This window comes from Myxocyprinus asiaticus, chromosome 44 (assembly GCF_019703515.2).
Source record: "Myxocyprinus asiaticus isolate MX2 ecotype Aquarium Trade chromosome 44, UBuf_Myxa_2, whole genome shotgun sequence".
Classification (NCBI taxonomy): domain Eukaryota; kingdom Metazoa; phylum Chordata; class Actinopteri; order Cypriniformes; family Catostomidae; genus Myxocyprinus; species Myxocyprinus asiaticus.
The window spans coordinates 7,709,223-7,781,311 of record NC_059387.1 but is presented as its reverse complement, the minus strand read 5'-3'; the positions used below and the strand labels follow the sequence as shown (position 1 = coordinate 7,781,311).

At 39.1% G+C, this 72,089-nt stretch overlaps 1 protein-coding gene across 1 annotated transcript; it reads right to left on the bottom strand.

Moving 5' to 3' along the window:
• Window positions 1-53,391: 53,391 nt before the first annotated feature.
• On the bottom strand, window positions 53,392-57,934 carry LOC127434686 (uncharacterized). Its single transcript, XM_051687601.1, has 3 exons — window positions 54,703-57,934; window positions 54,323-54,590; window positions 53,392-54,182 (listed from the first exon to the last, which is right to left on the bottom strand). Exons 1-3 carry the CDS (start codon window positions 54,879-54,881, stop codon window positions 53,748-53,750), a joined length of 882 nt encoding a protein of 293 aa, XP_051543561.1. The 5' UTR covers window positions 54,882-57,934; the 3' UTR covers window positions 53,392-53,747.
• Between the last annotated feature and the right edge of the window lie 14,155 nt (window positions 57,935-72,089).

The following is a 72,089-nucleotide window of genomic DNA, read 5'->3' as shown; positions in this document are numbered from 1 at the left end:
ACAGATTAACTAATTTCATTTCATGTTTTTATTAAAATTGAGTACAAAACTGTTCAAATTAGAGGTCGGTCGATTAGTGGCTTTTGCAGGCTGGTGGAAAAAGCAGATAACCAATTAAACTGCTGATAGCTTTTAAAATCAATTCATCAATAATAAACAGTTACAATCATCTACAAGGTTTTTCAATATATAAATTATCAAGTAAACAATGTCATATAATAAATACTGTATGAACAGTAATTTATCAACAGTAGATAATCAGTGATCCCTTGCCATAATTGTGCGGTATTCCGGTTTAAAAAAAAAAAAAAAAACACTTGTGCTGTCAGTAGATTACAATTTTTAATCGCGATTAATCGCAGACTTTGAGATTTATTTCCATTTTAGGAAAGAGAGCAAAACAATAAGTAGCAATATGATGATTTTCCAAACAATGCCTTCCACAGTATAAAGATAGAAGTGCTGCAAAATAGCACGAATTCAAGAAACATTAAATATTTCCCAAAGTCTAAGTGGGAGTTTGACTTACTGAAAGAACTAGTGCCCACATAGGTTGCATATTCATTGCAATGGGCATTATATCTCTTAAACTCTCATCCTCCACAATATTAATTAGCTGGTAGACTGTTGCTATCCACTTTCCTAGCAACCGTGAAGCTGTGTTCATGATTCGTGTCAGAGCGTCAACGCCATCGTTAAACGCCGCTTTAAACTCCACGCTTGAAGACAAAAACATCTTATTCTGCGTTTAGGTGATAGTTAAGAATTAACATGCTTATGTGGTAATTAAAATGTGCCTTACATAGGTCCCATCTAGGCTTTTTTGTAAATCAAATAGCATTAAGAGTTCTTTACTCCATCTCCATCATTTCAAAAAAGCACTGTTGTGTGTGTTTGTGGTGTGTCTGTCAGGGTAATGACTCTGGGCGAACACATTACAAAGGTTCCACCCTCCCAAGAAGTGTTGGTTAATGCTGTATTAATGATAAATGTGTTAATCGCGATTAAGAAAAATGAATGCGTTAAACTTAAACTTAAATTAATTGCATGCGTTAACACGTTAACACTGACAGCACACATTTTTTTTTTTTTTCCTTTTATCTAGGGACACTGTCAGTCAAAATTAACATTGAACATTAACATGAACTTATGATTAATGTAAATCTATACCTAAAAAAATTAAAAAATAAACTCTTCGGAGAGTCTAACATTATTGATTTACTGTAGAACCCTCCAGCATCGGAAATGAAGAAATACAGTTGTGCTCAAAGTTTGCATATCCTGGCAGAAATTGTGAAATTTTGGCATTGATTTTGAAAATATGACTGATCATGCAAAAAAAACTGTCTTTTATTTAAGGATAATGATCATATGAAGCCATTTATCATCACATAGTTGTTTGGCTCCTTTTTAAATCATAATGATAACAGAAATCACCCAAATGGCCCTGATCAAAAGCTTACATACCCTTGAATGTTTGGCCTTGTTACAGACACACAAGGTGACACACACAGGTTTAAATGGCAATTAAAGGTTAATTTCCCACACCTGTGGCTTTTTAAATTGCAAATAGTGTCTGTGTATAAATAGTCAATGAGTTTGTTAGCTCTCATGTGGATGCACTGAGCAGGCTAGATACTGAGCCATGGGGAGCAGAAAAGAACTGTCAAAAGACCTGTGTAATAAGGTAATGGAACTTTATAAAGATGGAAAAGGATATAAAATAAATAGTGTATAAATAGTCAATGAGTTTGTTAGCTCTCGTGTGGATGCACTGAGCAGGCTAGATAATGGCTTTTATAACTTTATAAAGATGGAAAAGGATATAAAAAGTTATCCAAAGCCTTGAAAATGCCAGTCAGTACTGTTCAATCACTTATTAAGAAGTGAAAAATCAACTGTATGTTAAGGCCTACCTTCAAACTCAGTGCCTATTTGCTTGACATCATGGGAAAATCAAAAGAAATCAGCCAAGAGCTCAGAAAAAAAATTGTGGACCTCCACAAGTCTGGTTCATCCTTGGGAGCTATTTCCAAATGCCTGAAAGTACCGCGTTCATCTGTACAAACAATAGTATGCAAGTATAAACACCATGGGACCACACAGCTATCATACCACTCAGGAAGGAGACTAATTCTGTCTCCTTGAGATGAACGTAGTTTGGTGCGAAAAGTGCAAATCAATCCCAGAACAACAGCAAAGGACCTTGTGACGATGCTGGAGGAAACAGGTAGACAAGTATCTATATCCACAGTAAAACGAGTCCTATATCGACAAAACCTGAAAGGCTGCTCAGCAAGGAAGAAGCCACTGCTCCAAAACTGCCATAAAAAAGCCAGACTACAGTTTGCATGTGCACATGGGGACAAAGATCTTACTTTTTGGAGAAATGTCCTCTGGTCTGATGAAACAAAAATGTAACTGTTTGGCCATAATGACCATCGTTATGTTTGGAGGAAAAAGGGTGAGGCTTGCAAGCCGAAGAACACCATCCCAACCGTGAAGCATGGGGGTGGCATCATCATGTTGTGGGAGTGCTTTGCTGCAGGAAGGACTGGTGCACTTCACAAAATAGATGGCATCACGAGGAAGGAAAATTATGTGGATATATTGAAGCAACATCTCAAGACATCAGCCAGGAAGTTAAAGCTCAGTCACAAATGGGTCTTCCAAATGGACAATAACCCCAAGCATGCCTCCAAAGTTGTGGCAAAATGGCTTAAGGACAACAAATTCAAGGTATTGGAGTGGCTATGACAAAGCCCTGACCTCAATCTGATAGAAAATTTGTGGGCAGAACTGAAAAAGCATGTGTGAGCAAGGAGGCCTACAAACCTGACTCAGTGACACCAGTTTTGTCTGGAGGAATGGGTCAAAATTCCAGCAACTTATTGTGAGAAGCTTGTGGAAGGCTATCCAAAACGTTTTGACCCAAGTTAAACAATTTAAAGGCAATGCTACCAAATATTAACAAAGTGTACATATGTAAACTTCTAACCCACTGGGAATGTGATCAAAGAAATGAAAGCTGAAATAAATAATTCTCTGCTATTATTATGACATTTCACATTCTTAAAATAAAGTATTGATCCTAACTGACCTAAGACAGGGAATGTTTTTTTTTTACAATTAAATGTCAGGAATTGTGAAAAACTGAGTTTAAATGTATTTGACTAAGGTTTATGTTAACTTCTGACTTAAACTGTGTGTGTATAATATATATATATATATATATATATATATATATATGTGTGTGTGTGTGTGTGTGTGTGTAAACAATATATTGGTCAACCTCTAGATCAAATATTTCAAAGAAGCAAAAAAATAAATATGTAAATAAATAAATAAATAAATAAATATGCAAGATTCAAATAGCCCTTTAAAAATCAATATCTGTCACTGACCCATAACCCCCCCCCCCCAAAAAAAAAAAAAAAAAAAAAAAAACAGAGGCAATATAAGTCACTGTTTGAATGTTCCAAGTAGCCAAAATGTGGTTTAAATGTTCACCAGCCAACAGAGTAACATTTTCAAGGTGCTTGTTTTCATTTTGGAGCTTGACAGCCTCAGTCCTCATTCACTTTCAGAATATGGAAAATAGTGGCACGTATATTCTTCAAAAATTTACCTTTTGTGTTCTACGGAAGAAAGTTAGAAGCAGCATGAGGGTTAGTAAACAATTACAGTAGTTTTATTTTTAGATGAACTATTTCTTTATATGTGTTTTCTCATCCTGGCCCTAGGTCTCTTGAAACACACTGAAATATCAGCTAACATTATACCTCATCTCCTTATCATTAGCTGAAGTCATTTATCCTAAATGCTGATATAGGAGGTGGGGGAGGGGCTAACCGCCCACCCTTATGACTTATTCAGCATGATGTAGTGCTGTGTCACCATAATGGCTCCTGATGCTGCCTGTAACAGATAGCAGGCTCAAAGTGGCCAGCCGTTAGATTAATAAGCAGGGCTTGTGTCAATCGATTGGGCACTGGGTATTCAGGGTGTAAAATTGACCAGCAAGAGGGCTGATGAAGAGGTAGTCAACCATGTGACCTGCAAAGGTTCAGACTGTCAAACCATGCACATCGAGATTATTGAAGCAAGGCAGAATGTGTAATGTAGTTTTCTTTACTGTATTAGCAGGTGATTCTGACCTGAACGCTTTCATCAGACAACAACCAATGCTGATCTGTGATTGCACTACGTTTTCAAATGTTAAATTAATGCCCTCAACTATCTGTAAAGAGGGATTTTTTCCTTTCTCTTTTCTCTTAAGAGGGCATTATTTATTCACCAACACTGTTTGACTGTCTAGCAGGCTGCCAGAAAATGAAAGTAGACAAAAGAAAACAATTCCCCAATAAAAAAGGGAAAACATGAGGAGTCACTGAGAACAACCCTTTTAAGGGGTCTGATCTTCTTCCCTTATACTCTCTGACTCTCTATCTAGGTAAACTCCCAAATGATGACAAGCCAATTAACCTGCATCATTAGTTTGAGGGCCCTTTTAAACAGAGCCACAAGGAGGGAGCTTAAGAAGGCTTTTGCATTATTGATCTAATGTCAGTGCCGGAAGGACCTTGTCATTGGGGAGAGGAAGGCTAGGATGGGCTGTATTACAGTAATGGCCATCTGCGGCAACTGAGAAGCTGCTCTCATTGTTAACCGCTAATGGGCTGTAACATACTGTTTGCATGTTTGCTAATGCATTGCAGATTATCTGAGCCATTGTCTCCCCCATCCCCCCATCTCCTTAGAGGTACAGAAGCGGGCAAGCATGTTGTTAACTGAACACAAGCATAAATAAGAGTTTAATGTAGCAGTTCTAAAGATTTGTTTGCAAAATCAAGACTACTGTGGAATGAGTGCAGGCAGCCAATTTCACAAATTATTTTTTTTTTTTATATGTTTTTTGGTTAACTTGCTATTTTAGCTCTTGCTATTATCGGGCCTTCATGGAATTTGTGCTTTTTTAGCATTTTCTGCACTGCAGGGGGAAAACCTGTGGAATGGATTTAAATGAGAGCTGCGAATCAATTACATTTTCAAATTAAGTACATGATACGGTGGTTAATTAATCAAACTAATCACAATGATTGCATACATCACCTTTTGCATATGTCGGTGAGCCTGTTTACATGCACACCAATATGCTGATAACTCCCAAAAATCCTCTTATTTAAAAAATGAGAAAAAGCAAGAAATCTGCATTTACATGACATTTAAAAAAAATCACATTATTCTCTGTTTTTGACGTCAAACCGTGTAGTGGCATGCACACAACACGTGTGCAAATAGACCTTATTCACGCTAGCACCATTTTTGATTTTTAATAGGAATGACAATAAGGCTGTGAGGGATAGACTTACAGTCTCTTCAATGGGCTGCACTGCAGTTTAAAGTGTTTTTGGATCGTTCCGTGGACAAAACATTGATAGAATATCTGTCCAAGAACATTCAGTATACAAAGAACTCCAGACAACATGAGTTGTGGAAAATCAGATGTGATCTAGGAGCTTTATACAGCTTTATACCGGTCATGCCATTGAAGAGACTGTAAGTCTATCCCTCACAGCCTTGTTGTCATTCCAATTAAAAATAAAAAATGGAGCTAGCGTGAATAAGGTCTATTGGATAAGCCGGTAAGAAAGGCAGTTAAAGTGTTTACATGCAATGTGAAATCGGTGTAATGGGCAAATCTACCCATGTCGGTTTATTCGTACTCTGTTTATGACCTTACACACCAATAAAGGTATGCTGTTTAATGTGTTTACATTAACACGCGTTGTCGGCCTATTAAGCATAATTTGTAAAAGAATGTATTAAGACTGAATTTTAATAAAATTGATTACATGACATGCCAATTAATTCATAGAATTAATCATAATAAATCACACATGTCATTTGCTGAGAGTGGTCCTCATTAAGATAATTTAATATAAATAATACATTATCATTAAATTAATACATAAATAATCAATTAATATAATATGTAGGGCTGGTAATACATTTTGTAATTCAGATATTCAGATTGAAATATTCATCATTATTATGGCAGACAAGTAAAGCACTGATTAGATTATACAAAAAGTGGCTATAGAGGTCAACAGGTTGTTTGTTTTATTACTGGACGTGTTCTGGCAGTTCATCTGGGCTATTTTTAATTGTCAGTCTATGTACATGTGCGTGCCTCAAACGGACACCTTTGGAGCATCTCACCGTTTTTTAACGCTGTGTCAAGTTAAAAGTTGTTTGAAGTACTTTGAAAATCGCATCTCGAGATCCCTGCATTCCGTTGTGCTGCATCCAGCTGTCAAGAACCGTCCTGTGTGAGCAGCTCTCATTTTGTGTAGTGATGTTTCATTTCATGAACTAATCTGTCTTTTTGAACAAATCTTTTAAGTGAACGAATCATTCTCGTCTCTCCCTTTCAAAGCCGGTGAGCTGTGCTGCTTTTCATGCCTGTAAAGATTGACTTCAGCTCGAGACAATAGCATATGAGTGAACGCAGTGAAGGAGAATCATTGGTTCAACCCACTCAACGAATACGCCCCTTTACTGAACTAGTTGGTCATTTGAGTCTGAAAGACATGAGACGTCGTTCCTGAATAAACTGAATGGTAAACTCGTTTGCGAATGACTCATGAACGAAGATCTGCTGCACAACTGAAGGCGTGTTGTTCATTCTTTTCAGCATGTGAGTCAATCACATTCAATGATGAGAGACAGGGATGAAATGCACTTGAGACAAGTTTATAGGTGTATACAAAACATGATCCCCAATTTATGAATTTGTAAAAATGACTGAAGACCACACAGTTAAAATGACATGAATTACAAATAGAAATGTTGTGCTTTGGTGTACGATGTTAAAGCTTTTCTTGAACTTTTTCTTTGTTTTGGTAACAATTAAGCCCAGCATTAGGCAAAATGTTCGGAAACTAAGATCTACCATTCGTGATGAAAACAGTTATGGTGTTTAAACTCTATTTTTAAAGTGTCTTCGTACTTTTGTTGACATGCAAATTCCATTTGTCTTCCTTTGTCGTGTTTTTGAACACTGACTTTAGCGTGAGTCAATGCATTCAAGAGCGGGCTATGAAGGAGCATATCATTAGTTGGACCCACTGAAGGAATACACCCCTCACTGAACCAGTCAGTCATTTAATTCGTGTCGTGAACGAACTGAATGTACTGGTAAATTTGTACTGGTAAAGATGGTCATTAGGCGCCATCTGCAGTTGCAAAGGCGGAACTTGAATATCGAGTCCGTTAACGAATCAATGAACGAATCTGAACTAATCTTTTTGGTGAACGTTAAGTTGGTGAAGTTAAAAGAATTGAGTCACTAAAATGAATCAAAATCATCACCACTAATGCTGTGGCTGCGCTGCTTGTGAGATTTGTTGAGGCGCGCTGACTGCCCCTTGCTGACACGGTACCAATATACTCCAAGCTTAAATAGCTTTTTTTTATTTTTTTATAATTTTTTTTTTTTTTCCCCACTTTATTTTTTTTTTTAAATGCTAAATGTGTTAAACACAGAACATATACAACTGAAAACATTATCAAATTAAACATACATGCAAGTGTAACAGTAGCCAGCTGGTACGTGATAGCTGTGCAGTATTTAAACCTCACTCTCCTGGCCTTAAGAGATGCACTAGCAACCGAGGTTAGAGGCCATGGCTTTTGTAGCCTCCTTGCTAGTGTGTCAGGCTCCATGCTGAGGATCGTTGGTTCGAATCCCGCTCTTGCCAGGTCGAGTAGGACCGGTGACATTGGTGCAGTGACCCAGATGGGAGTGAGGTTTAGGGGGGTGAGTGTAATGGTAGCAAGCTGGTACATGATAGCTGTGGGTGTGTGAACCTCACTCTCCTGGCCTTAAGAGATGCACTAGCAACCAAGGCTAGAGGCCATGAATTTGATAGCCTCCTTCCTAGCGCGTCCAGCTCCCATGCTGGGGATGCTGGTTCGAATCCCGCTCGGGGTGTGTCGAGTAGGACATGTGACACAAGGGGTGGAAAATGTATGATCAACAACTTTAAATCAATAGTTTTATATTTTTCCATCATTTTTGTTTGATTATGTAATTCGCAATGCTTCATGGGATTGTAGTTCATGCACTTGGGAAAAACATTAAGTACACAGTCTTGTATACTCTGAAATGAAACGCAACATTACAAACTTGGGTTTTGAGCATAACAAATATTTGAAAATTGGACAAAAAGACAAAGGTAAAAGACTGTGTACTTAACGTCTTTCTCAAGGGCACGAACTACAATCCCATGAAGCATTGTGAATTACATAATTGGATTAAAAATATGGAAAAATATAAAACTATTGATTTGAAATTGTTAACTATTAGTATAGAAATAATATACTGTATTTTACGTTTGATGCAAAATTTCTGATATATACAAATATAGAAGTAGTTGGAGAGTGTAGGGAGACCAGCTCGATTGTGTCATTCACAGTGCATCATGGAATTGGACAAGCAGCAGAGCTTGTTTGGCTGCGATTTTCTGATCAGTGGGTCGTTTCCCTTCAGAAATTGTGCTATTAAACACGATAAATAATTTAAAATGAAATGATGCAGACTAATAGCTTCAAGAAACATACACCATCAATTAACAACTTCGACTATTTAACTATTGTTAAAAATCAATTCCCCTGGGGGCCTGGGTAGCTCAGTGGTAAAAGACGCTGGCTTCACTAGTTCGAATCCCAGGGCATGCTGAGTGACTCCAGCCAGGTCTCCTAAACAACCAAATTGACCCAGTTGCTAGGGAGGGTAGAGACACATGGGGTAACCTCCTCGTGGTCGCTATAATATGGTTCGTTCTCAGTGGGGCGCATGGTGAGTTAGGCGGGGATGCCGCAGACAAGCTATGTCTCCGTGGCAATGCGCTCAACAAGCCACATGATAAGTTGGCAGTCTCAGACACAGAGGCAGCTGGGATTCATCCTCCGCCACCCGGACTGAGGCGAATCACTACGCAACCACAAGGACTTAAAAGTGCATAGGGAATTGGGCATTCCAAATTGGGGGAAAAAGAAAAAAATAAATAAATTATCAATTCCCCTATGGAGAAAATTAATGGGATTTTTACTTCCAGTCCTAACTGTTACACTCAATTATTGATCTATACATTATAAAGTGATGTATTTTCAATGGTGTCTTACTGTAGAAACTTTTTACAGTATGTTACTATCAATTTGCATTGTATTTCTTGAAAACATTATAGTATGCAAAGAACAATTGCATTTTTGTGTTTTTTTTTATTATGAAATATTTTTTTGTTGTACTACATTTAGCTTTGACACCTGATAAGACATAAAAACTCTAAAAGGCTTTTAACACACATGCTAAAAATTATTTATTTTTTTTTATTATTTTTTTTTTTATATTTCTCACTTGTGTGAGAATTGGCTACTTCCTATTTGCTTTTGCCAAATTTTGACAGTCAACTCAATCTCAAACCTTTACATACACACAGAAAAAACAAACACACAAACTTTAGTATTATTCAGATTTAAAACTACACTATGTAACTTTTGGCCCTCTAGCGGTTAAAAAATAAAACTGCACGCATCTTGCGGAAGAACATTGTTTTGGTAATGACATAAGTTGTGCTTCGGCTCTGCTCCTCTGCGTGGATGAATGTGGTTCGAGGCACCAGTGAACACAAGGGCACAGGACATCTTATCAGAGCCATGGACAAATAAATAACGAAAGAAAGGAAAAGACGGATATCCGAAAACATGTCATCTGAGCACGTAAGTGCCATATCTAATGCTGTTGTTTGACTTATTTGGATACATTGATGTTTTGAAATAAATGACGTTACAAAAGTTAGGCAACGTTTGTTAACATTAGACATAATAATTGCTAGTCTGATAAGGTCAAACGTTGTAAAGTTTTTATAACTGCAGGATATTCTGGCTAAATAGACCACTATAGTAACTAATTTATAGATTGTCATTGTTACCATTCAGTGGTCAACATAATTTCAAGACTCACATGCCTTTGGTAAGCCTAGGACTAAAGGATTTATTTATATAAATGATTGCCGTTATAAAGAAAACTACACACGTGTGCTAGCAAGTGTAAAGTTCTGCACAGATTACAGTATAATTATTGTATTTCACTACACACACACACACACACACAGAGATTACACAATTATACATAAATCATATCAATAAAATATCTTACCTGTTGAGTAAGAAAAAAGCCATCTCTGGGTCGCTTTTAAATCCTTTCAGTTGTCGCCATCTCTGAAAAGCCAAGCTGATTTTGATTCGGGTTTTATTACGGACTCTGTCACTTTCCCTTTTTGCTTGTAGACTCTGTTCAGGGTTTCTTTGTTTTTACAATCGGTGATTCCCTGGAGGTTTGCCATTTTTGAATGTTCCATGGTCAATTTTTCTCATTCGTTGTGACAACAGGTTCACGCTACTCCCACACACGTGCTACAGTAGCCGGGCATATTTTCTCTATGTACAGATATGATGTCAGCACGTGCACTCACATGGGTGAATGACGTATGTATGCAATTTCCTGTATGCAATTTCCAAAAATGCCCCTAAGATGGCAACAAAGCCTTTAAATGATAACAGAACTAGTTTCTTCAGTAATAACTTTACTGTAACAGGTGACTGCAGAGCCTCATATTCAATTCTGCAGGTACAGATTCAATGCATGTATATTGTTTCAGCTAGCAGTGGTGGGCACTTATCCATGCAGACTACTTGACCAAATGATACTTGATTTTAAGGACCCTTGTGAGGTGCTTACTACAATGAGTGGGTGCTGCATTAGACATGAGCTCAAGAGACCCTTCAGTCACTTCACTTCAAATGCTGTTACTAAGTCAAATTAATACTGTACTCAGAAGAAATATAATATATTAGGGTTGATGAGATGTTAGTGCATCCATGTACTGTTATCACACATCAAATTTCAGTTGAAATGTTCAGTTGTAATTTTTGCTTTGCTTAAGACAAAAATCACACAGCATGTAAAGACAAGCTCATGCAAGCGGTTCCAGATACGCCTGGCCGAGAGCCAAAGTAAACAAATGTATCATATAACAGAAAAGTCAGAATGTCTTTGTTTTAAACCCTTGAAAGCCATTGAATTTTTCCCATTAACCCCCATTCTGCCTGGCAGGATGGTAATGCTTCCACTGTACATCTGTTACATGAAAATCAAATTCACCCTCAGGCTGAAAAATGATTAACTAGAAAGACCAATAGAGAAACCTGATTTATTTGAACTTTACAACACCAGTCTCTCTCTCACATGTGAAAAGCACCTCTTGCTTATCAGGGCCTCAGTAATTGAAAAAAAAAAAAAAAAAAAACTAGAATCTAGAGTCTAGAATATTCTTTTCATCTCCATTTCAAATAGAAGTGTTGCAGAAAGAGTGTTTTGGGGCCACACGTAAGGGGAAGTGTGCAGACGATTACACCAAACTTCACATCTTAAAAACATTCAGAGCCAAAGCGTTCGGTAAGCAGAAAATCAAACCAGTTGGGCAATTTTTATTTATTTATTTATTTATTATTTTTTTTTTTTTTTGCTCTATCATCAGCACTCAGCAGCATCAAAGAGCATTTTCTATGTGCCTTCCTACGCTTGGTTTGTACTTTAGTTTTATGGAATGTTTGCCAAATTGGTTCTTTTTTTATCTCTTTCTCTCTTGCTCACCCGTTTCGATGCATTTATAAATTAGTTGCTGTAAAATACTCCACTGATGGTTAGGTTTAGGTTTGGGGTAGAGTTTATAAAACAAGCATTCCTCTTCACTGTATTACAGCCTGTACAGCTAATAATAATAATAATAAGAAGAAGAAGAAGAAATAAATTCACAGCTTACGTTTGATGCCCCTCCATGGACATTTCATTTGGAAAATGGAGCTTATACATGCCCATATGCCCAAAAGTACTTACTGGTTTGGCCACTGGGGGCAATATTTCGAATTTCAATAAGCATAGACTGATTTTAGCTGAAGAGAAATCAACCAACTCTTTCCGATTTAACTGGGAGAATAGTCTGCTATGACTTACTACAAGAGCCCTTCTACCAAGGGAGACTACAATGTTAGCAACAAAAAACATAACGCAGTGGTCCCATAGACATTCTATGGTGGTACACTAGCGAGGAGACAAGAGACCTTTTCTCCTCGATACTCTTTCCTATGGTAAAAACGCTGAGTTCGTTATCTCAGAAGAAAAGATCTCTGTTACTACTGATATAATTACTGAACTTTTTGATAATTGTTTTACTGGTCAAAGACAAGCATGTATGGTGATGAAAGCCAAAATATTAGATGTCATAGATCAATATTTACTTAGTGATCTATTATTTTGTAGAGGGGTTAAAATGACAGTTTTCACTTACCCTAAAAATCGAGATTTTGAATTTTTTTTTATGTGAATAAATAAAGGTACATTTCTAGATTCAACATTATTTGTACTTCTGACCTTTGTTTTGTTTGACAAGAACAACTAGCTTCATGTGACCTACATTTGGATTTCAACCATTACAAATTTGTACAGTTTAAGCATTTGTGCATGGAGCCACACTGGGAGCCCAATATCTCAAGGATTTACCCATACAGAGCTTTAAAAATTAAGATACAAAATATTTCGTTTGTTTTGAACTAGAATGTAAAAGGATATCAAGATATTAATACTTTGGACTTTGGAAAAAAATAATAGGCATTTAATACAAGTTGTGCTGAAGTTAACTGATTTTAATAATAAACCCACTTATCTATGAGTAAAAATAAAATAATGATGCTGCCACATTTTTATGTATATATGTATATATTGAAGTGTATCAGTTTCTTTAATTGGAATTCAAATGTATTGCTTTCCATATCTATGTAGGTTTTTTTTTAGTTTTTTTGTTTTATGTTTTGTACATTTCCTGAGAAAATGCTGAACGTGTCTTGTCCCTCACTTTCTGTTCAACCCTGTTACGCTGTGACATTCCCTGGCATTAAAATAATGGTCATGTTTAAAGGATTAACATTTTTTTTTTTTCCTGGACCACAAGTTTCTCTTACTGTCTATCAGTATTTCATTATATGTACTGTAAACTGGCCTCAGGCTCAACTCTCTGAAGTGAAAAATCATTATCAGATTTTCGCAGAAACAGAATATTATACTCGGCAGTTAGGCTTGGGGTTTATAACAATAAATACAATAAATATATGAACATAATAAATGGGCACAATTTCTAAAGGTATAAGGATATGAATAATTGTGCTAGACATTTATTGCCTAGCAGCCGCTAGCTCAGGAGGACAAACATATCAAGTGACAATCCCTCACTTATCTTTTGCTTTTCTTTGCATCTTTCCCAGCGACCCCCCTCTCTCAGGTAAAACACTTATGAGGAGTATAGGAAATGCATTCTTGACACTACAAAATAGCACCAGCTCAGGGGGGTTAAAACTAACACTCTTTTCAAAAACAAGCACACAGCCTCACTATCTCTCTCTCTCTCTCTTTTTCTCAGGAACCGAATTCAGATATGAGCTTTAAATACAAGCGTGCTCAACCACACAGAACCCCATTTGCTTAATTTCTCTGACTTGGTTGCAATATTACTTGAAAAGCCCTGAGGTTATTTTGCCCTCCATTTTCCAGGTGGAGATGCAATTATAGATGCTTTTTATATGTCAAGATTGCAGTGTGCATGCGTGTCTGTCTGTTTTGCATGTGCATATATGCAGAATATGCTCTCTGCACGGCTGTGGTACAGAGACAGATTATGTTCAGGTAGGGCATTTTGCTCTCTCTCTCTCTCGATCGAATTACTTTTTTGATGTTCCCCTCAAGGGGAGTTTTCCCTGCTGCACCTGTAACCTTTCTCACCTGTGTTTCTACAACTCTAGGCCAGATGGGGGAAGTGCATGCTGAGAGAGAGAGCAGCCTAACCTGACAGATATGACATAGTTAACACTGGATTAGATTCAACTTTATTGTCATTGTGCAGAGTACAAGTACAGAGCCAATAAAATACAGAAAATTACTCAAGTGAAAAATATTATTTAATAGGAAAAAATATGTAAACGATAAATTACACCAGCAAACAAATTTAAAGGGTTAGATCAGGTAGAAATAGCTCCTGAGGGGAACAATTGCAGGTTACAACATTTTACAGTGTACCTTGGATGAAAGAATCAAAATTATTTTCTGCTCAAATTAATGGAATATTCCAAGTTCAATGCAAGTTAAGCTTAATTAACAGCATTTGTGGCATAATGTGGATCACCACAAATAATTATTTTGACTCATCCCTACTTTTGTTAAAAAAGCAAAAACGTCCTGGTTACTTTCATAACCTCCGTTCCCTGATGGAGGGAACGAGACGTTGTGTCGATGTAGTGACACTAGAGGTCACTCTTGGGAGCCCCAAACATCTCTGCTCTTTGAAAAAAGGCCAATGGGAATTTGCATGCCACTCCCTTGGACATACGGGTATAAAAGGAGCTGGTATGCAACCATTCATTCAGGTTTTGTGCTGAGGAGCCGAGAGAAGGTCCCAGCCATTTCAGCAGGTAGTTCAGTGTTGTGGCAAGAGGGACACAACGTCTCATTCCCTCCATCAGGGAACAGAGGTTACGAAACTTACTAGGACGTTCCCTGTCTGTCACTCACTCGACGTTGTATCGATGTAGTGACACTAGGGGTCCCTATACAAAACGCAACAACTAGCTGAACTGTGTTACGTGGACTGGCGATGTGAGATGGGCAGACCGCTGTGTGCCTCGTAGCCAGTGCACCAGGCCGTCACGTAACCTCCCCCAATGCTCTTATGAGCATTGAACAAGTCGACTGCCCAACAAATAGGGATAGGCTAGCCCAGCCGTGGCCTCTTTTCCTCTTTGTTTCTGCCCAAAAAGAGTGGAATTTGTTAACTGACTGGGGGCCATACATGTCTACATCGGGGGGGTGTCACTCCCAATTGGAAGACACCGTGGAGACCACACCCTGCCCAGAGAAGGGGGGGTATTTTGAGTGGAAATACGTCACATGGTCTTACCGAGTCTTGTCGGAAGTATGTCATGTGGAGAAGTCACATGGTAGGTCCTACCCGAGGGGGGAGGAGTTTCTACAAACATGGTGACCAGGGGCAGAGGGGCCTCTGCCCAAGGAAGATGCAGTTTTCTGACAGGGAAATGATTTAGCCGAATATATCACATGGGGTCACCTTCGGGGAACCAGCACATGTGGAGCACCTACCCCAGTACATGGCCTAATTAGCACATATACTGGGCTGGCAGCGAGTTTCTCCGCAAACTCATCTGCCACAGAGCTAAGGAGGAAAGTCATCCAGGGATCACAGCTTGTGAACACGACTGGGAGTCAAAAGCGCACGTCTTCACCTCAAGGGAGGGGAAAGGTGCTATGCGCAAGCAGTACACCTGGCCAGCTGTCCCGGAACTTACCTGCTCATACCTGACAATACACGGGACGAAACCGGCTCAACCTGGAGATTGTAGAACCTCGCAGAAGTGTTGGGTTTTGCCCAGCCTGCTGCTCTACAGATGTCTGCCAAAGAGGTGCCGCTAGTCAGGGCCCAGGAGGCTGCTTCTCTCCTAGTAGATTGGGCTCGTAACCCCACAGGGGGCGGCACGTCCTGAGCATGATATGCCATCACGATGGCGTCAATGACCCAGTGGGCGATCCTCTGTTTGGAGACAGTGCTTCCTTTCTGCTGTCCACCAAAGCAGACAAAGAGCTGCTCGGAGCTTCTAAAGCTCTGCGTGCGATCCAAATAGATGCGTAAATCACGCACCAGACACAGCATCACCAAGGCTGGGTCTGCCTCCTCCTGGGGCAGCGCTTGCAGGTTCACCACCTGATCTCTAAAAGGGGTTGTGAGAACCTTGGGCACATAGCCCGGTCGGGGCCTCAGGATCATGTGAGAATAACCTGGACCAAACTCCAGGCATGATTCACTGACAGAGAACGCCTGCAGGTCCCCTACCCTCTTGATGGAAGTGAGCGCAGTCAGGAGGGCAGTCTTCAAAGAGAGTGCCTTAAGCTCAACTGACTCCAGGGGCTCAAAGGGAGCTCTCCATAGACCCCAAAGGACTACAGAGAGGTCCCACAAGGGGATGAGGCGCAGTCTGGAGGGATTCAACCTCCTAGCACCTCTCAGGAACCTGATGATCAAGTCGTGCTTCCCCAAATACTTACCATCCACTGCATCGTGATGTGCCAAAATGGTGGCTACATACACCTTCAAGGTGGAGGGGGACAGCTGCCCCTCCAGCCTCTCCTGCAGTAAGGAAAGCACCGATCTGACTTCGCATCAGGAAGAACACCACTTAGTGAACAGACACACTTCAATGCATACAGGCACCTCATAGAGGGAGCCCTAGCCTGAGTGATCGTGTCTACCACTGCGGGTAGTAGGCCACTTAGGTCTTCTGCGTCCCATCCAAGGGCCAGACGTGGAGATTCCAGAGGTCTGGTCGCAGGTGCCAGATGGTGCCCCGTCCCTGAGAATGAAGGTCCTTCCTCAGGGGAATTTTCCGGGGGGGCTGTCGCGAGGAGCGTGAGGTCTGAGAACCATGTCTGAGTGGGCCAGTAGAGTGCTACTAGGACAACCTGCTCCTCGTCCTCCCTGACCTTGCACAGGGTCTGTGCAAGTAGTCTCACTGGGGGAAACGCATATTTGCGTAATCCCAGGGGCCAGCTGTGTGCCAGTGAGTCTATACTGAGGGGTGCCTCGGTCAGGGCATACCAAAGCGGGCAGTGTGAGGATTCCCGGGAAGCAAACAGGTCTACCTGTGCTCGACCGAATCGACTCCAAATCAGCTGGACCACATGGGGGTGGAGACTCTACTCTCCCCTAAGCGTAGCCTGTCGTGACAGCGCATCCGCCGTGGTGTTGAGGTCGCCCGGGATGTGAGTGTCTCGCAGCGACATGAGGTGCAATGGGAGCATAGACCGCCTTTACGGTTTTTGTACGCTACCATTGCCGTGTTGTCCGTCCGGACCAACACGTGCTTGCCCTGGATCAACGGCCGGAACCTCCGCAGGGCGGGCAGTACTACCAACAACTCGAGGCAGTTGATGTGCCAACGCAGATGCGGGCCGTTCCAGGAGCCGGCGGTTGTGTGCCCGTTGCATACGGCGCCCCAGCCCATCTTGGAGGCCTCCGTCATAACCATGACACACCTGGAGACCTGCTCTAGGGGAACCCCTGCCCGTAGAAATGCAAAGTCGGTCCAAGGGCTGAAGAGGTGGTGATAGATCGGCGTGACGACCACGCGATGTGTCCCATGGCGCCATGCCCATCTCGGGACTCGAGTCTGAAACCAGTGCTGAAGCGGTCTCCTATGCATCAACCCGAGCGGTGTGGCCACCGCTGAGGATGCCATATGTCCAAGGAGCCTCCGAAAAAGTTTCAGTGGAACCGCTGTCCTCTGTCTGAACGCCTTCAGACAGTTCAGCACCGACTGTGCACGCTCGTTCGTGAGGCGCACTGACATCGAGACTGAGTCCAACTCCAAGCTGAGAAAAGAGATGCTCTGAACCAGGAAGAGCTTGCTCTTTTCCCAGTTGACTGAAGCCCCAGCCGGCTGAGGTGCATGAGCACCAGGTCCCTGTGTGCACACAACACATCCTGAGAGTGAGCTAGGATTAGCCAGTCATCAAGATAGTTGAGGATGCGGATGCCCACTTCCCTTAGCGGGGCAAGGGCTGCCTCTGCGAGCTTCGTGAAGACGCTAGGGGACAAGGACAGGCTGAAGGGGAGGACCTTGTACTGATACGCCCCTGGCCTTCGAAAGCAAACCGCAGGAAGGGTCTGTGTCGAGGTAAAACCGAGACGTGGGAGTATGCATCCTTCAGGTCTACCGCTGCGAACCAATCTTGATGCCGGACGCTCGCTAGAATGCGTTTTTGCGTCAGCTCAAGCCCTGTGGCCGTGCTGAGTCCAGGGACATCGAAGCACTTACCTGGCTCCTGATACCCACCATAGGATCAGCCGGGAGGGGGGAGGAGGAATATCGTCCCCGCAGTCCGTCAGAACCAACCTGGTGTGGGCGCCTTTGTGCCACAGCTGGGCATGCAGGGGTGGCCCTGGAGTGCCATACCTGCCATAAAGGAACGGTGGCTGGTGGTCGTAATAACGACGGCCATGAGCACCGGATATGTGACCCAGGGAATGAGGAAACTGCTCCTTTTCTGAACGTGTAGGTGCTGCAGCCCTTCGGGCATGCAGTGAATCAACGAAAAGGCAAGTGATTCTCCTCCCGGCCCTCCACTGGTGTATGGAGTGGCCTGCTTACCATCTCTAGGCCTGCAGCAGGTCTCCACGTTCCTGGGTCGCCCATCTCAGGAATGCTTCAAAGCCTTCCTCGGGTTCTTGGCGGCCGGCCGTGAGACGGGTGGCATCTGCTTCCTGCAGGTGGCTCTACACCGGGGCTGGGCCGCGGGGGTGGGCTGTGGCAGAGCCGGTGTTGTTGCGGCAGGAGGACGCCCTTGGCAACGAGCAGTCGGGGTGTGAGGTCTTGAACCGCGCCGATGCAGGATGTGCTGAATAGCCTCCGTCTGCTGTTTCACCGCCGAGAACTGCTGGGCGAAGTCCTCGATGATGTCGCCGAACAGGCTGACCTGGGAGACGGGGGCATCAAGGAACTTTGTCAGCTTCCCACATCTCGACCAAGTTGAGCCATAGGTGGCGCTCCTGGACCACCAGCGCCTCGCCTTGAAGAGCCATGCACTGCAGGCCTTAGTTGCCAGAGACAACGTAAGCCTACAGGCACTGGACAGGGGTCTTTTGCGGGCACAGGTGCACCGCAACCGCCTTATCCACCTGGGGAATCGCTGAGTACCCCCTGGAAGCCCTGCTATCGAGGGTAGTGAGAGTGCAGGAGCTCTGAGACCGGGTCCGGGCAGTGAAAGGTGTCCGCCTTGACCTTGTGGGCTCCTCATGCACCTCCGGGAAGAAAGGGACCGGTGCGAGGGTTCAGGGGGGGTGGAGGGTTCCACTCCAGCCTGACACACGCAGCCGCCCGGGCAAGCATGGCTGTCAGCTGTGCATCAGGCTGCGACTGGGTGACCGCACCCGAAGGTGGAGTCCTCAGCGTCAGACTGACAGCCCGCTCTTCGACGCTGCAATCAAGAGCTCATCTACTTCGCGAGCGCTGAAACGAGACCGCGAACTCGCCCTGAGACGAGCATGTGGTCTCATCCCAGCAGGGTAAACGGGCGTACTGGGGAATGGGAGGTCCGTGTGGGGTTACCCGGCGGAGTGGCTCCCATTGGGGTCCCCAAATCACCCCCAGTGCTAACCGACACGGCCTCAAACCCGTAGGTAGAAGGACCGATGTGGGGAACCACTGAGGTGGTCTTTCCCTCTAACGAAGGAAAAACCACAACCGCAATGTTGCCATGGTCACGATCTCGCAGTGAGAACATGACCCGTTCACAAACGCTGTCTCCGCGTGGGCAGCGCCCAAGCACGTAAGACCTCAATCATGGCCATCGGACGCGGGAGGTCCAGGAACCAGGAAATACACACAAACGGAGAGGCATCTTTAAAAAGACACTCTCCGTTAATGCCACTTTTTAGAAGGGAAAATATACTCTTTCAGTAGGAAGAATATACTCTTTTAGCTGCTGAAGCACCCATGGGCGTTCTCTGCACTTCACCAGTGCAAGAGGGGGAGAAGCCTCTGTAATGCGCCGTAAATCCAACAGCTTTTCGAGGTGAATGGATCGGCAGAGTAATTCAGCTCGCTGAACACAACCACTCGGCTCCGAAGAGAAAATCTGAATGAGTGGTTGCATACCATCTCCTTTTATACCCGTATGTCTGGGGGAGTGGCATGCAAATTCCACTCGCCAATTCCCATTGGCCTTTTTTCAAAAAGCAGAGGTGTTTGGGGCTCCCAAGAGTGACCCCTTGTGTCACTACATCGACACAATGTCGAGTGAATGACAGATAGGGAATCAAGGTTACAGTGAGGCACTTACAAATGGAAGTGAATTGGGTCAATTGTTTGAGGGTTTAAAAGCCAGAAATGTTAAGCTTATAATTTTATGAAAGCACTTACATGAATTTTTATGTTAAAACTTATTTGAGCTGTAAATTTGTTTAAATCATCGCTTTTACAGTCATTTTAGGGTGATCTATCTGCGATTGATTGAATCTATAAGTGTGTGTTACATCACAGTGATTTCGGAGTTGTGAATTTCCACAGAAAGTTGTCAAGTTGGAATTCTGACTTCAACTGCGCTAAGTTGGAAATTTCAACATTCCAAGTGTTTTCCAAGAATGGAACACATCATAACATTTCAGTTAACTAGCGTCTTTTTCATAAAATATGCTGTAATGGAGCAGTTTGAAACATTCCTGTGTGAATGAGAGGTGTAAAAATAGCGAAATCAATGCAATTGCAAATTAAAATTAATCAGTGTGGACACGGTCTAAGACTAGGAACGTATTTTCATTCAACATGTTGACTTTCACAGCGAGCATTAATGAAGTCTCTATAAGTGTATTGTGTGTGTGACTGTGGTGATGTGGGCGTGGCTGAGCGACGTCTGTAGAGAGCGAGGCCAGGAGAGGAAGAACGGTAAGGATTGACACCTGTGGGAAATCACCTCTAACAGCTGTTTTGTGTTGCAGTGAGAGCTGGAGAGGGATAAATGGGCAGTCCAAACCGCCAGAGGGGAGAGAGATGCATGCAGCCGTATTCATGTATGCATTCATTTATGCTATGCTGAAAAGCAAACCATGTTGGTATACTGAAAAGTATTAAAAATAAAGATTTACGTTGAATTGTTTGCCCGGCTCCCGCTTCCTCCATAAGAAAGCCAGAGAATTGTCACAGTGGTTCTGAAACCAGGGAATTTGGAGGAAGTTACACCATCATGGAGTCCTTGCCCTTCGCATTCTGATCAAGGCCCTCGCCAGCATCCACCAAATGCAACATCAAGCTCTGCTTGAGCTGCGGCAGGAACAGAAGCAGCAAATCCAGGTCATCCTTCAAGCTCAAGCAGAGGACCGGCAGGTGCTATGGAGCTTGATACCCCAGGGGGCTTCCAAGGCTGCACTTTGCCGCGGGCCTTTATTGCACTCTCCTGACTTATCTCTCCCTTTTATCTTGCAGATGGAGGCATCGGACAGAGGGGTGGGAGCGGTACTGTCCCAGATGGTGGAGGAGCGCCCCGTGCTGTACATTAGTCGAAAGCTCTCGATGAAAGTCTAAGTACAGCACAGTCGAGAAGGAGTGTTTGGCCATCAAGCGGGCAGTCCTCACCCTCTGGTACTATCTGTTGGGGCATGCTTTCAGCCTCTGTTTGGACCATGGCCCGCTCCAGTGGCTCCATCGCATGAAGGATATCAACGCACGGATCACCCGTTGGTATCTAGCTCTCCAGCCTTTTAAGTTCGAGGTGGTCCACAGGCCACAGATTACTGTGGCAGATTTCCTCTGGATGGCTCCCCTGTCTGAGTCAGCTGATGGGGGTATGTGGTGATATGGGCATGGCCGAACAAAGTCTGTGTGAGGCCGGGAGAGGAAGAACGGTAAGGATTCACACCTGTGGGAAATCACCTCTAACAGCTGTTTTGTGTTGCAGTGAGAGCTGGAGAAGGATAAATGGCAGCCCAAACCACCAGAGGGGAGAGAGACGTATGCAGCCATATTCATGTGTGCATTAATTTATGCTATGCTGAAAAGTGTTGGTATACTGAAAAGTATTAAAAATAAAGATTTACGTTGGATTGTTTGCCTGGCTCCTGCTTTCTCCTTAAAAAGAAAGCCAGAGAATTGTCACAGTGACCTTTAACAGAGTAACTGCTGTTCCTATTCAATCGTTTATGAGGTTCCATTTCAGTTATGATGCTGCCCTCAATGGTAACTGGCTATGTAGACAGACAGGGAGGCAGCACATTTGGGTTTGGAACAGAGCTACAGAACATCTTCCAGGCCCTAGAGCACGTCTTGCATACTGAATCTGTCATGAATACCGGAACAGTGTGAAAAGAGCAGAAGAAGAACTGTTCCATGACATTTACATGAACACCTGTGTGTGACATCTTTTTCCATTCACACTGTACAGTATATGGTTTGAAAGAGCTGAGCTTCCCCAATGAGGACATATGCTTTTCCATAGCAGTGATTCATGTCACTAGAGACAGAGTTTAAATTGAGATCTGCAGAGAAAGTCACCAGCTGTGTGGCACTTAAAGCCACACACAATCTCAAATCAGAAGGCATATGGAAGATGTTTAAAATCAAACATTTCCACCAGCTTCAATTTGCAACATAGCAATTTCAGTAACACTTTATAATGGTGCATATCAATACTGCCATACAAAAAGGCAAAATGTAGCAACTATCACATTTAAGTTATAACTGAAATGAGGTCTCATAGATTATGATCTGTCCTGTGAATGAATCTGATTACAAGAATTTAAAATGTAATGTCAATCACTGTAACAAATTACTTTGTAATCAGAAGACATCCAACACTGCCCGCCAGTCTATAAAGGGCTTGGTTGAGTTTTGACACAAACATGGCACCAGTCTTCACTTCTAACTGATCTTCAGTGCAGGTCTGAGATGAGTATCAGTGTGCATATGTGTACATATCTCCTGCAGAAATAGATGTGCAGGGTTCTGGCTCTCTGAGGTCAGTAGGCCAAGCTCATGCCAAGCTGGGGGGCTTCAGCAGACCGCGTTTCAAAGGGTTTTATCACCTCCTCTGACAGATCCAGCAGAGCTATGTGCTTTGATTGGCTTCTTGTCTTGTTACAACTCTGCACATTCTCTTGCACTCACACTTTCTCAGATGAGACTCAATCTCTCTCAGTAGATAAAAGAGACAGAAGAACTTGATGGACAGTCTCAAGTGCAGAGGCAGAGGACATGAGGATAAGAATGTATCTGTACAAGATAGAAGCGTAAAGCATCTATGCATTAAACGTGACACAAATCAAGTGCTTGGGATACATTTTAGCTGCAATAATTGAAAGACTCAAAAGAAGCTCAACCGAGGTTTCAAAACATGATCACATTCACTTGAAAACATTTTTTTTTTTTTTTTTTGGCTAATACAAGTGCACAAACCACTAAAAAACTTTTCATTACTAGGCAGCTACTTTCATCTAATTATTAAAGGTACAGTTCACTCAAAAATGAAAATTCTGTCATCATTTACTCACCTGACTTCTTTCTTTCGTGGAACAGAAAATATGTTTTGAAGAATGTCCGTTCCATATAACGACAATAGACAGTCTGTCAATTTCCAAAATAACTGTTCTGTGTTCCAAGTTTTTCATTAAAGCCACACAATAGATTTTTGTAAAAATAGACTGAAATTAATTTGTTATACACCAAAAATCTTCCCCTCAGCTGAAGCTCTAAAATATCTCTCTTGCACTTGACATGATCAAATCAAATCAAATCACTTTTATTGTCACACAACCATATACACAAGTGCAATAGTGTGTGAAATTCTTGGGTGCAGTTCCGAGTAACATGGTAGTCGTGACAGTGATGAGACATATACCAATTTACAATAAACATCAGATTTACAACACAATTTAAAATCTAATATACACACAATTACACATAACACAATATACAAATAATAACATACAATGTACAGTATACAATACACACAATATAGAATACTCATTATACAATAAAAAAGTATATATAGTATATATAAAATGTACAGCAGGTTGTATTGTACTGTATTGACATTCAGGCTGTCGGTTGATAGTAAGTTGCCAGTGTGTTGTTAAGAGAGAATATAATTTATGACAGTCCGGTGTGAGATATAAGAGTAAGAGTAATAAAGTGCAGTGCTGATGTATTTTGATCGTGGGAGATCATGAGTTCAAAAGTCTGATTGCTTGGGGGAAGAAGCTATCATGAAGTCGGCTGATGCGGGTCCTGATGCTGCGATACCGCCTGCCTGATGGTAGCAGTGAGAACAGCCCATGGTCTGGGTGGCTGGAGTCTCTGATGATCCTCCGAGCTTTTTCACACACCGCCTGGTATATATGTCCTGGAGGGAGGGAAGCTCACCTCCGATGATGTGTCTGGCAGAAGGCGCTGATGAGCCTTCTTCACAACGGCTTCAGTGTGGATGGACCATGTGAGTTCCTCAGTGATGTGGACACCCAGGAACTTGAAGCTGCTGACTCTCTCCACTGGTGCTCCATTGATGGTGATGGGATTGTATTCTCTATCTCTTCTCCTGAAGTCCACCACAAGCTCCTTTGTCTTACTGACGTTGAGGGAGAGGTTGTGCTCCTGACACCAGTGTGTCAGAGTTTGCACCTCCTCTCTGTAGGCTGTTTCATCATTGTCAGTGATCAGACCTACCACCGTCGTATCATCAGCAAACTTAATGATGGCATTGGAGCTATATGTGTGTACAGGGAATACAGGAGTGGGCTGAGAACACAGCCCTGCAGGGCTCCAGTGTTGAGGGTCAGTGATGAGGAGATGTTGCTGCCCATTCTAATCACCTGGCGCCTGCTTGACAGGAAGTCCAGGATCCAGCTGCACAGCGAGCTGTTTAAGCCCAGAGCCCGGAGTTTCTCATCAAGCTTGGAGGGCACTATGGTGTTGAATGCTGAGCTGTAGTGAGCATAAAAAGTATTTAGCTCATCTGGGAGATAGGCAGCGGTGTTCATGGCAGAGTTTTTATTCCCTTTAAAGTCCGTGATGATATTAATTCCCTGCCACATGCTTCTACAGTTGGTGGTGTTGAACTGTCCTTCAATCTTGTTCCTGTACTGACGTTTTGCTGTTCTGATTGTCGGAGGGCATAACTGGCTTGTTTATGCTCCTCTGCATTCCCGGAATTAAAAGCGGAGGTCCGCGCATCAAGTGCCGCACAAACATCGCTATTTATCCAAGGTTTCTGGTTCAGGTAGATCCGTTTTGTTCTGGTCGGAACAATGTCCTCTACGCACTTTCTGATGAAACATGTTACGCTATCAGCGTAAAGCTCGATGTCATTATCAGAGGCGGACCGGAACATCTCCCAGTCCGCGTGATCAAAACAGTCTTGTAGCGTAGAGTCTGATTGGTCCGACCAGCACTGGATCGTTCTGAGGGTGGATGCTTCCTTTTTCAGTTTCTGCCTGTATGTGGGAAGAAGCAGAATGGAAGAGTGGTCCAATTTGCCAAATGGTGGGTGGGGGAGGGATTTGTAGCCGTCCCGGAAGGAAGAGTAGCAATGGTCCAAAACCCGGTCCCCTCGTGTGTTAAAACGAATGTGTTGGTGGTATTTTGGTGCGACTGATTTGAAACTGGCTTTATTAAAATCCCCGGTCACAATGAACGTGGCCTCAGGGTGCGCGGTTTCCTGCTTGCTTATAATCCCATACAGTTCCTTGAGTGCCTGGTCTGTGTCGGCTTGTGGCGGGATGTACACAGCAGTGATAATGACCACTGTGAATTCCCTCGGTAGCCAGAATGGTCAACACAGAAGCATGAGAAATTCCAGATCAGGAGAGCAGAAAAACTTGATAGAATGTATGTTCCTCTGATCACACCAGGATTTGTTGATCATAAAACATACACCACCACCTCTGCTTTTACCTGAGAGGTCTTTCGATCTGTCCACTCAGTGCACAGAGAACCCCGCGGGTTCGATGGCTGAATCTGGAATCTCAGCAGACATCCAAGTTTCCGTAAGGCAGATAATGCCGCAGTCCCTCGTCTCTCGTTGGAAAGAGATCCGCGCTCTCAGCTCGCAGAGCTTGTTGTCCAGAGACTGAACATTTGCCAGTAGAATACTGGGTAGCGGGGGTCGATTTGCACGACGTCTTACTCTGATGAGAACACCGGCTCTGTTTCCCCTTTTTCCTTTTGCGTTTTCGCGGCTGGGCTGTCCAGACAAAGGGCTCCGCTGGTGTGTTTGTAAACAGCGGGTCGGCATTAAGGAATTTGAAGTCCGGTTTACGGTGTGTAATTGCAGAACCAATGTCCAAAAGTGTTTGTCTGTCGTAGACAATAAGTTAGACAACATCCAAGACAGAAAACATAAGAATTGTAAACAAAACAAACAAAACACTACAATGTTGTGTCGGAGCTCGCAATGCAGCAGCCATACTCGGCGCCATCTTGAGTCCACAAGATCAAAATAGAGGCATGTTGTTGGTGCTGTATTTGTATGTAAAGTGTACAGATGCGGTTTCTACACTTGGATAAACACCAATAAGTACAATATCATCGTAAGGATAGTTTGTAAAACATAAACTCTTTTCCGTATGCACTTTAGAGACGTAAATGTAAAAAAATAAAAATAGAAAAAAAAAAAAAATATATATATATATATATAATTGAAATACACTTAACCATTGTTGAGTAAGTTACTCAAAAAGTATTTCATTAATATTACTTTACTGATAATATTACTTAAATTGAATTAATATTACTTTACTGATAACTTTACTGATAACATTATTGGAAAAGTTATTACATTACTAATTATGTTAATTTTAAGTTATTTCCTCTAACACTTTTTAAAAAACATTTTTTTTTTTTTTTTGCTCAACAAATTCAAAATGATGCCTATATTTCCTCCTTGTTCATTGTTACACGCAAGTCGTGCACTCAGAAATGCACATTTCTTCCCTACAATGTCTCATTAGGGGGCACACTATATAAATATATATAAATTCTACATAAATTCTACTATTTTAGAAATGTGTAACCCAAGTAATGCATTTAAAAGTAATCAACGTAACTGAAAGTCAGTTACTGTAACCTGATTCCTAGAATTTAAAATGTAATGTTTTGCACTACTTTTTGGACTAAAAAGGAACTAACTACTGTTACTAATTACTCTGTAATCTGATTACACCCAGCAGTTAATGTACAAATACCTACATATATCAATGAGATCACAATTAATCTTTTCCCACAAGTCATTAACCTGTTCATACTTGTACATATATTAAATTGTATAAAATTATATTATTGAGGAGCTGTGACTTTTTATGTAGCTTTGTATATGTAAACTCCAGCTTGATCTCATGAAAATTACTTTACTGTAAAATGTTTTGCTAAATGAAATTACGTGCTTCATTATACATTTCTTTTAAATGTCCTGCAGGGGGAGACAAAACTGTGTGAAATGGTGTCGTAATCAGATGAGGTTTTAAAGGTAAATGTTACATGGAGGTTTTAATGAGTAAAACATACCTCCCTTACCTGAAACTAGAAACTAAGCCTAAAAATGAGTGTACTAAAGTCAAATGAGAGGTGACCAAAACAGACATTCTTACCCCAAGCCAACACCAGAACCTAACCGATAGTGTCCTAAAAGCAAATGAGAGGTAAAAAAACAGACACCCTTACCCTTAACCAACTCCTAAACCTAACCGATAGTGTCCTAAAAGCAAATGAGATGTGAAAAAACAGACATCCTTACCCTTAACCAACTCCTAAACCTAACCGATAGTGTCCTAAAAGCAAATGAGAGGTGACCAAAACAGACATCCTTACCCTTAACCAACTCCTAAACCTAACCGATAGTGTCCTAAAAGCAAATGAGATGTGAAAAAACAGACATCCTTACCCTTAACCAACTCCTAAACCTAACCGATAGTGTCCTAAAAGCAAATGAGAGGTAAAAAAACAGACATCCTTACCCTTAACCAACTCCTAAACCTAACCGATAGTGTCCTAAAAGCAAATGAGAGGTAAAAAAACAGACATCCTTACCCTTAGCCAACTCCTAAACCTAACCGATAGTGTCCTAAAAGCAAATGAGATGTGAAAAAACAGACATCCTTACCCTTAACCAACTCCTAAACCTAACCGATAGTGTCCTAAAAGCAAATGAGAGGTAAAAAAACAGACATCCTTACCCTTAACCAACTCCTAAACCTAACCGATAGTGTCCTAAAAGCAAATGAGATGTGAAAAAACAGACATCCTTACCCTTAACCAACTCCTAAACCTAACCGATAGTGTCCTAAAAGCAAATGAGAGGTAAAAAAACAGACACCCTTACCCTTAACCAACTCCTAAACCTAACCGATAGTGTCCTAAAAGCAAATGAGATGTGAACAAAACAGACATCCTTACCCTTAATCAACTTCTAAACCTAACTGATAGTGTCCTAAAAGCAAATGAGATATGATAAGCATATTTTCTGAAGCAACTACGTTATGTTGTGTCGCTTATGTATATAAAGTCATAATCAGCCATTGTATTCGTGATTTGTGTGAAAGTGAATAAAACGCACATTTCTTGTAGCGCCACTAGTGTTCATTTCAACAGAAAACAGAATGCAGCACGTAAAAACTCAGTTTGCAAAAATGTTGTTATAGTAACGTTCATTCTATGAGAGAAGGTTGGTAAACCCTGTAACCCTTTATGAACTGTGACAAACAGCTGTAAAGGACATTTCTTGAGAAAAATATTGTTGTATAATCTGAATTAGAGCCTTGTTTGAAGTTTAAACCTATTCAGAAGTATTTAAAAAAATAAATAAAATTATCATTATATAGCCCTATATAGCCCTTTGTAAAATTCTGGGGATATGATGCAACATCCTTTAGAATGGAAATAACAGTGAGCTCGTTTACATAGACACCAGAAAGCCTTTTATTGCGAGAAAGCTGCTAAAGGATTGAAATCTGTGTATGTGTTTACATGAGCTGTGTTCGGGGCTTTCTCTATACTCCCATATACATGCGGCTCGGTCAGTAAGCAGCTTACTCAACAGCAACGTAATTTCCCCGGGACGATTGTGTAAATAACAAACATGGCATCCAAGGAAGACTTTGTTATTTTATTCTCTGCAGCTTCTCTGTATTTCCAGATATTCCAGAGTTTGCTGTGTTTAGGCATCAGAGCCTGCATAAAAAAAAAAATAAATAAAAAAAAATTCCTTGTTGCACTTTAATCTGTTTAGTGAAACTTTGTAATATGGCACTTTTTGTACCACTGTCTTCTTAAGATGATTCGCTTATGTGTTCCTCTTTTGTAAGTCGCTTTGGATAAAAGCGTCTGCCAAATGAATGAATGTAAAATGTAAATGTGTTTATTTCCTTACCTTTCTATCGTGACCTGCAGCGGAATTGTGCTGCAATATTGGGGTTTCCCTCTTACGTCAAATTCCTGGATTCCCCCAATATACTTGAGGGCATGTGAAGGACATTATTCGATATTTTAAATTAGTGTACTGTATATAAATGGGTACAGTTTATAGGGTATGTGCTTCTCCCGCTGAACTTCCAGAAATGTTGAATTATTTCCGCTGTGTTGACTTGTTGGGCTCTATCCTGTGATGTTTCTGTTATCCGTTCCACGCATATGCACACTCTTCAAGAACCTGTAAGAATGCCACGTTATGCATTTACATGACCACATAAGCCACGTTCTCCTGGAGAAACCCAGTTGTGTTAAACCACTTTCTCTTAATCCCTTAACCGGCGTAAGGAAAACGCCGTTTTCGTTTACATGACGTGTCAGAATGCTGCTTTCTGCAAAAACCATGGAATAAACTGTTTTCCTAAATACAAGTAAACGTAGTCAATGCATACTCTGGAGTTTAACTGAGAGCTAAAAGTAAATCAAGTGAATAGTTGTGAGATGGCATGGTGTGTGATGCCTGTGACAGGCTGGCCAGCAGTGCTGCATGTGAAATGTATTCTAAGTATGCAGGGAGGACAGAGCCGGATCATTCACTTTCCTCTGATGTCCTTCTGGCTTTGAAGATGTCCTCCATGTCTGTTCATCTTAGAATCTTTATTGATAATAGATCAGTGGTGAAATATACCTTCCAAATAGTATGAATACATGAATTTAACACTGAAATATTTCTCTGCTATTTAAAGATATAAATTCACCATTCACTTTTGTCATGAAAAAAATAGCACTAAAACACAGAAATGTTTACTTGCAGGTGAAATTACAAATATTATTTTAAATTATTAGAGTGCTTGCCAGGCATCACTGTATTAATATTCTTAATATTCTTATTGTCAATTTCTTATCACATTTAAAGTCACATTTAAGAATGGCGCATTATGTTTGGCAATCAACATTAAACCAACAGTAACATTATTTAAATGAAATGTGATTTGTCTTGTCTTTGTCACGTCTATTTAACCATTTATAGTACAACAGTGACATCCCACTTTTTAGATGCCTTGGTTCTGCCAAAAAAAAAAAAAAAAAAATTAATTTTCTCCATAGTCATTTAAAAGATTTTTTAGTAAAGAATTCTTGAACCAAATTTGCTCTGAGATTACAAAAATTTTTGTGGTTTGGTCATTTTGGCAATTCTGATGGTTGATGTGAACATTAACTGAAGCTCCTGACCCATATCGGCATGATTTTATGCACTGCACTGCTGCCACACGCTTGGCTGATTAGATAATCGCATGGATGATTGTTGGTGCCAGACGGGCTGGTTTGAGTATTTCTGTGACTGCTGATCTCCAGGGATTTTCACACAGGGGTTCACGCGGGTTGGCGCTGTTTTGCCGGCATGAGGGGGACATACACAATATTAGGCAGGTGGTTTTAATGTTGTGGCTGATCGGTGTACGTTATCACTAAATATAAATTTCTCCATGGAGCAAATTAATGGAATCTTTACTTCTGAAACCCTGTAGTGATCTGTTATGTGACCAAAGGTTGTGAGCATATTTTTTTTTTATTTATTTTTTATTTTTTTTGAGAAATCCAAAAAATAAACATATTGTAACTCTTATTTATTTATTTATTTATTTATTTATTTATTTATTTATTTTTTAACAAGCCTCACTTGCAATGTCTGAGACTAATCATACACTAGTAATGACTGTGTGGAGTCTATTTGTTTTTTAGCAGTCACACTGTTCAGTGTTAACTCATATGCCTTCAATCAATCTCTAACTAACACACACTCTGAGAACTTTGAGAATCGGCCTGACAGATCCAAATAAACTTGAATGATTCATGTGTCTGTTGGTTTCACTCCCACCATCATAAAATGAAAGCAGCACTGGGCCTTACACAAACTGAGATGACTGTTCCTGGCCAAAACAAGGGACGGAAGCAGCTGAAAGACAAAGGGAGAGATGATATAAACAAAAACGAAAACTATGGGAAAACATTTTCATTAACTGAAATTAAAATAAAAACTTACAAAACTGGAAAAACTGAAACTAAACAAAAATATATTCTTGTGACTACGTTTTACTTTCCAAAAAATGTTAACCTAAAAAATTTATTTCATGTAGTAACATTTACTTTAAAACTGCACTATGTAAGATTTTTTGGTTAAAACTGAACAAATTGCCATTATTGATTAAGTACATAAACAATCAGTGTTTAAAACAATGTCCTTACCTTACCCCGATTCACTAAGGTAAGCCTATTAAAAAAATTTGAATTTTGATCTGTCGGGTCGTATTTGGCGTGAAATCGCTGGTTCGGTCCTTCCTCCTTGTGTCACTACATTATGTCCGTTTTCTCCCCTTTTCTCCTCAATTTGGAATGCCCAATTCCCAATGTGCTCTAAGTCCTCGTGGTGGTGTAGTGACTCACCTCAATCTGGGTGGCGGAGGACGAATCTCAGTTGCCTCCATGTCTGAGACCGTCAATCCACACATCTTATTATGTGGCTTGTTGAGCGCATTACCGTGGAGACATAGCGGGTGTGGAGGCCCACGCTATTCTCCACAGCATCCACACACAACTCACCATGCGCCCAACCGAGAGCGAGAACCACACATTATAGCAACCACGAGGAGGTTACCCCATGTGACTCTACCCTCCCTAGCAACCGGGCCAATTTGGTTGCTTTAGAGACCTGGCTGGAATCACTCAGCACACCTTGGATTCGAACTCGCGACTCCAGGGGTGGAAGTCAGCATCAATACTCGCTGAGCTAGCCAGGCCCCCACTCCTTTCATATTTTTAGTTTACAGTGTTATTACAGTTTCCCTTGCATTATCAACTCAGGCTGTAGTACATAATGTAAAAATAATAAAGTCTTACACTGAACTCGTATCAGCCATATCACGAGTTTCACCTCTTAAATTGACAAGTTTAGTTGGCTACAATACAAACATTAAAGTAGATGAAACACTTGAATAATCATATTATAATGCGCTGTTAACTGGTGGTGGCTGATGTAAAAGCGCTTTGAGTGAAGTGTCAGAAAAGTGCTAAAAGTGTACAATTCATTCATTCAAAATATGTAAATAAGAGTGTTGTTTATCTTCAACAAAGCAAGTAATATTTCATTTTTAAATGTTTAATCATGTAACATAATAATATCAACATGAAAATAGCATGTTATGATTCTGGCTGTGAATATCTCCCAGTCATGATCATACAAGCGATGTCCAGGTGAGCTCAAACCATGAGATTCATCCGCTAGAAGTGCAGTGTCGAAACTCGACTGACGTAAAGTGTTCTTCTGCAAATTGCTTGCAATTTTAAACTTCAACCACAAATGTCACTAGAGAGCAAAAAGTTACATAGAGCAGCTTTAATTGGTTTGATTCAAGTAATAATATTAACATCACTGAATCAACCTGAAAACAATAGGTTACATCAACAAAACTAAATTTAAGGGTTAGATTAGGAATTAGGAATAGCTTCTTAAGGTTACAATTGCAAGTTACCACTATTACAGTGTACAACACTAACTATAACTAAACTAGATAGTGACAACACTACACAGAAAAAAGGTCTGGTCACATAACCTAAGAAAATGTGTTTCATGTGGTAACATCTAATTTAACTGATTTTATTCAAGTCAAAAATGTTATTTAATCTGACTAAATCAACCTGACAAATTATATTACAACAACTAAAGTAATTGATTGTTACCTACCCGAAGACAACCTTCAGAAATGTGACATTTATTTAAAAATTAAATGGCATAAGTTAAATTAACTTGGGCAGCCCTAATAAAAATAAATAAATAAATAAACTGAAACTAGAAAACATAACATTTAAAAAAAAAAAAAAAAAAGAAAAAAAAAAGAGTTAAACTAGTTAAAACTAAAGAAAATGAAAACTAAACTGGAAGGAAAAACTAAAAATAAATATAAGACTAGAGAGATAGAGAGCAAGAGGTAGTAAAAGTAAGAGAGAGAGAGTTGGCGGCACATGTTCCACAGCAAGATCAGGTCAACATATTTCTTATCTTCACACATCTGTTTCCTCAAGCTTCCATCAGAGTGACGATCCTTATAGGATTACACAGATTGGAGGTAACCAGAGCGAGTGTTTGGCTTATCATTTGGAAAAGACGGAGTGGAAGTGCCCAGCTTGAAGGTACTGATAGGAAGTGATATCCTCCACCAGCATTGCATCATCAGAGTACTGTTATGAAGTAGAAAGGACTCGAAAGGACTGCTTTCAACATTACTATTCACAATTATTCTTAGTGGTGTTTTTTAAGACAGGTATCACTACCACTAGTGTTAACACTTTGGTTAGGGATTTGAACAAACCCCTAAACCTAAAGCCACTCTCTCACTACACGACTGTCTGCCTACCTGAATTGCTGTACTGATCACATTTCACAACAAGGTTTCTTGTCAACTTCTTGTCGTAACAGTGCACATACTACACAACAGAATGCAAAGGAGGTGCACAAACTACAAGATCTTTGGCCAAGAGGCATCCCCAAACAATAGCAGAATAAATAATCACGTGAGAAATTAGAGTGATCATGAGGTTTTTCCAGAAATAAATGGTTTCGGTCAGCTCCCTGTCCAAATGTTGATTGCTAACTGATTTTATCTAAAAAAACAAAAAGAAGAGACGCAAAAAGAAAATATGGCAGATACAATTGGAAAGACAAGTCTGTGTCTGTTTTGAGAAAAAAAAAAAAAATTGTTGGAGGTAAATAAAACATAGCACAATGTCAAGTAGAGTGCACAGACCATATATTTATCTGTTAAAATTATTTCTTTTTAGTTTATTACAATAAAACCAAATTGTGTTCAAAATTCCATACCTGTACATAAAGATGCATGATAAGATGTGATTGGTTGGAGCAGTTTGCCGTTGTTGCTGCATCACTCACACTTCTAGATTATGTGGTGATAATATCAAACAAGCTTGAAAATATCACAGCGTCTGTGACAGCTCAAGACTGGCTCAGATCACATCACTGAACTACTTATACTTAATGAGCAACGGCAACCAAGCAAGCACTGATTTGGCTGCGATCCAGGGGTTTTGTCGCAGACCTCGGAAATCTGTCTGTGACAGCAAAATCCAACCAAAACTCGTGAAGTTAGAGTGTGGCTTAACCTATTAAACTTTGGCATGTAACTCAGGAAAGTATTCAGGAAAGCTGGTCAAGCTGAAAGCTGTTTACACCCAAAACTGGATGGGAAAGAACATTCTCAATTAGTCCTGTATTGTGTGGTCAGTATCACATGGCACATATCTGAGGCAGTAGAAAGGTTCCCCACTCCACTGGAGTCTCTCCATCCATCTGTATGGCATAAAATGAGCCTGTGATTGCATTAGTTTCTCTTTCTCCTCTCTGCAGATGTTAGAAGGAAAGGCAGGGAGCAACACTTAACAGACATGCTGGAATTCGGCCCACAAGGGTTTGGAGGAGTGGGTTTGGCAACCAGCTGTAGTAGAAAAACTGTGACATTCTCTCTCATCTGTTTGTGCAGTGAAGAATCCACATTTCCTCTCCTGAATGAATTGGTTTTACTTTATTTAACAGAGCTCATGTTAGGGTACGTGGCATGTCATACAGGCATGTCGTAATAATCGTATTCACAAGTTGAGCACACATGAATGATGCCACAAAGTCGTAATTACAAATGGGAAACCTGGGAAGTGCGAGGCGATAATCTGACGTGGTGCAAGCTGCGGTGCGTCCATTTGTATTCTGCGACTTCTATCGGGTCCTTGAATATCGTATAATGTGCAAGGAAGGGCAGCTGATAGAGTTTCTGTTGCCCCTAGGGTAAGATGGTGCCCCCCTAGGGAGTTGGTGCCCTACGCAGACTGCGTAATATGCGTATAGGGAGTGGCAGTTCTGCCACTAATGTTTAGGTTTAGGGTTGGGTTCGAGTTAGGTGGTATAGTTAATCAAATATGCATTCCTGTTGACTGTATTACATCATTTACAACTAAAAATAAAACTCACTTTAGCGACACTTACATTTTACCCATTAACTTTCTTTTACTAGCAATTGGACATACAATTTTCACTGCAAGTGTTGGACAATAAAACAAACACTGACTTTCAATATAAAATGTGGTTGATTTGGTTCAAGGTTTTGAACACTTTACTGAAGGCATTGTCTTTCTGTTTTAAACCTGGGGCCTCTCAGTCATATGATTCATTCATTCCACCTCCAAGTGCAAACTTAACCAGGGTGAACAATTGTACTCCTTCAGCAGGGAGGCGGGCCAGTTCTTGCTTGCTCTGCACAAAACACAGGATGCCCCCAACCCGTTTCTATTGAAAGCGAAGGGCGAGTAGCTATGAATGAAACCAGAAGGTGAAAAATTCTTCCCCCAACCCAGCTTTAACAGGGCCAATGCACAACAACACCAAACACAATGAAGTCAATGTTATCTCCTCTAAATTCCCTCTGCTGTGCTGCATTTTCTCTTCTTTGACAGGAAATAACTGTAAAAGTGAAATCTTAGAATGGTCTTTAGGAACATTACAGCCTCTTGCCTATTCATGTGTAGACACATAGCAAGAATCACTCATGTTGAATCTGCATTAGAGGGTTGAGATACAGCAAATCACTTGCCTTCACTTGATCCCGTCATCATGCAAATTCCTATTGGTCCTTTTTGAGGCTTACCCGACTACTCCTTTTTCAGCTTGGTTTCATAGAATCGCATTACTATACCCCAATTTTTGCAAAAGGATTTTTACGTGTCTCGTTATTCATATCGCATATGTTTTCTGGTGAAATAAACACTAGAGGTGCTATAATGACTTTTATTCTCTTTCACACAAATCACGAGTAAAACGGCAGATTATCAGTTCATAACTTACTTTTTGTCCTGTTCCTCACACAATGCTATCTTATGACATCTAAACCCTTTTACTATAGTGCATGACTTATGTAAGGCGATGCATTTTAAATTTGCATTACATAAACAACTACATTTGCAAGCTTGTTCAATTGTGACCAAAATGCACGATAGCTGAACTGATAAAGCATTACAATTGTGATGCAAAGGACCTTGTTACGAGTACCGAAGAGCACGCAAATAAACAGGTGAGCCAAAAGTGTCATAGAAGCACCTAAAAAATATAGAAGTTTGTTTGTTTTTTTCATATTACATTTGCTTAACACTGTCGGTTAGGTTTAGGTTTAAGGTTTAGGGTAGAGAGGTAGGTGTTGTTGGTTTAAAACTCAATAAAACACTTATCAAGTGTGGTTTCACAAATAGTCCGTTTTAATTTAACCAAACCCAATTCAGTTAAAGTGGACCAAAAAAGGAAACCAGCTACAAATGTCCTCAGTGCGTTTTGTGTTCATAGTGTAAGTGGACTTAAAAGAGGACCCAGTTTCTTTTTTGGTTCTCTTTGCGTTGATGTGATCTCAGACCCTTTGATGTTCACACCACAACTCCTTGATAACTCAGACCCCATGGCAGTCACGATTATGACATTTGGCTAACAATAAATTGTCATATATATTGTGATCATGATGATAAATTGTCATACTTCTTAAAGTGTATGTGTGCTTAATTCACATACACCTTAAGTAGTCATTTATTAATATTTAACTTGGAATCATAATTAAATAGGGCAATATGATTTCCTATAAGGCTTTAAAAAAATTACAATATTGCACAGGGATAGAATGATATGAAAAATAATATTTTCAATGTTAAAATATTGCCAAATACTTAAAACATGTCTCTCCTTTTTGGTCAAGTTTTTATTTACACGGTTTTTAATATAACCCAGACAGCCAATTCTATTCTATTCTAAATTATTCTATTCAATTCTATTCTATTCTATTCTATTATGCAATAGTAATATATATCTGTCCTAAACTCTTCACTTTCACATTATGTTAAGGCTCTCAGATGCACGAACCCTTATTTCGCATGAAGGAAAACATTTGAGATTTTATGAATATTTGAAAATGTGTTTCTCCACAGGAATAAAGTAAGTGGGCATCTCCTTCTGTGTGTCAAGAACCCAAAACATGTGCCATTACATAAACGTTAAAATAAAGTCTAAACGGAGCGTTTGTTCACTATCAAAATACTCACTTGTATTTTCACGGGAGTTTGGTACAAACCTCCACAGACAGCACGCACATCACCACGTGGTCTTCAGATGCTGTTCGAGTCCGGCTGATCCACGGTTCATTTGGATTGAAGTGCTCAGATAATACAAGAAATGAGACACAACACGGTCATGGTATTTCTACATTCGCTTAAAATTCCTTTATTTGTTCAGTAATATTTGACTAGAATTTAAAGTTCACAATAATCATGGTTAGATCAAATAATCACAATCAGGCAATTATGTAATACAGTTATGTATGGCAAGCTCAGAGGTACTTAGCTATGTCATAACAAAATGCAAAGTGGACTGGTACCTCTTTGCCTTCACATCACACGAATCAATCAAACCACAAAAGGACCCACAAACGAACTGTACTCAGACCACCACAGGAGGTGGTCTGAGTACAGTTCGTTTTTGGCACTTTTAATGCGGACTGAGATAATTTGGGTTGTTCACATATACACGTTATATCGCTCTGAGACCGTTTGGAGTGCTCAGGTGAACTAGGTGTGAAAACGCCCTAAAAACCTCTTCTGTTTGGGAGAAAATTTTACTCACTTTTAGCACCACACAGTGAACATTCGCTTCAACTGCCACATGATTTTACTAAAATGTTGCCACAGTCACATCATTTTCACGAGATCAGGCTGTCCTTTATACTAATCAACTAGTCGGCGGGTCAATGTTTACGTTACATTAGTTTACGCAAAATTGAAATTTGTCCTTCGCTCATCCTAATGTTGTTTCAAACCTGTATGACCTTCTTCTGTGGAATGCAAATGAGAAATTTTGAAAAAACTTTCAGATTCAAAAAGTGAACTGTGAGCTGATTGACTCTTTTCAAGTGTAAGTGTGATAGGAACCAAGAAAGTTTTTCCTTGTGGTTAATCAGGAACAGTACTTATTTATGAACAAACAAGTCAATTGTTGACTTGTTGAAGGTCTAAGAACACAGGGGTCAAGGAACAATGCCAACATGTTGAATGTAGTATGTCCAGAAATGTATTTATACTACACAACTCCGTACCTATAGAAGGTACTTAATCAACAGTCGAGAAGTAATCTCTAAATTCAAGTACATACTATCAAAGTACAGGAATTCGGAGGCAGACTGCGCCTGCACCGTTGAGATGATGCAGGTGAGAATACAGGCAGTTTGTGCAGAGCAATTTTACTCCTGCTGTCGCAATGTGTAAAACAAGCACAACTGAAGTCAAGGATCACTTGACTTCAGTTGTGCTTGTTTTATACATTGCGACAGCAGGAGTAAAATTGCTCTCCACAAACTGCCTGTATTCTCACCTGCATCATCTCAAGTGATCATTGACTAGTCAACAAGTCGCAGAATGAATCAACTAGTCTGTGCAATACCTTTAAAGCTCTCTTTTGTGCAGAAGTATATCTGGAGATCTGTATTTGACTGATGCAAGCTCTATCAGGTACTTCATCTTCCAGCAATTAGAAAATCAGGAAGGTCCTCTGAGGTGCCATCAGGAAGCTCACAAGTATCTGCAACTCCAAGCATGTTCCACTAAAGGAGAACTTTTCCTTATTACCCCCAACCCCCTGAATGTTTTTCTCCATCTGTCAGACTCTGCCTCCCAAGGGCGAGGCAGGGCAGAAATCAATCCCCTCCTTTATGTTTCCTCACACAGGGGAATAGTAAGAGGAAAACTCAAAGCCATTTTTCAAAAGTCGCTCCTGAAGCAATGCAATATCCATAAATGCTCTGGCTTTATTTGCTATTTTCGTTTGCTATTTGTTATTGCCTTTCCTGCTTGTGTTTCTTCTTGTTCCTTCTGTTCTAGTGTCCTCAAATAAAGTTGTCTTTCAATGCACAAACCATTTGTTGTGTGCTACCAGAGGAGATGCAGTGCAGTGGAGCAGTACTGAGGCAGCAGAAGAATGTGGAACTCTGTATTCTATTGTCTAGCGTCGTGTTGGAGCTTCTGAACATATGTTGGGCCAGTCTCATCTTCAAACAGCAATCAGTATTTCCAAATCAGTGTCACAAATGTTGATGTCTTCATACCCATCACTCGCACCTGAGACAGAACAGCAAGATTAAAGCAGATGTAACAGATTCTTCCTGGTTAACAAGACATGCAACAACAAAAACAGACAGATTGGTGTCACTGACATCTGTGTCTGCCCGAAGCCGCCTCCAACAACTTGATTGAAACTCTATTTGATCTCTAAAAGGCATTGAATCTAATATGACAATTATACACTTGAACCACATGCTAGCTGAGAGCTCTCCACGATAATGAAACTCAATAAGAGTTAATTACATCCTTCTGTGGCCAAAAGCTCTGTTATGGAGTGTTCCAGCATTTTGTGCCACTTCAGAATGTGATTACTGCAAGGGCCATTGAGGAGATAATAACAGAAGGTTATTACAAAGGGATGTCCATGGGACCACTAAGAACATGTCTTTTCCAATCTGATCCATACCTCACTTAGAGCCTTAGAAAATTGTACATTTTAAGGTACAACAGCCAACACTAAGGTTGTACCCATGTTTTGGGTACATATTTGTACCCTTAAGGAGACAAAAAGGTACTGTGCAGGTACATTTTTGTTCCAAGAGCAACAAAACATATGCATTTACCTTTAAATGTACACAATAGGTCCTTAGGGTACAATTATGAACCCAAACAAGGTATACATTTTAACTAAAAGTCCAAAAAATCTCCTTGAGTGTACTACCCCAGCGCAAGCCCTTTTACCTTAAAAAGGACAATTATTCTGAAAGTGAAGGTCTCATTTGAACTATAGGGATGATGAGGGATAAAACCCGTTATGGTTAGTTACACTTAGTCACCTCATGGTTCTTGATATGCATTGGACTTCTATCCGATTAAGTATGCATATTCCAGTTAGACTTAGCCATGTAAATGTTTGTCCATGAAACAGATTTGAATCTAACTTATTCCTGTGCTATATACAAATATAACAGAGTTCACTTCCGTGATGACTATAATGCTGGGCAGTGAAATTTAGTTGCACTTGATGTGGCTTGTACAAACAAAAAATGGAGGCGGCTATGATTGTTTCGCCGATTGTAGTACAAAAGGCAACAGGAACTATGTGACAGGTTTTTTTATTTTTATTTATTTATTTATTTATTTATTTTTAACTTCTGTATGCTGAAGTAGTTATGTTTGGGAAAAGTGAAGTTTATTTATGTGGCCTGAACAACCAGATGCATTTACACTTAGCAGAGTCATGTCTTGTATCGAATGCATCGGAAGGCATTTACAGTTGGCCTTTCCTTGATTGGAGAGTTATATGATGAGTAAAGATGCATGAACTGACCCAGAACATTTTAACACACTCGATTTGGTGTTTATTAATGTTAATGTATTCATGTAAAGTTTCTATTGCCTTTTGCTATTTGCTTGTAATGTAAGCATGTTGGGGTATACTAAGTGTTAATATGCAGCACAAAGTGGATGGCTTCGGTAAGAAACATGTATACAAATCTACATCTATGTCTCACTGCCATCATTACATTGTTCTGAAAATGCTGTATTCCCATTACAAACATTAAATCAATGTATAGAGTGTAGAAATTAATAGCTGGCTCTTCTTACCCTCCAGGGCTGCACCATATGGAACATGAAGGAAGGGCATATCTTACTCACTGCTGCCTGTGGTCCTAACGTCTCCTTGCGATCAGCTGTCGAAGAGATGACCAACATCTGCTAAACTGCCTTTGTCTTGAGCTTTAATGAAGAATAGCTGAGTAGGAAATCAAGGTCACTATGTTTAGGATTTGGGTCAATGACGTGACTCATTTAATTTGCCTGGATCTATTTAGTTGCTCAAATATACATTAGAAATGCAATTCATGCATACAATGACTTGAGCAGACCTCTCCTATGATAAACATGTTTTCAGTATCTAAATATAAATCTATTTTGAGATTGCTTGTGAGGCTTAATGTAAAAAATGCTTTCAAAAAAAAAAAAAAAAAAAAAAAAAACTTGTTGTACAACTTCTGCCATAATCTTGTATTTCTTCTTTTTAGGGATTGTGGTTTGGTGTGTTTTGACAGTTAGATGCTGGTAGATGCAAAAACCACAACATAAACCCTTTTCACACTTCCAGGCTTTAGAATGCGGAAGTAAACGATTGCAGGGTAAGCTTCAATAGCGGTGAATGGGAGACCATGGCAAATTATTATTAATATTTTTTTTAAATATTTGATATTATATAATATATATTTGCTCCAACATCAGAATAAAAACACCACTATTACATTTCCATAACTTTCCAAATAAAGAAAAAATAGAGGGTGATGGATTACGACCATCAGAAGAGAGAAAATGGCAAATTTACTGTATTAATAAATTATAGTATATGTTTTGCCATTGTATAATTTGTCTTTTTTCATTATATACATACATATACATATATAGATATATAGATAGATAGATTTTACCATGAAACATGAAACAAATGCATGGAATGAAACCAACATAAATACAACAATGAAATTTCTACAAAATTGGCATAAATTGGCATATGCGTTTTAAGCTTGATTTTTTAAATATTTCTCCTTTTCCTCATCTCAGAAATCTTTATTTGCCATTGGTCCATATACCCTCAACATATTACAATTGACAAGAATGTAACGTATTTACGCAAACCCCCAATGCCTGATACAGTATATCAAAGTACAAAGATTGTCTTGAGTCTTAAAATAATACAACTTTTAATGTTCCATTTAGTCCCATTCCATGACAATAACAGCATTTAGCTCAATTTATTGTTTTAAAATACAGAAACTGCAGGATTTAATTTGATTTTTATGTGCAGTGCAGGGCTCCTGGGGTAGAGCTGTACTGTTCGGTCTCCATTTGAGGCAAAAGTAATCAAATGATTCGTAATGCTCTTTCTCTTGGCTCTGTGGAAAAAGGGAAATGCAGCATCTTAAGAGATAAGAAATCAGTTTCTGCTCAGTTTTGATTTGATCACATCTAGTGAAAGTAATGCTTGAAGGTACTCAGTCGCATGTGCACCAGACTCACTCAAGACAAATGATACAGCTGACTCTGATGCAAATGTACAAACAATAGTCTCTACATGCAAAATTAAAGCAACATGGGACATGCTAAAGGGACATGCTTTCCCATTTTTCGAAATTATTTTCAGTGTTTTTTTTTTTTTTTTTTGTTTTTTTTTTGCTGTATGGAGAGCCTTTGTAGCATTATTAGTGGTGTTTGCTATGGTAATTATCATTATGATTAAGCAACAATGCAAATCTAAGACTGACAATGTCTAAAACAGCAAAAAGAGGCTAGTTTAACAGATGTAACCCTTTAAGCTGAGTCAGTGTGTTCAGTCCTGACCTGTGTAGCTCCACATAATGGAGCCATCATGCATCTGTAAACTCCCATCTCTGAGGCTTTAGAGTCAGTGATTTGATTAGGGGTCTTGACATGATGGCCCTCTTCAGATACTGTAGTAACATGTCTTAACCACTGAGAAAAACACGGACTCCCCATGCCCCTAGGTCACACGACCATGGTCGAATCAAACAATCCCTAATGGAAGACACAGTTTGCTTTCAACTCACTACAGAAGGCTGTTTCAGATCGTTTTTCCTGTAGACATCAAAGAAAAGTCTGGGACTACCTGTAAAAATGCTTATATGTATTAGGGATGTCCGATGCTGTGCTGACATACTTGGCCTCGAACTCGTAAAAATGCTTTGATACCAAAAACCACAATTATTATTAATGTATTATTACAAATATTATTATTATTACAGAGCATACATGCGGTACGAGTGACATTGTGTAAATATTGAGCGTACAAATTAAAGTATGTCCTACATCAGGAAGCTCACAAGTATCTGCAACTCCAAGCATGTTCCACTAAAGGAGAACTTTTCCTTATTACCCCCAACCCCCTGAATGTTTTTTCCCTATCTGTCAGACTCTCTCAGTATATAGTGTGATTATTAAAAGGCTGTGATTTAATTAAATAAACAGACAGTCTGCTTGTGCTGCACGCTTCAAAGTGAATGTGTGAAGTCAGCTGTTCATAAACTGAAAACACCACTTCATTAACACCACGTCCGCTCTTGCGTGTAGGAGACAACGGAGAGCCGAGCGTGCATTCACCTTAAAGCGTGCAGCACATACAGACTGCATATTTATTTAATTAAATCACAGTCTTTTGTGGTTTAATAATCACACTGGGTCATGTAAAGACCTGCTCTCCAGGAGGTATGAAGCTGTCATCCAAAATTTACAATACAAACTGAGAGGGCTTCACTTGTTTTTCCGCTAAAATAAAAGCTCCATTTAAATGGAAAAAATTAAATAAAAAATACTACAGAAATATATCACTATTGTATAGTCATGTATAGTCATACAATATTCACAGTAATAATAATAGTATTAATTATTTTTAAAAAAAATCAATAATAACTGACATGCATGGCCTATATATGGCCTTTTTTCCATTTTTTATTTGAATAGGAAAAAAAGTGGCTTGGAAAAAATGAAAGTGGCAGGTAAAATTGGTCATTTACCAGCCACTGTAGCAGGTGGTCCAAGTTAATTTTGTACTCTGCTGAACAAACATTTAACTTTTATTAATATAAATGCTATGCATTCATTTAAACCATGTAGGGCATTAAAAAGCTAAAGTGTACTAAATAGTGAGCACAAAATAGAGGGCTTCCAAAACTGACAGTGAGACATCCAAAAGATGAAATGAGAGGACAAGACAAGGCAAAAACAATGTGTTCACAAGAAAAGAAAAAGAAAAAGAAAAACTTTGTGGGTTATTACAAAGCAGATGCCGTGTGTCATTGCTTTAGTGGTATTGCGTAAGTTGTTTGTTTTGACTATTATCCACACAGTGCTGAAATTTATTTTTCACAAATGGGTAGAAAATAGGGCTAAGTTTTTTATCGAGTTAATTACAGGATATGGCAATAAATTCATTGAATTAATCACAATGAACTGATCACAGCCCCTTAAATAACGATACTTCCATATATAATGATCAAATAATTATAAATAGTTATATTTAAATAAATATAACATATATTCTAAAAATAATAATTCAGATTATTAAAATGCATTACATTATTGTGGCAGACAAGTAAAGCATTGATATGACAAAAAGTGGCTTTAGAAAGCAATATAATTGATGGAATTCTGTCCAGCTGTTTATGAACGCAAGAACGCTCCTCATCTTGTGCTGTGGCTAGTGTCAAGAAAGCCTAAACATGGTTTGTTCTCTGTACAGCTGCGCAATGTCCATACAGCTGGAGTTCGGTACTTCAAGGTGGTACTTCAAGCTTAAATTGCTCCGACTGAAGGAATATTTCTTAGGAATAGTCTGGGGACATGATTCATTTCGTAAATTTTTTTAATCACACTGAATAAACATGTTACATTTACAGCCCTAATAGAAACATTTGAAAACGCTGCAAAAGAGAATGGAAATTAACTAGTCAAAATGTGTATGAACCTTGAATATCTTACATCTGTATGAGAGCTAAAAATGACTTTCCGTTTGTTTTTGTTTTTTTGTTCTGATGATGTCTTTTGACTTACAGTTGTTAAAACAAATACATTCAGCAGGTCAGCTCTCTTGGTTTTGATTTAAGTGATTATTATTTATTTTATTTTATTTTTTCTGTAAAATGATACATTTGTAATTTTGGGTAATTTTGTGACAATTCAAATTGACATTTTTAATTATATCTTTTGAGTAGCAGTTGCTGAAACCCAATAAACACACTGTTCTCAAATCATCATCTTCACAGTATCGTATTTTAAATCTGCAACATAAAAAAAATAAAAAAAATAAAAAAAACGTAGCAATATTAGTCAGTACAGAAAAGTAAGTATCAACTCGTTCTCGGTCTCCAATAAATAGTATCAGGATTATTTTGTAATTTAAACCAAATTTCCCCACAAATTATTTTGACAGCATAATATTTTGAAGGGACATTTTTATTGAAAAATGTACATGAATTTCAGAAATTCTTAGTTATTCAGTATGGTCCCATTTTGCTTTAATCACAGCATGCACTTGAGCTGGCATGGAGTCTTATATACAGTATTTCTTTATTAAATATTTTATATATGTTTTAAAAAATCTTTCACAATCCCTCAAATTTGTTTATTTCCAAGTTTTAGTAAAAAATAAATAAATAAATAAATCCAGATTTGCACCCCACTGTATGTTTATTCACTAACAATAATAAACAACATGTATCATAAATGTATCTTGCCTGTTGTTTGATAAAAATCAGAAATTGGATAAACAATAAAATCCATATCCACAGGCTCTGCATTATGCAATCGCATAGAGAAAAAGTAGGAAAAACAAACAACTGTCATGAAGCTGTTGAGTTAAACACATCAAATGTAACGGATCATATTGACAAAGATCTCAATCTTCTGTCTGCTTTGCCATCAAAAGTGGCAAAACAACCAGGAGCACTTTCATGTGCTATTGTTAATTTGTTTGCAATGTAAATATCTTAACAGGCAATGTGTCAGACAGCCCAATAAATCAGTTAAGTAGGCGATCATTATCTCAACCTTGTTTTCAGGCATTATGTAAGATGGCTATTTACTCAATATGTGTCATTTCCCCGCTAATGGAAAGACATTCATTGTGAAATTTCAAAACAAGACGTGGCTTGAAAGCACAAAGGATGAATTTCTAGCTCATTACTTACCTTTCTCAGAAACAGATCTTTAATTTAGCTCTTTCAATATTAAAGACTTTTGGATGTGATTTGTTGCTTGCACGCATGTCTGGACTGAGCTGTGGTTTAGAGTATTTACGTGGTTTAATTACAGTAAGTGACATCAGTGGACTCAGCTATGGGGCTTTTAGTGTTCCCCTTTTGTAGTCTGGGGTTAAGTGTTGACATGTTAGCGTTCACATGGTGCGCTTTAAGTTGAAATGGGGTACTGGTGACAGAGAGGTCAAAGGATCAAAGCAGGGTCATGCACTCTCTCAAAAGAGACCAACATTTTCGAACTATAGAAACCAGGGGCCGGTTTAATAAACCTGTTTTAGGCTAGTGTCACATGTTGTTTGTCTAAATTTGTCCTTTAAGATTGGTCTCAAAGGAAAAGTTCACCCAAAAATGAAAATTATTCATTTACTCACCCTCTTGCCATCCCAGATGTGTATGACTTTCTTCTGCTGAACACAAACCAAGATTTTTAGAAGAAAAAGCTCTGTAGGTCCATACAATGCAAGTGAATGGTGACTAAAAAGGTAAAAAATACAGAAAGCACATAAAGGCAGCATAAAAGTAATGCATACAACTCCAGTGGTTTAATCAATGTCTTCTGAAGCTATATGATTGGTATGTTTGAGAAAAAGATCAATATTTAAATCCTTTTTTTAATGTAAATCTCCACTTTTACTTTTACTTTCACTTTCACATTTTTTTATTTTTATTTTATTTTTATTTTTTTGCTTTTTGGCGATTTGCATTCTTCATACATATCACTACCTACTGGTTGGGTCTGGTTAAAGGTGGAGATTTACAGTGAAAAAGGACTTAAATATTGATCTGTTTCTCACCCACACTTATCAAATTACTTCTGAAGATGGATTTAACTACTGGAGTCGCATGGATTATTTTTATGCTGCCTTTATGTGCTTTTTGGAGCTTCAACATTTTGGTCACCATTCACTTGCATTGAATGGACCTACAGCTGAAATATTCTTCTAAATATATATATATATATATATATATATATATATATATATATATATAATTATTTTATTTTTTTTAATTTTTTTTTCGTTCTGCAGAAGAAAGTAAGTCATACACTTCTGGGATGACATGAGGGTGAGTAAATCACGGAACACTCTGTCCATCAGATGATCACCTTGCACCCCCGTTACTGTTCCAAACAGCACTTCCAGCACACCACCCATCTTTACAGTAGCCCTGCATTTGTGTTTTGACGTTGTTGAGAAATCGTCCGCCAGTTTTGATATGTTACGTAAAACCACAGTGCTTGACACAAAGACTGGTTCAACTCAAGTATAGGGGTTAGTTTAAGGTCTGATATGATCGTTTAAATCCGCTCCCTCATTCTCTGACGCCACAGCAGACATGCACCAGCTGCGACTTCTGTTTGTACTCCTACCAGAACATAGAGATAAATCAACTACATCAGCCCTTTTTTTGTATCCACACCGTTCTCAATGATATACTGTGTTTGCAATTCACATTCCTGCAAACCCAGATGCCTCCTACTTGTTTTGTTTACTACCGTCCCTCTTCAAGCAGCATTTTGATTGGCCTTAACATGTCATGTCCGCCGCAAAAAATCCCAGCAATGCTAAAAATTTAACCTAAACGATTGTTTTGCTTTTGGTGAAGCATGCAGGCATACAGGGGGAGGAACCCCACATCTGTTCAACATAAGAGCTTGTTTACAGTTACACTCACACATTCTCATTGGATCCAAACTTGTCTGGATTCAGCGCCTTATCTGTGATTGAACAGACATGCAGCATACTGTATTTTATTGAAATACAGGAAGAAATGCATGTATCTTCAATATCTATTAACTTTAAGCCAAGGATTTCCTGTGAAACACATTTTTTACACACAATTCTTTGAAATCTTGCTGAAATGGTAAAATCCTTTTTTGGGGTTGACCAGGTACCGTGCCATTTCTGGATGATAATCAGCTTAGTTTGTTTGCAAAAGAGGTCAGCATAATTCAATTGCTAAAAGACATACACTACCAGTCAAAAGTTTTGAAACACTTGACTGAAATGTTTCTCATGATCTTAAAAATCTTTTGATCTGAAGGCGAATGCTTAAATGTATGAAATTAGTTTTGTAGACAAAAATATAATTGTGCCACCATATTCATTTATTTCATTATAAAACTAAAATGCAATAAAAAAAAAATAAGTGCCCAACATGGATGGGAACTCCTTCAATACTGTTTAAAAAGCATCCCAGGGTGATACCTCAAGAAGTTGGTTGAGAAAATGTCAAGAGTACATGTCTGCAAATTCTAGGCAAAGGGTGACTACTTTGAAGATGCTAAAATATAACACAGTTTTGATTTATTTTGGATTTTGTTTAGTCACAACATAATTCCCATAGTTCCATTTATGTTATTCCATAGTTTTGATGACTTTACTATTATTCTAAAATGTGAAGAAAAAAAATTACAATAAAGAATGAGTGTTTCAAAACTTTTGACTGGTAGTGTAGTTCACCCAAAAACTGAATGTTCTGTCATCATTTGCTCACTCTAATGTTGTTCCAAACCCATATGACCCATAGAGTAAGTGAAAAAAGAATATACTGGTCACTCTTTTCCATTCAATTACAATGAATGGGGAGCTTTATTAATGCTTCTAAAAAGAGACAAAATGACTATAAAAGTATCTTAAACATGGTCCATACGATACGTCAAATTCCAAGTCTTCTGAAGCCATACGATAGCTTTGTGTGAAGAACCAACCATAATTTTAATAGTTATTTACTGAAAATTTTAACCAGTTCTCCTTGGTATATTTCTGAGAGTTTATGAGAAAAGGAGCGATGCCTGGTTCAAAAATGAATCATTCTATTGAGTCATCCTTTCAATGAACCAAAGTGATCCAGTTCTCATATGCAGCTCACTGAGTCAGTGATGTGGTCTCCAGTGTTGGGTAATTTACTCAAAAAGTAATCCTCTACAAATGACTAATTCTCACACATTGTCAACAGATTACTTCAGCAGAGAAGTTATCACATTAATTACTTTTAAGTTACTTTCTAAAATTTTAGTTTTTCCTCGCAACAGATTCAAAATATTGTGTATAGGCCTATTACATTGTTGCAAACAAGTCATACACATAGTGTCCCTAACTATCATAAAGACCAATATCGCAGATATCGATAGCAAAACGATACCTCTATTATTATCATTTTTTTCTTCGATATCTGAGGATAAAAATGGGTCATTTTAGCAATGTAACTCTATATATTTTAGTATATAGTATATAGCCATATATATATATATATATATATATATATATATATACAGTACTTCCGCCCATCCTTACCTTACGTTTCTCCCTTACAATGGCTCTTAGGGGGCGCACACTCTTCAACTGTCATAGAAACGCAAAAAGACATATATTTTAGGGTTGCCAATCGTTTAACATTTTTAATCGAATTAATTACATGACATTCCAATTAATTAATCAAATGAATCACAATTAATCACATACATCATTATTTGCTGAGAAAGGCCCCAAAATAAAAACAATTTATATAAATAATGCATAATAATTCAAGTATTTATAAATATAAATGTAGGGTCTGTTGAAATTCAGTTTAAAATAAATAGATTTTGTGGCAAATGAATAAAGCAATTAGATTAGACAATACAAAAAGTGGCTTCAGTACTCAGTATATAGTTTGTTTTATTCTCATATCATTGAACAAGCCTACAGTTGATGGCAATCTGTTTTACATTGAGTTTGTCAACATGTTCAATTCAATCAGGACCACTTCCGTCAAATGAATACTTGACTTGAATGCTTGAATGAATCTGTTAGTGTTGGCGGTATGGTTCTTTTCTGGGCAAACTCTCTGCCCATCCATGCAGCCATGCGTAGAGCAGGAGGTGCAGTGCCAAAAAGTCTCCCTTGTATTCAGTGTCATAAACGGCACATTTTTAGGACCCTGTGTCAAGTTAAAAGTGGTGGAAACTTAGAAAATCGCATCTCAAGATTTTGTATTCTGTTGTGCTTCCTCCTAAGTGAGCGGTTCTCATTCTGCACTGCTTGTGAGGTTTGTTGTGTGAGTCGTGCTGTAACCTATTGACGAGGCTTGTAAAAACAGATCTACTTCAAACTTGAGTTGCTCATATGGTAGGAAAATCTGTACTTTTATTATGAAATGTACATATGCGTATAGGGGCACGATTAATTGTGTACATTTTTTTGAACACGTTATTTTTAATATAATTAATCACTCTAAATCAACCGCCCAAATAGATATAGTATAAACAGTATACTGTTAATATACATATAATATAACAATAATATTTTAGAAATAACTGAAACTGAAGTAATGAACTTAAAAGTAAAAAAATAAATAAATAAATGAAATAATTGAAGGCCAGTTACTGTGATCTGATTACAGAATTTAAAATGTCATAAAATGTTGAAGAATTTAAAATGTACATGTTCACAGCTCAAGTGAGGGGAAGATTTTCAGTGAATAATGATTTATATTTTAATCTGTTCCATACAAAAAGATATTGTATGGCTTCAGGGGACTTGGAATATATTGCACAAGTCATATTAACCACTTTTATTATACTTTTATAGTGGTTTTGTGCACATGAAAAGTACATGAGACATGAAAAAAACAAAAAAAAAACAAACTCAAAATTCTCCTTTTGTGTTCTGAAGGAAAGAAAGTAATATGGGTTTGGAACAACATGAGGGTGAGTGTATGATTTTTCGGTGAACTATTCCTGTTAGCTCAGGATTTCCAGTGAACACAATTTTGTACACAATTCCTCTAAATCTTTTTGTGGTTTTCCAGGTCTATACCATCTGTGCATGATAATCAGCTTAGATTGTTAGTAAAGGAGGCTGGTGCTGTTCCTTTGCTGACATTTGACAAAACTCAATAAAACTAGACTTAATTTTACACCATCCAAACTCATTCAGTCTTTCCATAGTAAAATGTGGGCGACTTTGTAATTGGTATCGAATGTTTCATTCATTTTAACTCAAAGATGAAAAAAGGCAAATGTTGTTGTGAGTGTAATGGAAAAAGAGGCACAGCATTTTGTTTGTATTTGTACAGTTATGGCCAAGCGAGTATTCAAGCAAGGAAAAGATAAAAATCCACCTAGGCTATATAATTGGAAAAAGGCCCATTTGAACCATCTGAGCTGTCCATTTGTTTTTAAAGGGATATCGATTGCTGATCCAAGAGCTATCTAAACGGTTCCACCACCACAACATGCATTTCCTGTTTATAGGTATTTGGCTTTGTTTATTTGCAACAGTTCAGTAGTGAGAGTGAGCTGTGGAGTTTGAAAGAAATGATACTAATTAGATGTAAATGTCTCTTTATTCTTTTGTTTTCCTTAAACCATCAAAACAACAATGAAACTTTCATCAGTGAAGTCGAGTAATGGGCTATAAAGTAACTTTGCACTTAAAGATGTCGGCATCATATTTCTATTTGAATTATTCACACTGCAGGTTTGTGCTGAATTATGCTTTGTGCTAATGTCTTTCCATCTTATTGGCATCTAGAAATGAATTTAAGCGCTGTGAGTGTATATTAGTCTACACTATTCCAACAAACTAAACTGTATGGGTGACACTTCAATTAGGGGCACTTTTCTGTCCTCTAGCATGATTTTAAATAACGTTTTATATATATATATATATATATATATATATATATATATATATATATATATATATATATATATATATATTAGTTTTAATGGATAGATTGTAGTAGCTTTGAACATTTTATTATTATTATTATTTCTTTTTTTTTTTTTTGGTTTATGTAATTTATTTTCCTAATTTTAGTTTTGTTAGTGTAGAGTTAAAAAGTGCTGTGAATTTCGGTAAGTATACACCGATTTTAACTAAAGAAGAGTCGACTTACTCTTTCCGATCTTGCTGTGAGATCAGTGTGGCAATCATCTTGCAGCATGTTGAAATGGCATAAGATATCTTGTCTTGATTTCAGAGAAATCTATCTAAATTTAGTGAGGTTTATGATTCAACAAGAAAAAAAAAAAAAAAACTGACAGTGGAGTAAGACAAATAAACATATTTCAAAGAGAAAACTTTTACATTTCCTACCCCCTTGGCAGATTTTTTTATTTTCTGGTTTTAAGCATATAGTTTACTACGTTTTGTCAGATTTCTCTGAAAACAAAACTTTTGTTATTTTTAATATATATGTTAATATAAAGAGTAAACACATTTTATCAAATGTACATTATTGTATTTATTTGTTATACTTTTGTATCTTTAAACTCCAATACAAGCTGGGTAGTGTTTCTGGGTTCATCGCGCCCTCATCTGACCATAAACAGCACCAAAGTTATCATAACCTACATATAACCGAATATTTAAATCATCCACAGAATTATCATTTGCAGTGTGTGCAGTCTCCTGAGTTAAAATAGTATCACCTCAGTGAATTATTTAGTAAATAAAGAATTCTTCAGCTTAATGGCAAAATTCTGTATAAATATAGAGTACATTTTAAAATGTATCTGAATGTTTTGTCTCTCTATATGTTATTATGTTATTTTAATCAAGTAATGATTTGTCAAAAAGTAATTTATACTTTTAAGTAATTTATTATTGTTCCAAACCTGTGTGACCTTCTGTATTCTGTGGAACACAGTTACTCAGTACTCTTTTAATTGGATACTTTCTTACTCTTACTCAAGTAATTATTTATGTTAGGACTTTTACTTCTACTGGAGTAATTTTTTATTTTATTTTAAAGTAATTATACTTTTACTTGAGTACAGTTTTATATGTTATTATGTTATTTTACAGTTTTTTACGATCACTATGACAATATTTTCAATACTTTTAACAATTTTCCTAAACTCCCAAAATCGCACATTGTAAACTAAACTCCAGCACTAATTTCCAAAATACAATAATACACTAACACAATACACTATGTCTACCAAAACACTGCAAACATGTCTCAAAATCAAATGATTATTCCAAAACATTAACACACGTTCTCTTCCAACAGGAACATTTAGTCAATCATAGCACAATGTCATAAAAACACTAACATCAGATGGAATTACAGAAACTGCATTATTTTATATGTGTCAGGTCTGCCCTTATACAATAGACAGTATATTGTATTGATCATAGATTGTGTTTTGCACTGCAGTTTCTTTTGAAGCCTCTCTATATTTTAGTTTTGTTGGTTTAGTAAATGCATGCATTTTGTTTCTTTTGCTGCAGAAATTCACTACAAAAAATGAATGACCCATCTCAGAGTAGCTTTATAGAATGTACGGTTTATGAAAAAAGGAGACAGAATTGCTGCAGTAAAGGCTTTATTTGCAACAGGACATTACTGCATGATAACAAAAATATGCAATATAGCTGCCATTTATTATGTGAAAATACAAAATATACAAACAGAAAAAGCCACAGAAGAATACAAATAAAAGAAAAAATAAGTCATCTTCTAATCTGCCCGGTCTTCTGCATTTGGCCACGTGTTCTCATCCACATCACACCTGATATCTTCTCTGGCAAGGCATCTTGGGAAAAATATTTTGGCATGCCTTATCCACCCCTGGCAGTGTTCAGCTGTGATGTCTTGGCATGCAGCATCCATTGCATCCAGGAGGGACATTTGGTCCTGTGGACGATGGTCAGAAACCTTCCATCTCCAGGCTGAGAAAAACTCCTAAATGGAGTTGAGGAAAGGGGAGTAAGGGGCAAGGAAAAGGGACATCATCCTCGGATGGGCGTCAAACCAGGCTGTGACTGCACGTGAATGGTGGAATACCACATTGTCCCATGTGATCACATATATTGGCAAGTGGTCTCCCACCTGTCCCCTTTCTACCTCTGGCACCAGTCTTTCGTGCAGGTCTTCTAAAAACAGGAGAAGGAGGTCGGTGTTGTAGGGGCCAATCTCACATTTATGCAGGAGTGCACCGTTGTTGGAGATTGCGGCGCACATGGTGATGTTGGCTCCACTCTGGCCTGGCATGGTAACTGTGGCCCTTTTGCCAATTATGTTTCTTCCACGCCGACGCCTTTTCACCAAATTGAAGCCAGCCTCGTCAGCGTAGATCATTTCATGTGGGACTTGATTGGCCTCCAAATCCATGACTCTCTGAAAGTAATCAGACACAGTGTGTGTAAATGCTTTGCTGTATACCTACTGTATGTCCTACTGTACTCCAGGTTTATAGAGTAGTTTACTGCAAAACACACTATGTATAGTACAGTAATGACTGTATTGCATAACCTTACCTGGACGTATTGGCGACAGAGTTCTTTGATGCGCTCACCGTTCCTTTCAAAAGGAACTTTGTATACTCTGTGTTTAGCTAGAGTCCGAGAAATGAATGTTATGCTGATTGCTGCAATGTTCCCAAAGACAAGGTTGTCCTCTACTACTCTGGACTGAATGTCCTTCAGTTTTATTTCATTGTCAGCAATCACCATGTTGACAATAGCAAGTTCCTGTTCTTCATTTAGGAGCTTTCCTCTGCCCCCTGAGGGAAGTAGACGTTGAATCCTTAGAGAGACAAAATACAGTTACATATTAGAGATCGGAGGCATACAGTCACTGTAACATGGTAAAATTATTTACACTTTGCAGTAGAAGAAGCCCTTATACAATATCCTACCTGTTGGGTTCTCGAAAAATCTGGACAATGGATGCCACTGTGTCCCGGCTGAGATTTGGCTGTACTCGTTCACCAGCCTCTCTGTATGATAGCCTGTGGTTTATGACATGGTCTATGATAGTAGCTTTTATTTCATCAGTTACCCTAGCTCTGGCCCTTCTTTGAGTGCCACCACGCATTCTAACTCCTCTCCCTCTACCTTGTCCTCGTCCAGGTATTCCTCTCCCTTGCCCTTGTCCCACTCCTCTCCCTTGTCCTGGTACTTGTCTTCCTCTCCCTTGTCCTGGTACTCATCTTCCTCTCCCTCGTGCAGGCATTTTTCTTACTTTCTTTGTGTTGCTTTATATTGTTCCTTTTCCACACAAGATCAGCCCAATGAGGTCCTCTTTTACTGTATACCATATGGTCATGCGATTGAAAGAACCTCAACACCTGAGTGTTTTTCCTAGTTGGGAATCAGCTGTGAATTATTTGCATAACTTCAATCAGCTGTTTCTCAGTAGCAATGGAATAAAATACAGGGGATATATTTGTGTTTCATTTCACAATATGAACAGCTGTTCACTTGATGAACATGATGTTATCTGTTCTGACATACAGTGTGAAAGCATTTGTAAATTTGGCAGTAAAAATCCATTGTTTTGGTCTTGGTTGAGCTTGTGTGTAAAAGAAGTTCAAGCATTTTAAATTTGTGTTAACTGTATGCATTTTGTGTCAAAGCAACAAGAAATGTGTTAATTGTATAGCCTACACAGACGGATGTTGTGCTAACTGTGTTCAGAGTTTAGGAAAATTGTTAAAAGTATTGAAAAAATTGTCATAGCGATTGTAAAAAACTGTAATTATTATAAAATAATTATATTTTATTTTTTGCAACTAGATTTAAAAAATGTGAATGGTGCTTGCTTGTGCAAAACCAAAACTGCAGGGTGTAGTGAGTGGTTGCTAGGTGATTACTAGTGTGTTCTGGGTAGTTACTATGTGGTTGCTTACATGCCCAAGTCAGAAAAGTCCATCCACAAGATTCTAAAACATTCTGGTCCCTAAATATGACTCTGGTCCCCCCTTCAGTGCGAGTCTATGGATTGTTTGCTGGGTAAAAATTACTTAGAAAAGTAATAGCACACATCCCCTCAACAAACCACATGATTAGAGGTATCATCATGTCCGTAGCACAAATGGTGCGGGAAGTGTTGCAGACCAAAGTTTAAAACGTAGAATTCAGTGTTTGTTCAAATCCCTAATCCTAAAAATGAGCAAAAGTAATAGTTTAGTAATATTTATAGTTAGCTTAAGCACACTAATTATTGGTCTATTCATTCACTCAGCTATTGTGCTGAATATTCCGGAATGTATAATCCGATAAGACAGGTTTGAGTGGAAAAAGGGGACATGTTTGTTCTCAAGACCCTAATTCCCCCTCACAGCTGTTCCCAAGAATGAATATAGACAACAACCCTGTTAAACCCATGTAAGATCTGAGTGCCTTGAGCACAGATCTGACTCATTTCAGGTCTGTTTCTCACAGGTCACCTGTGCATTGCACCATTTTTGGCTTTGATGTTGTACTGTGGCCAATTAAAACGTGAGTATCTGTGAATTCAGTAATTATTTACTCACCCTCATGTCATTCCAAGCCCGAATGTGGTTATTTTTTCAGTGGAAAGCAAAAGTAGAATTTTTTTGCAGAATCACTATGTAGCTCATGGGTACAATGACAGTTCACTGCTTTTATGAAACTTTTGTGTTGGTTAATCGTGGTCACTATGAACTGTCATTGTATGACAAGAGCTACATAAACAGCCTTCAAAAATGTTTATTTTTGTGTTCAACGAAAGAAAGAAAGTCATTCAGGTTTGAAAAGACAAAAGGGTGAGTAAATAACGGCAGAATTTTCATGTTTGTGTGAACTATTCCTTTAAAGCTCAGGGTGCTGGCACAGTCTTTGATGATACTCTGAATGATAACAGTAAGTTTTCATCTGTCAGCCTTCATGACTCCCCAAAGGTTTTCTCTGGGTTGCTGTCTACTAAATTGGGATTGATTGAAACAATACGAATCATACATTCAACACTGAACCACAGAAAGATTTTTTTATTCCGCTTTCATTTATTTTTTTTTGACAGGCCCTGGGGGCTTGTTACTGTTTCCCAAAATGCATGTTCATTGCTTTTTCACATTTTAAGGTGACCACTGAGGTGCTCTGCTCCCTGACTGTACTGTACATCTATCCCCATCTTGTGCTGCACTATAAAAGAGTTTTATGCTATTAATATAGAATCGGGCTGTGGTTTTCTGCACAGAATGGTATAAAGGTCAATAAAGCATACTTGGATAATAGCGTTCTGACAGGAGTTGAAATATATGGCTCAGGCATCAGTAGGGCAGCATCTGTAATCCCAAATTTCCTTTTCTTTTATTCTTCTTTCGTGAATACACACATGAGAGTCGCCATCGATTTGACACTTTTGTGTACAGGTGTACAATTTCACCTAATAAAGTGGTCTGTGAGTTATATATATATATATATATATAGCCGCACTGTATGGCACGTACTACAGTATTTTCACCTAGTGCAAATAGCCATTTTTCACAGAAAACATATTCTATTCTTAAAGTTAGGAGGATTCCATCAGGCAATTTTTTAATATTATTGTGTGTGTTCACCCACAAAATGTTTTATTACACTTATAAATATATTATTTTAGTTAAATAATACTATCTCATAGATATTTTAGTTCCCCTAGAATTTTCATTAATTTCATTGTTAACATTTTGGGTAAAGTGCTGGAATCAGCATTGGCACAAAACATATTTTCTAATCAAATTGAAAATATACACTGTAAATTCCAAACTTATAGTGGTTTACGGTCTGTTTATCAAAATTCGGACCACTGCCCCCAGTGGCCAAAGCAGGAATGTTTTTGGACTCTGTGGGTGAAATGCCCACAGAGGTGCGCCAAAAGCGAGTTGTGAAGCGAGTTGTTTTTAGTTGTAAATGGTGTAATACAGTGCAGAGGAATGCATATTTTATGAACATATTTTTACCTCGAAACCCCAACCCTAAACCTAACCATCAGTGGAGTAAAAATGTAATCTAAGACAGAAAACAGAACATCTGAATTATGCTTGTCATTGATTATGTGAACGTGATTACTTCTTGATTTTATCGCTTGACCAGAACTTGTGTTCTCGAGGCAACTGACACAATGCATAGCACTACACAACGGTACACCAGCAGCGTCACAGAAAAAGGTAAACACACTTGAATTGATGCAAAGATGTCTTATTGGAGATGGTGCTTGTCAATAACTTGGCATAATGGGGTCGATGTCAGGATACTGGAACATTCGGTAGCAACATGCCAACTTCCTGTGTTATCATGTTGCCCTTATAGCTGTTCCCCAACGTCTACGGCAGTTACGGCCGGGGTACTTTGAGCTTGAATTGAGAAAATATTTCGAGAATGTTCAGAAGTAACCTTTTCAAATGAAAACCCTTACAAAAAATCTAAAGTTGCTGCAAAATTGCTGCAAACTTGCCACAGATTTGCCACTCATTATTTTAACATACAAGTGAGCTTGCTATTCACTCCAAATGTTTGCCAGAAGTTTGCAGCTCTTCACCGGTAGTGGTGAACCTGCAGCAAACCTTTGGCGACAGTGAAGAGTTTGCTGCTCATGAGCATGTGAAAATTAATGAGTGGAAAATTTTAGGCAATTTTGAAGTAAGTTTGTGGCAACTCTAGATTTTTTGTAAGGGATGATAGCATTAGCATTAGCACAAATGGCACATTCTCCCGTGAAATTGTATGTGTAAATTTACAAGAGACCAGAATCAATCCTACCAAGAAATATGATGAAATGGTTTCTTAGAAAACAGCAGCAGATTTCAAGGATGACTAGAACTGAATCACAGTGCTGAGGTAAATTTCATTCCACTGCAGATACTTATCTCTTGTTAAACCTGCCGTTGATTTGCAGCAAATCCTTGTGAAACATCCAACAGAGGTGAATCACTGATTAGCAAAGGTATGTCCGTGCATGAGTCATTGAGAATGAGAGAAAGACAGAGATGAAGAAGAACTCGAGAGGCTTGTCTGAGAAAGAATTGCCCGCTGCGGTTGCCTTATGTCAGGTGTGGGAAAGCAGATAAAAGTGGGGCAGGGGCGCCCTGGCGGCCTTTGATCCAGCCTTTTGTGTGTTAAACACGGCTGCTTGCCAGCTCCTCTGTGAAGGTGCAGCCTTTGAGTGCTTTCCCAAGCGCCCGCTATGCCAGAGTGCATACCAGCCTGCTGTCTAATGGTTTCAGATATTCTCTGAAGTGTCTTGTCCACCTTCTGCTGTTCTCTTTTTTTGCCTTGAAGAGTCTGTGTGCAGCACGCTGACTTCGGGATGATTGTTAAAAGATGGTGTTTGCATTCCGGAGGAGCATGTCATGCTAAGTCAGGCTTGTCCTTTATCTCGCTTGCTATCATAGACGGAGCACAACTGACTTTAAGCGATGTTATATAATGAAATGCGTGTTTAATATTTGATGTCTGCTATGGCTTTGAAATGTGCCCATAGGTAAAGTGGTACATAGTTCACCCAAAAATCAAACTTCTGTCATCATTTCATGTCATTCCAAACCTGTACTTTCCGAAATTCCCAAAGAGAGAAAGTCGGGAGATCGATCACCCGAGTCTCCATTCACATTCAAATTTTGAAAAAGAGTAGCAAATGCATTCTGTTCAAATACATTCAACATTTCTGCTTTTGCGTTTTACAGAAAAACAGCCAACAGGTTTGGGAAGACAAAAGGGGGAATAAATAATGTCAGAACTTTCACTCATTAGTCACTGTCCTGTCAAAGAGAATAACACACACACAAACACTTGTACTCTACCTTTGGCTTTTTTTCTGTTTCTAAAGTCTGTTTTTAATCAGAAAGTAGTGGCCACTTTTAATTGGCTGCCGAGGGGGTGGGGATGTGTACCACTGTTTGATTCAGGCTTTTTTTATGTGGCTTTAATTTCCATCTAATTTTTCCAAGGTCATATTGGTGTCACTATTAAGCTCATGTATCGGACTGAAAACGAAGTTAATCCCCCATGACAGAAGACTGTATTTTTCCAAGAGCCCAGTTATAGTTAGACTAAATAATGCGAGAACATCAATAACATACCAGCAGAGTTAGTCATTAGCAATAGAACTGCTTGCGGCATTTGCCAAACACTCTTTTCATTTGAGTGAATGTGTGAACTGCAGTCTGAGGATGGATTATTTAATATGACAAGCTTCCCTGCAAAATAGTGGCTGTTTTCCTCTTCCGATTAATTCGGAATTGCACAATTTTGGCAAACAGAAAAATCCACATCTGTTTACTACAAAAAATAACTATGCCTGCCTACATCTGACAAAAAAAGGTGCAGCATATAGGAAATGATCTTATGTACAAATTTATTAGATTTAAACTGAAGTGAAATTCTGTGCAACCAAGCTGATCTCACTGATAATATGGTGACCATTGCTCTGTGTATACCGAAATTCAAATCACTGCTCCCCAGTGGCTGAAGCTGGAAGTGTTGTTGAATATATTGGCATATGTGTGCTCCAGTTTCTGAGTGACATGTTCACAAAATGGCACCAAATGTGAGTTGTTTTTTTTCATCAGACATACAAATTTTATTAACTCTAGCCTTTAACCAACGGGTCTTCAACAGGGGGTCCGCAAATTATTGTTTGATCCACCACTGGCATTTATAATAATCACTCACTTGCAAGCGAGCGACAGTGAGAGAGAGGAGTATGAATTTTAGTCTATTTACATGTTGAAGTCCTTAGCAGTTGCATGCCAAATCTTAAAGTGTGACTAAACAGCGCTAGTCAGTAGAAGAGTGCAGCCCGGACAAACCCTTCATGTGACCACTGCTCATCACGAGCCGCTCAATGCGCAACACACATCAGGTTTAGCAGCGCTGCAGTGGGGGGTCACGTGAGTAAATGCGTCTGCTTTACATTGGTTGCGCTGTGCGGTTGAGCAGATGACAGCCTACAGTTACTTTTTGCTTTCAGAATAATAGCTTACTTGCCTGGTGTACATAAATAGTTACCGCTGAGATTATCAAGGTGGCATAAACAGTCCTTAACGTTCCACCCACGCAAGACGGTGACTCTCAAGTCAACATAATTCAAGGTGCACTCAGTCATTGTTTTCCTCATTACAAATTTTTACTCAATGAAATTAACAGTAATTTTGAAATATATGTATAAAATCGATCATTCACATGAGATGAAGACTCCATTTTAGTAACTTTATAAAAGTTGTTTTATACTGTATGGACAGGGTCTGTCTGTTTTTCTTTCTGTCTGTCTATCTATCTGTCTGTCTTTTTCTTTCTTTTTGGAGGAGGTTTGGAATAGGGATTAACAAGGAAAATGTAAAATGTCACTTAATGTCAAAAATGTTGCAGACCCTTGCTGTACGCCCTGCTGAAAAAACAGCTAAAACCAGCCTAAGTTGGTTGGCTTGTTTTAGCTGTCGCCCAGCCTAGCCAGGCTGGTCAGTTAGCTGGTTTCAGGGGGAGTTTGAAAACTTTTTAGCTGGTCAGGCTTGGAGACCAGCTACCCTCCCAGCTTAAACCAGCTTGGCCAGGCTAGGAGACTAGCTAAGATCAGTCTGAACCAACTAAGACCACCCTGACCAGCCTGACCAGCTAAGACCAGCCTGACCAGCTAAAAAAAAAAAGTGTTTAAAACCCCTTTAAAACCAACCTGACCAACTATGACCAGACTGGGCAACCAGCTAAAACCAGCTAACCAGTTTATGCTGGTTTTAGCTGGTCTTTTCAGCAGGGCAGCATTTAATGATTATTTCAATGGCTTTGCAATGTAAACATCATGAAGTATGTACATAAAATAATATGGTAGACTACCATACATGTTTTTATTGGCATAAAACGCAACCCAATTTTATACAATATGTAACGGGGGTCCCGGCTCTGTCTCTTTACCCACCAAGGGGTCCTTGGCCTGAAAATAGTTGAAGACCCCTGCTCTAACCCAAACCCCAACCTTAAACCTAACCATCAGTGGAGTAAAAATTAGGGATGGCACCGATCCGGTACCTGGATCGGTATCGGGTCCAATACTGACCTTTTTTCCCGGATCGGGTATCGGTCTGACGAGCCCAATCCAAATCCAATACCACATGGTGGTCACTGATGTTACTGTCAAGTTCAAAGAATGACATAAATGACCTTCAAATCACTATTAAAGTAGTCCATAAAACTTGATTCAGGCTCTTACAGTCATCCAAAAGCTATGTGAATTGCAAAAGGCTGTGTTTAATAATAAACATATAGTCAGCATGCACAGCTAAGTAGTGTCTGGCGCCATGCTTTACTGAACCAGCGCTATGGAGTCAATATGATGCCTTATACGTATATTTGCAAAAAAATAATGTATTGCAAAAGACAAAGCTGTGTTTAACTGCAAAAAACAATGTATGTTGTAAACGAAACCCAAGAATTTAGATCCTTTTTTTAATCTGCAACAGACTTTTGGCATACATTTTTTTGCAACACTTCTTTTTCTTTGAGTTTCACTTTACGGAAAGTATTCTTTCTTTGTGATGCTCATTTTAATGTTCGCGATACCTCTTTCCCTTTGCACTTAATTTCTTTTTGCGCTTCACTATGTGGCACTGTTTTGAAATGGGGCGGAGTTTCGAGTATGACGACATCACACGGGGCGTGGCTTATTCACAAGGTCAAGGAGCATGAGCAGTTTACATGCACCATGATGCCCGCTAACTTCAAAACAAACGGACGCGATCAGCAGAAAAATGTCACTGTGATTTAAGGTTTATCTCATTTTCTCATTTCTAACCAAGAATAATATCGCTTAATGTTAAAAGCTGAAAAAAGCTCATTTTTAGGATGAAAGTCCTGGTTACAATGCTTTTGTGCTTCATGTAGATTTTTAGCTAATATCACTGGCCTGTGTCGTTTGATGTTACAGTCTGTTATTTTCACCTTAACTAGGATTTAAAAACTCCTATTTACATATTGGGAAGTATGTGTTTGTGTCATCAAAGCCTGATAAAAATGTATGATTCAGTGTAAGAAGCTGTTAATTTAAGTGCAACATAACACAACACAATAATCTTTATGTCTTATTTTTAAATGTTATTAATAAAAAACAGCAGTATAATTTTACAGCATTCTTTTTTCTTTAGCACTTTTGGATGTTTTTGTGGCAGACCAATCCAGTGTTACTCATGAGGAATACTTATGTATATTAACCCTGTAAACAATGTGTATTCCAGTTATTTCCAATAGAAGACCAAAGAATTTAGAATATACTGGAAAAATGGTGATCCTTGCTCCTTATCACAAGATGATGAAAACAGTTGTGGGGCTTTTGTGCTACTGGTGAGTCATTATAACGCTTGGCCACATTCTTGTTTCTTTGTGTAATATTTTCCTTTCAATAAAGGAGTTGACTTTATAGATAATGTGATTTTTTTTGTTAGTTTGACCAGAATGCTCTTGCGCTGACTAGAGGCATCAGTCCCAGACAACTGACATGACCACACACAAAATGCCAGAGCTCCAGCTGTCATGCTGTATACCAGTGTGTAAAGAGTATCCAAATTTGCTGTCTTTTGTAGTAACATGCACAACAATTGATTGTATTTTACAAGATACTGAATGTTTTCCATAATTTATTAATAATACTTTAGCAAACAGACTTGCTTTTGTCATTTTTGTGTTGTTTAAACATTTTACTAACCTCAAATGCCTTGGTAAAACACAGAATACGATATTTATGACTTTAAAGGGATTAGTTAAAAAAATAAAAATCTGTCATTTACTCACCCTCATGTAGTTTCAAACCCATATGACACTCTTCCATGGAACCCAAAAGATGTTAGGCAGAATGTTAGGGACTGGCAACCTCAGTCACCATTTACTTTTATTGTATGGGAAAAACAGTGATGCCAATATTCACAGTTTCTCATGTTCCACGGATGAAAGTTGTACATGAGGGTGAGTAAACAATGACAGAATTGCCTAAAGAAGACAATGTTGCTATTTTTGTCAAGTTTTATTTAGGGCTGCAACTAACAGTTATTTTGATAATCGATTAATCAAACGATTATTAGAATGATTATTCGACTATTCGGTCGATTATTGCAATGATTAATCATTAGCTCTTAACCGTCTATTCAGCTTGTGCCCCGACTTAAAAGGTTGTATTAAATGTGCTTACTAACAATAAAGAGGACAAAATCATCTTTTAAAAATATCTCTAAATGACATTATCTGAATTACAAGGAAAAGACTTTCTTTTTTTATTAAGTTTAATTCAGTAAAAAATTCACAAAAAAAAAAAAAAATCCTATTGTTATCAAGTGTTTTTGTCTTGTTTTCCATTTAAAATGGTCTAATGCAGTAAAGAAAAATTCTATTCTCTAAAAGCAAGTCTAAAGATCTTATATGCTGCATCTCAGGTAAATGTATCTTGTTTTAAGTAGGCTATTTTTAGATAAATATTAAATATTGTATTCAGCATTCTCCAATAACAATTTTTTTCTTCTGCAGTATAGCTCCTAAAGTAAATATATATTGTTTTAATGGAGTTTTAGATATTATTTTTGGAAAACAAGCCAAAAAAAGACTAATCTAGAACATATATTGTTGCAGTGTATAATTGGGCAAAGACTACACTCACCTTTCTGTTCTCTTCAATCCATCTTTAACTCACAAAAACAAATTCTCTCTTCTTAACAGAGCTGCTTATCGACGATTTTCTTCATAATAAGATACACACCGTGACACACAGGCTACAGTATATTCATGATTCAGTCACGAGCCATCACGTTATAATCTAGCTGCAGCAAACGCACACAAGGGACAAGCGTCCCCGCGCCATAGTGTACATCAGCCGGGAGAAGATTGAATCTTCACACGACTCATAGAAGCGGCGCTGACCGCACAGAGAGATGCCATTTTCGGAGTTTGTTTATGACCCACTTCCTTATTATTTGAACTTTAATAAAGGATGCATTAAAGATATAAAGCCAGGTTGTTTGCTTTTTAGATGCTCTGACATGCATGTTTTGCTTAAGCAGAATACCAGATCCGGCTCTGCTTTATTTCACGATTACAGTGCTTCTGTATTTACTTATTTTGTATTTTTGTATAATAATTCCCTCATACTTGCAATCTACATCACCTGCATATGGACTGTGAGCTGTGTTTTCTTCCTTTCCTCAGTCAGGCGCGAGCTGCAGTGCTGCGCTCGTGTGTCATCATTAGAGTTTAATGTGATTTCATGTACATTAAATGACATCAAACAACTATTCGACAACAAAAATGTTTGTCTACGCTTTTATTGTTGATGTTGTTGATAACGTTGACTAATCGTTTCAGCCCTAGTTTTATACACTTTCATTTGAAGACATGGAAATATTACTAAAAAGTCTAACAACCACCACAGAGAAGAATTACTGATCTTATGTTACACATTTAAAAATGTATCCTGTATTGGAACTGGGGCCACAGAGTTTGTGAGCAGGTGAGTCAAGTGCTCAAAGTTGATGGGCAGTTCACAGGGGAAACATCTGAAAAAGATAGCAAGAACCAATAAGTCAATCATCATTGAACATGAAATAGTATTTTATATGAGTAATATAAGACTGGTCTGCCATGACACACAACATAATACTAAATATAAATATAATATACATTTGTTAATGTGTTTTATTAAATACATTAACAAATGTGAAACCCAATTCTTGCACAAACTCTACTTTAGAGTATTAATTTATGGTATATGTTTTTCTGGAATTGTGATTCATATTTAATAAAGGCACTTCTATAGCTATACCGCTGTTCTTCTGCATTAATGCCTTATTTTTTATTAATAACATTTAAAAACAAGACACAAACACATACTTCCCAATATGTAAATATGAGTTTTTAAAAACGTTGTTAAGGTGAAAATAGCACACTGTAACATCAAACGACACAGGCCAGTGATATTAGCTAAAAATCTACATGAAGCACAAAAGCATTGTAACCAGGACTTTCACCCTAAAAATGAGCTTTTTTCAGCTTTTAACATTAAGTGATATAATTCTTGGTTAGAAATGAGAGAAAATGAGATAAACCTTAAATCACAGTGACATTTTTCTGCTGATCGCATCCGCTTGTTTTGAAGTTAGCGGGCATCATGGTGCATGTAAACTGCTCATGCTCCTTGACCTCGTGTATAAGCCACGCCCCATGTGATGTCGTCTTACTCGAAACTCTGCCCCATGTCAAAACAGTGCTACATAGTGAAGTGCAAAGAGAAATGAACGCAAAGGAAAAGAGGTACCGCGAACATTAAAAGGAGCATCGCAAAGAAAAAATACTTTCCGTAAAGTGAAACTCTGTTGCAGATTAAAAAAAGGATCTCAATTCTTGGGTTTCGTTTACAACATACATTGTTTTTTGCAATTAAACACAACTTTGTTTTTGCAATATTTTTTTTATTTATTTTTTTATTTTTATTTTGTTGTGCAAATATACGTATATGGCATTATATTGACTCCACAGAGCGCTGCTCTGCCGACGCACACATAAACACGCACAGAGGCTCGTGATACGCTGCTTAGCGCAATATGTGGTTGCTCCACACAAACTCCATCTCAGATGTAGATAATCAATAGTTCGGTCCACCTATAACATGCATTGAGAACAGCACCGGACAAGCATTTGACCAGATGTTGAATGAGAAGCGTATTACACTACTGTGAATTAGCCTACAAACAAACACTCAAACACAGAGTTCCTGGAGTGCTCAGCACCAAACTTTCAAAATAAAAGCCGGAGTCAAATTAAAAGCCTTAAGAAATTACAACTGAAATGTATTACCAATGTATAGTAAAATTATTATTATTAATAATAATAATAATTATTATTATTATTATTATTATTATTAGAAATTACAATAAAAACAAATTGGGTTCCAAAACTTACTGTGTGATTGAAAAGTGGAATGATATACTACTGAAACTAAAATGAAATAAATAAATAGCAAAGAGAGAGAGAGAGAGAGATCTGAAACGTCTTGGTTACTTTCGTAACCTCCGTTCACTGATGGAGGGAACGAGACGTTGTGTCGATGTAGTGACACTAGGGGTCACTCTTGGGAGCCCCAAACACCTCTGATCTTTGAGAAAAGGCCAATGGGAATTGGCGAGTGGGATTTGCATACCACTCCCTCGGACATACGGATATAAAAGGAGCTCATTCAGGTTTTGTGCTGAGGAGCCAAGACAAGGTCCTGGCCATTTCAGCAGGTAGTTCAGTGTTGTGGCAGGAGAGACACAACGTCTCGTTCCCTCCATCAGGGAACGGAGGTTATGAAAATAAACAAGACGTTCCCTATCTGTCACTCACTCAATGTTGTGTCAATGTAGTGACACTAGGGGTCCCTATACGAAATGCCACAACTAGCTGAACTGTGTTATGTGGACTGGCGGTGCGAGACGGGAAAGCTGTTGTGTGCCTCGTAGCCAGCGCACCTGGCCGTCACACAACCTCCCCCAACGCACCTAAGAGCGTCGTACGGTCCCCCACACCCCGAGGACAAATCGACTGCCCAAAAAAATGGGGACAGGCTGCCCCAGCCGTGGCCTCTTCTCTTTTTTTCTCCCCTAAAAAGAATGGAAATCTTGTTCAGCTGGGGGCCATAAGTGTCCACGTAGGGGAGGTGTCCCTTCCCAAGGGGAAGACATCGCAGAGACCACATCCTACCTGAAGGGGAGGTAATTGTATGGAAATATGTCACATGTTCTTACCGAGCTTGTCGGCAGTGTCGCACGTGGAGAAGTCCCCGTGGTAAGTCCTACCCTGGCACAGGGTCTGTGCAAGTAGGCTCACTGGGGGAATGCATACTAGCGCGGCCCCCGGGGCCAGCTGTGTGCTAGCGCATCTGTGCCGAGGGAAGCCTCGGTCAGGGTGTACCAGAGCAAGCAGTGGGAGGATTCCCGGGAAGCGAACAGGCTTACCTGCACTTGACCAAATCGACTCCAAACCAGCTGGAGTCTCCACTCTCCCCTGAGCATAACCTGTCACGACAGCGCCTCTGCCTGAGAGTCCGCGCTGTGACCTCCGTCGCCAAGAGGGTGACATCGGCGGAACTCAGCGATCAAGTCCGGACAGTAAAAGGTGCCCGCCACGATTTCGTGAGGTCCTCATGCACCTCCGGGAAGAAAGGGACTGGGGGGGCGTGGCCATGAGTGGCGCTCCACGCCCAGGAACCAATCATCAAGCCGTGAGGGTTCAGGGCAGGGCGGAGGGGTCCACTCCAGCCCGATGCTCGCAGCCGCCTGGGCAAGCATGGCCATCATCTCCGCGTCGGTCTGCAACGGGGCGACCGCACCCGAAGGTGGGAGCCCCATCGAGTCCTTGGCGTCAGACTGAACCAGCCCACTCTCCGATGCTGCAATCGAGCCCTGAGACGATCTCATCGCAGAACTCGACTGCGGCAAACAAGTGTGCTGGGGAATGGGAGGTCCGTGGGGGGTTACCCGGTGGAGCGGCTCCCATTGGAATCCCAAAATCGCTCCCAGTACTAACCGCTGCGGCCTCAAACCCGTAGGTAGAAGGACCGTGGCGGGGAGACGCTGGGGTGGCTTTCCCTCTGAGGAAGGTAAGCCGCGACTGGAACGTTGCCATGGTAATATTCTCGCAGTGAGAACATGACCCGTCCACGAATGCCGCCTCCGCGTGGGCAGCGCCCAAGCACGTGAGCCATCGGAAGCGGAGAGGTAACGACCGCAACCAGGAATTATACACAAACGGAAAGTTAAAAAGACGCTCTCCATTAGTGCCACTCTTTCAGAAGGAAAATATACTCTTTCAGAGGAAGAATATACTCTTTTAGTCTTGTAGCAAATTAGCTTAAAAAGGGAATTATTTATAATTAATTATAACTGGTTATAATTAATAATAAATATTTAGATTAGATCTTAGAATTAACTGTAGCAGAATCGATATTACAATTACTCGATCTGTCCGTCCACCGAGCAGACAATATAATTATTTATCAATTCTAGGAAGATTACTTTCCTGGCCAAGGAACAATAGCCTTCCTACTTATACAGTGCTAGCAGTAGTTTAGCATGTAACAAGGAGCAACATTCAGTGACTTTGAATTGTGAGCGGAACACAGAGACAATCAATTGTGAATATAAGGGATTTAATAAATGAAACTATAACTAACATACAAACAAAGCAAAACATGCATATATAGAATGAAGGAAAGTAAGGAAAGGAGAGAGAGAGAGAGAGCAAAGAAGGCAGTATTTCACATCAATTAACCACAACCTAAATGAGAGTCATCAGAGGCACAATTCACCTTAAAAGGGGTTCAAACTTAAACGCGCATCTAATCAGTTGTAAATGGTTACTTGCATTGGTTTGTTGCTGAATAAGAGTCTTGATGCGGTAGACGAGGTTCTCGACGATTTCTTTAGGAGTGAGTTGAAGAAGTCCACAGCAAATCCACAAAGTTACTTGAAGGTAAACACTGCCAGAAGGTTAAACTCAAGAGGAGAGTTTTGGAGTGTGTTGGTCTCAAGAAGAAGAGTTTTGAGCCATGATTAGTCTGCGTTCTGGAGTTCTAATAGTTCATTGCCGCACCCATTTTGTGGGTGGAGTGGCCAATCAGAGGCATGCATTTTGAGTGGGAGAGACATCCTTTGTCTCCGTTTATGGCCCATTCGCATTTTATTGCTGATCTGGACCGCTAGTGCAGCTTTTAATTCAAAACATAGTAAGAATTGTTCGATGCATTTCATGATCACATGGTGTACATTATTGTGTGAGAAATAAAGGGAAGATCATTTTGATACCAAGAAGGTAACCTCCAGACGATATTAAAGCAGAGATACACTCATACACTTGAATATAGGCATTTAACGTCTAACTAATACAAGTAAAGGGTTTTAACTAAGTTAATATAATAGGGGAATATACATACAACACATGCATATAGCAGATACATTTATAACTGCTTACTATGGCCTAAAATAGAGAAAATGTCTTTAGGTGTGTGTGTGACGTGTATTGGAATTACTGGAGACAGACAACTGCTCTGGTGCCTGGCACGGGGGGGTCACCCCCCTTTCTGTGGAATGTGTTTGAAGCTTGATGGAGACACTCCAGAGGCGACCTGTTTTAGCATCCTTTGATAGTGATAAAGACCATCTGCAATTTAGCACCCATATAAATGTAAACGCGGAGGCCAGGTCAGTAATTTATATGCAAATGTCAAAAGGCTAAAAGGGTTTTTTTCAAACAAAGTGTAATTAGCCATCACTGATCTTACACAGACGTTACAGTCTGCTGAAGCACCCAGGGGCGTTCTCTGCACTCCACCGGTGCAAGAGGGTGAGAAGCTGCTGTAATGCGCTGTAAATCCAACAGTTTTTGTAGAGGTGAATGGATCAGCCGGGGAATTCAGCTTGCTGAAATACAACCGCTCGGCTCCGAAGAGAAAATCTGAATGAGTAGTTGTGAGCCAGCTCCTTTTATACCCGTATGTCCGGGGGAATGGCATGCAAATTCCACTCGCCAATTCCCATTGGCCTTTTCTCAAAGATCAGAGGTGTTTGGGGCTCCCAAGAGTGACCCCTAGTGTCACTACATCGACACAACGTCGAGTGAGTGACAGATAGGGAACCATTTACAAGTCCAGATATGAGTTAAAATGTGTAAAGAGAACTGGCTTCTTTTCTGCAGAAGACTTTCACTGGAATTACTGTTATTTTTGCTGCTGCATCCTGCAGACTAGTTAACAAGGTTTTGCACATGCTCTTATGTAATTGTTTTTTGTTTACCTATTTTATAGTGAAATAATATATATGTTTCTTTACACAAAGAGTACTCCCAATCAGTTCAACACAGTGAATTATAGATGTTCTAAACTTATGAAGAAAAAACAACCACACTGGTATCGGATCAGTATCGGACGATACTGAGAGTTCAGGTATTGGTATCGGGTTGGAAGAGAAAAAATGGTATCGTTGCATCCCTAGTAAAAATATAATCTTTGAGCGAAAATGCAACCTCTGAATCACGTTTATCACTGTTTATGTGAACGAGATTACTTCCTGGTCTGCACTGGACAAGAACCCATGTCTCTGAGGCTGCTCTTGTAACACGCTATCAGAAGCACCACAGGAAAAGGTAAATACACTGTAATTGAGGAAAAATGGAAGATGGCATTTGTCAGTTATTCAGCAGAATGGGGTCGATTTCAGGGTACCGAAACAATTGGTAGCAACATTGAATCCTATACTAGCAACATTTTGATAGCACCACAAAACCAGTTTTTATACTTTCAGGAAAAGTTAACATACAAATGACTAACGTGCATATTAAACAAGGATGGGAGAAAGTGTTTCAACATAAAAAAAGACATGCTTCACCTTTAATTCTAAGTGCACATCTGTGTAAATATGACAGATCAGGGCACGATGAGAATGAAAGGTTCTCTGGACTGACAGAAGGGGTGGTCAGTTCTATTCCAGAGTGAATTCTTTTAAGTGCTTCTTTTTCCATTATGCCTTTTACTCTGACTGTAATGGATTGGTTATTTGGTTGACACCTGTAAATATTTGAAGCTACATAGTTATATTGTATGTCATTTTGCAGGTAATGCATCCTACAGATCATGCAAAATCCACAAAAATGTTTTTTGTAGCTAAATGAAAAAGACTGTGAGTGACTTTAACTAGTGCAGGTAATAGACAGAGATTAAGAGCTGTATTGGGGAGTAACAAACTAAAAGTAGCAATGCTACTAACGTAACTAAACTTTCAGTAGCATGACAGTAGCTCAGTTATTTTCACTGTGTAGCTTTTCCAGTGATGAGCTACATTTTCCAACTATTAGCGCTGTAGCATCACCAGAGGTGGACAGTAACTAAATACATTTACTTGAGTATTGTACTTAAGTACACTTTTTGAGTATCTGTACTTTACTTGAGTATTATGTTTTTTTCTGAAAACTTGTGACTTTAACTTCACTACATTTGAAAGACAAATATCGTACTTTTCACTCCACTACATTTCTATCAAGGTCCTCGAGTAGAAAGTAGTTACTATGTAGCAGCATTGAAAATTAGAGGATGATTTTTTTTTCTTCTCTAAAACGTGATTGTTTTTTTGCAGGTGACAGACAGCCTATCAATAATCACTCTTGTAGGGTCACGTGTTGTGAAATTCAATGATTTCCCGGCATTTTTTGAATGGCCATACTTAGAAAATATGTTCCAGTTTTCTGAAAATGTTAAAGATTCATTCAGTAAAGAAACAAGTGAAGTATTTGAGTGAGTCATTGA

Coding starts and splice junctions, on each gene's coding strand:
- LOC127434686 (XM_051687601.1), bottom strand. CDS start 54,881: ATGCGTGGTGGCACTCAAAGAAGGGCCAGAGCTAGGGTAACTGATGAA. Junction 54,591..54,702: donor ATTTTTCGAGAACCCAACAG/GTAGGATATTGT, acceptor TGTCTCTCTAAG/GATTCAACGTCTACTTCCCT. Junction 54,183..54,322: donor TCTGTCGCCAATACGTCCAG/GTAAGGTTATGC, acceptor GATTACTTTCAG/AGAGTCATGGATTTGGAGGC.